At 32.5% G+C, this 66,344-nt stretch overlaps 2 protein-coding genes and 1 pseudogene across 2 annotated transcripts; 2 read left to right on the top strand and 1 right to left on the bottom strand.

Annotated features, from left to right (window-relative positions):
* Nucleotides 1-9,673: 9,673 nt before the first annotated feature.
* Nucleotides 9,674-14,095, bottom strand: LOC133194383 (IgGFc-binding protein-like). Its single transcript, XM_061330347.1, has 2 exons — nt 13,990-14,095; nt 9,674-10,950 (listed from the first exon to the last, which is right to left on the bottom strand). Exons 1-2 carry the CDS (start codon nt 14,078-14,080, stop codon nt 9,674-9,676), a joined length of 1,368 nt encoding a protein of 455 aa, XP_061186331.1. The 5' UTR covers nt 14,081-14,095.
* A 17,823-nt stretch (nt 14,096-31,918) lies between these two features.
* On the top strand, nt 31,919-45,467 carry LOC133194382 (multiple epidermal growth factor-like domains protein 10). The gene is made up of 7 exons (XM_061330345.1): nt 31,919-32,039; nt 32,264-32,401; nt 41,169-41,303; nt 42,424-42,561; nt 42,689-42,802; nt 42,973-43,202; nt 45,364-45,467. Exons 1-6 carry the CDS (start codon nt 31,919-31,921, stop codon nt 43,155-43,157), a joined length of 831 nt encoding a protein of 276 aa, XP_061186329.1. The 3' UTR covers nt 43,158-43,202; nt 45,364-45,467.
* A 5,151-nt stretch (nt 45,468-50,618) lies between these two features.
* The window catches only part of LOC133194380 (complement C1q-like protein 3), a 22,434-nt pseudogene continuing 6,708 nt past the window's right edge, over nt 50,619-66,344 (top strand).

Raw genomic sequence — 66,344 nt, 5'->3', positions numbered from 1 at the left:
CAAAATATACAAGTATAAAATGAAATGTAGATTACAAAATGAAAATGTAAATGCACATGCAATGTTATCTTTTTTAAAATCATCATTATATCAGTATTATTTAGTAGCAAAGGATGCAAAAAGTGTTCAATTAAATTACCACCTTTTAAAAAAGTTAGCTGACCAAATATGATTTTCTTTGTGTATGTATTTTGAGAAGTATATAAATTAAGATATTTCATCTATGATACTTATTTTATTTATAAAAAATATTGTACAATGATATATAAGCATATGTATAGAAATGAAATGTCAGCAATGATATGTATACGTACATGTAATTTTTTTTCTCATTTAATGTATATTATTTTGTAAATTAAATATTATAATAAAAATACCGATCCAGGGAGCTCCTGGCACCCCAGGTGAGGTATATACAGAGGGCTTCTGCGGAAGTTTTGCCTCAATATTTTGTTGTATGTTATTGAAAATAAATATATCATTTAATTAAAAAAAAAAAAAAAAAAAAAAAAAAAAAAAAGTATTTTTAGGATGTTCGTTGATAAATGTGATCCTTTTGTGTACTTGTGTGTGATAACCTGTATATATTTAGAAAATGTTTATTTTGTGTGTATGTAAATATTATTATGTGTATGTGTGAATTTATTTCAGTTAAATAAATCACAAGTAAAATAAATACTTATTGAAAGAAATACGAATCAGTCTGCTTTATATTTAGATCTTTCGACACGGGTGACTTGTTTTGATTTCTTATTGGTTATCTTGTTCTGTAAGTTCATTCCCGTGCTGGTTGTTTCCCGGGCGAGGCAGATTTTAAAGTTCATTCAGATTTTCTTTATTTAGTCAACTTAGAGTTTGGGTCTTTGGATTTAAGGTTTGTTTTATTAGTATTCTTGTTTTTACTTAGTATATATTAATTTGCCTATATTTCATTTAATAACCAATCGAATACGTATGAATGGCGAGAACGTGTATTGCGTGAGAGCGCAGTCAATCAAAACTTTTAAATATAGTCTAATGTTATGTTGCTTAAATTACAACTTTAATATTTGCATTTTTATCGTAATTCAGATTATTATTTTCATAGTCTTAAATGAGAGAACGACAGAGTGAGCAGGATTAAATAATCTCGTTAAAGTTTCACAACACCTTTATTTTAGTAATGGAGTAAAATTATTTACACAGAATATAAAATTATAAATCCTAATATATTTATTATACAGGGAAACATGCAATTATTCATCGCCTTGAAGTATTTTTACGTTTTGACCTTTACACCTCATGTGAGATAAGGGTATATGTGTGTTTATTATTTGCATGAAATTGAGTTTCATGTTATTTTCTCTGTTTATACATTTATTTCAGTTCTGGTTACTGAAAGTTAAATTTATTAATTTTTTTGGTTTATAATTCATAATTTCTAAATCGGAAGTATGTAATGATTTCTTTTCATTTTTTGTAAGGGTAATATTTTCCTATAGTATTATCAGTAATTTTATATTATTCCTGGATAAAGTAATTAATTATAAAAATTATGTGAAACGAAAGTTCAGTGTAATATATTACGACCAGAGATATAATTTTAAATTGACTTGTTAATATTTGTTTATGCCATGCATTGATTTTAATATTTTTTGTTACAGGGTTTATTTATGTTGAATATGTAAAAAATAAATCCTCCAAAAGAACCCAAGAAATCCTTGTTTATTGGGGAAAACCATGTGTATTACGTCATCGCTTTTTTGTTAATCAATAAAATGTTGAACTGAAACATCATGGTGTTAGAAGTGAAGCTCTCCAAAAGGAAACACCACGACACATGACTACTAGACAGTATCGGGATGTATTCCTTACGACGTGTGAGAAAGCATAGCCAAGATATCGGGTATAGTAGCATAGCCCCGATAATCTTTGTATTTTCCTACTTTCGCTCGTTGAAGTTAACGTCCCAGCATCACACGTGTTTGGCACGCCGCCATTTTTTCTACCCCCAGAACAGGTCCAGTCCAAAGACTATTTCTACCTACGTAGCTATTAATAGCTACGTAGGTATTTAAAGCTACCCAAAGTAGCTATTTTTACCTACTTTTTGCATTATTTGCATTGTTTGGCCAAATGGCCGAACGGCGCAACATGGTGAGTACCAAATTTCTTGATACGGTGACACGCTGATGATGAATACAACAAAATTTTGGCCAAAAAATGATTACTTCGTAAAATTACAATTTTGCATAGTAATGAAACGAAATGATAGTCTACATAGGTCTACCCCTCTTTACTATAAAATCAACGTTGATTTCGTCATCTACAAACTTGCATGGGGAGCGCCTATGGTCAAACAGGCCATCTTAGAAAAGAAAAACTACACATAAAACATAGAGAGTCACAGAGACAGAATCGCTTGGGTAGTGGTCGGTCTTCAAAATACATGCAGTTACATGTACCTAATGATGGTCAGCGCGTGTGTATCAGAATGCACTAAACATGGCATCGATTAGAACGGCCAAGGTCTGTATTTACAGAAAAACAAAGTGGCGGGTCTTGAAATAACATGCAGTTATCTAGGCTGTTGCTCAGCGCGTGTGTATAAAAATACATTTTACATGGCATAGATTAGATCAGCCAAGGCGTGGATCCAAGAATTTACAGAAAAATGAAATCAAAGTAAATACTCGCATTAAAAGTTTAAATACATCTGTTGTGAATTGATGTCGAAAATTTTACCTTTATGTGTACCTTAGTCATTCAATAACTTGATGCCATTTTTAAAATATTTTTTTTAAACAAACAGCGAATGTTATATCCAAGGAAAAAAAACAGAACTTGAAATAAAAACACAAGTTAAGCAGAGACAAAAATATTTCTGATTTAAGAAACTACAGGCAAATGGAAGAAAGGTTATAATCATTGTGAGTTTTCACGCATTTCTGCACTATTCTTTTTTTTCTTTTTTTGTTCTATAAAAAATAAACGTCAGAAATACAATATTGTTACCTCTGTATAAAAGACGCAATATCTTTACCCGGCGGGTATTTTGAGAATTTATAATTAAAGCACCTGCAATCATTCTCTTTTTGTAATTTTCAATTGCATTATTGGTTAATGACAAATAAGCTATCAAATCACTTCTCTTATTCTTGAAATAAATCCAACATTATTATATAAAATGAATGTTTCCGTGAACAACCTAAATATCAGGGTTGGTAAATCAGATAATTTGTAAATGCCTAATTTTAGCTTATAACGTTTAAATTTTATTACTGACCTTTATTTAAATGCATGTGAGGGTTATTTCGGGAAGACTGGCTATATAGTGAGATAGTGAGACCCCCCCCCCCCCCCGGAAGATCGACTGGCAATAGCAGGCCCGTAGGAAACAATTTCACTTTGAGGGGGGCACAACCATATATTTTCAGTTGGGGGAGGGGCACTATGAACTACCAAAATGCCTTGACAAGCAAAATAAACAAACAAAAAAAGGTCATCAGACATTATCATTAAGGGGGCACAAGCATATAGCAGCTATGTTTTCTATAGTATTATATATATCGGCAAAATTATTGGGGGGGGGGGGGAGGGACACGGCCTCCCGTGCCCCCGGTTCCTACGGCCATGTATAGAGTGAGACTTCTCCCGGGGAAGTCTCACTATATAGCCAGTCTCTCCCCCCTTTTGTAGACTTCCCCTCAAATGTAGTTTCCGGAATATTTTTTCATTGTAAAACAATATTTTTCTATACAAACGTTTTCAGTATATGAATAAAAGTTCTCCGTTAATTAATAATTAAACATCTTAATAGCCTTTTAACAGTTTGTTAGCCAAAAATAATTTGGGGATGACATACATGTATGTACATGTATTGATGTGAGGTAACTGAATGAAAAATGTACGTATGTACGTTATTGTTACAAGTATACATCTTTCTTTAATATACTGTATTTATTGCATTCTCCATGCAGGTTAACATAGGCAAATTCCAAGAGTCCACGAGTAATGATCCCTTAAATGTTAAATGTATTTCTTTTGATAAGAATCATTTTGGAACAATTTAATAATTAATGTGCAGGATAAATTTTTAATGTGCACTTTTATATTTATTAATTTGAAAATATGTATACATGTATCTATTTTATAAGATCATTATCAAAATGTAAGTATATATACATCGTCGATGTAAATAAAATAGTACTGAACATGGAAGGGGGAAGTCTCACTATGGTCGTTTAGGTGGGAAGGCTCACTATATAGTAATTCCCCCCGTGGGGGGGAGTCTTACTATATATAGCCAGACTTCCGGGGGGAAGTCTCACTATATGACATTGGACTAATTCAAGTTAGCGCTTTAAACTTTTTGCCTGTTGTCCGAGTAAGCTGCTGTGAAAAAAAGTCAATAGGAACGCTCAGTTTTTACCCATCTTCTTGTATAACAATTGTTTACAAATTTTACGAATACTGCTTACTGCTTAGTGGTTACATTTTTTAAACACATATACAAAAAATATTTGAGATTACTGTTGCAAATTTTCACTGAAAGGCATCTTTCCTCCCCCTTCCCCGCGTTTTTGTTGCAGTATATTTGTAACCCCCCCCCCCCCCGCAATGTTTTTTTCGAAAAAGTCAAAAAGTTTAAATCATCTCTTCCCATCCACGAAATAAGAATTTCAAGTTTGAACACCCCCTTTTTTCCTTATCAAAGATTATTCAGGTAAGTTATATATTTTTTCTGACTACCCCCTCCTTTTTTTTTTGAAAAAAAATTCTTCTGCCTTTAATAGGTGAGAAAAAAAAAAGTTACATTCTACTGTTTATTCTGTGCCCCCCCTTTTTTTGAAAAAAAGTTCCTCTGCCTGTAATAGCTGATGAAAAAATGTTATGTTCCACTGTTTATCCTGTGACATTAATGAAGCCAAAAAGATGACATTTCGATCAGGCTTTCTGGAAAGCCAAACTTGTCTTTCATAAGAATATCCTATTCGTTTAAACCTCCGATGCTGAAGAGTTTCAGCAATAGTCTGCTTCAAATACTTCGTTCTACTACTATTTCATATAGAAATGAACCATAGTACGAAGTATTTGAAGCAGACTGTTGCTGGAACTCTTCAGCATCGGAGGTTTAAACGAATAGGATATTCCTATGAAAGATAAATAACTTTATATTTTGTTGGATTTAAACCTTTTAAAGGTAAGAAACGAAAGTTTTATAGTGATAGAGACTTAAAAGGATGTCCAAAGGAAAAAGTTGAAGCGGGCAGCTAATTCATTTCAACCCGTATTGATTGAAACAAGCGGTCGAAGTCGGGGCAAGAAAACCCGAGTCACTTCGTGTGACACTGTACTGAGATTCGTAGGGACACCAGACCAAAATTTTTAGTCCCTACGAATCTCGCTGAGATTACAATACTGACAGTGATGGGTAAAAATTGTTTTCAAATTTATGAAAATTTGCCACTCAGTGTTCAAGTCAGAGAGGATATTGATAAAATTCTAGAAGTATTAGATGGTAACTTCATGCCAAACAAATATGATCTACGAATGGTATATCTTTAACACGACAGACCAGATGCCTAATGAATCGTTTGATGATTACTTGTGCCGACTACGAGAACTTGCTAAGACATGTTAGTTTGGCGACATTATGGACCAAATGATTCGTGATGGATAGTATTGGGAACTAAGGACCAAAGTGTTCGTGGAATTGCTCGGAGAATCCAAGCTCACCCTTAACAGTGCCATAGACATGTGTAGGACTATTGGGAGAACTATCTGTCAGCTTAAGAAACTACAAGGATAGAGTGACACTAATAATAATACAGCTCAAGTCAACTATGCAGCAAGAGGAAATAAGAAGCACATGAAAGAAATAAAGCAGCAGAAAAAAAATCTTCATCAAAGTCACCAAAATACCCATACAAAGGAGATATTAAATGTATTACAAATACTGTGGTGTAAAGCATGCAAGAGGAAGATACAAGTGTCCTGCTTATGGAAAGATTTGCAACAAGTGCAAAAAGAAAAATCATTTCTCTTCAGTGTGTCAAAGTGCTAACAAGACTGTTCTACAACTTGATGAAACTGATGACAGTAGTGATTGTGATTGTTACACAGTGAAGACAACACGTGGTAAACAGTGGTGTGCAAAAGTCAACATGGTGATCGACGATGCAACTCATCAAGATGTAATCTATCAACTGGACTCTGGATCAACATGTAACATTCTTGGATTTCGGCAATACTGCATTCTTACCCAAAATGGTTGTCTGCCATTGAACCAACCAGCAAGGCTCTACGACTCTATGGTGGAACGTCAAAGCTTGAGCCCTTAGGTACTGTTTTTGACATTACCTGCTCAGTACAAAACAATACAGAATGTCTGAACTTTATGTGGTAGATACAGATCAAACCGCACTGCTCTCGGCTGAAGCATGTGAAAGGTTAGGACTGTTAACTGTGAATATTGTGAACAGTGTTGATACATCAGCTAAGAATAGTTTTGAACCACTAACGCGCAGTCAGCTGTTGAACATATACCATGATGTATTCGAGGGCCTAGGATCTTTCCCAGGCAAGTACAAGATTGAAATTGATCCGTCTGTCAATCCAGTTCAGCATCAACCCAGAGAAGTTCATCAGGCCATGAAGCAGGAAATTCACACAAAGTTGAAGGATCTTGAGAAAGAGGTGGGATCAAGAAAGTTACGACCCCAAGAGGTAGTATGCTAACTGTGAAAAAAACCTGGTAAGCTACGCATATGCATTGATCCCAGAGACTTAAACAAAGTTATCAAGTGATCGCACTACATCATGCCTACCCTTGAGGACATATTACCAAATCTTGCCAATGCAAAAGTATTCTTTGTTTCTCGATGCAAAAGAAGGACTCTGGCACATCAAATTTGTTTGTTTGTTTATTGTTTAACGTCCCTCTCGAGAATTTTTCACTCATATGGAGACGCCACCACTTGTCGATGAAGAGCTGCAAATTTTGACCTATATTCGGCACTCAGGGCCATTGAGCAGTGAGGGATCTTTTTCGTGCCAGCACCTACTGCGACACGGGACCTCGGGTGGGATATGAACCCGCGATGTAAGGATCAACTCCGCGACTCTGGAGCAAACGCTCTAACCGCTGCGCCAAGCGGGCAACCATCAAATTAGATGAATCTAGCAGTCAAATATATTGGCAGTTTACTTACCACAGATGGCATCCGCCCTGATCCAGACAAAGTTAGCGCCATTACAAATATGAAAAGAATCGAAAATGTAAAAGCAGTGCAACGTTTTATTGGTCTAGCAACATACTTGCCACACCTATTAGAAACATGCGAACCTTTGCGACGTTTCACAGACAAAGGAGCCATTTGGTCTTGGCAGTCGCAGCAGGAAGAAGAATTTCGGAGTGTCAAACGTATCATAAGTCTTCAACCCTTAATCAAATACTATAATGTCCATCAGGCGGTCACAATTCAGTATGATGGAAGTGAAGTTTGCCTAGGAGCCACATTGCTGCAAAGTTGACAACCAATTGCCTATACCTCTCGTGCACTAACTAAAACTAAACAGTGTTATGCACAGATAGAAAAAGAGTGTCTTGCAATTGTTTTTGCATGTGAGAGATCTGACCATTACATATATGTTAAGGATTGCATTGCAGTACAGTCAGACCACAAGCCTCTTGAAACGATCTTCTGGAAACCTCTCTTGTCAGCTCCAAAACGACTCCAGCGAATGTTACTGCGCCTTCAGAAATACAACCTAGATGTTGTTTATACCAGAGGGAAAGAGTTGTTCATCGTAGAAATCTTATCTCGTGCGACTCCAGAGTATCATGGACAGCACACTTCTAGACTCGCTGAGGAAATAGCATACATTCAACAAGCAGAGTTGGTTAGAAGTCACAGACTCAAGACTGAATCAGTTTCAAGACTTGACAAACAAGGATGAGAATCTCCAGTCATTAAAGACGGTGCTTCTTTCAGGATGGTCTGATACTAAAGAAGATGCTCCTATTCCAATACGACTATATTGGAATGTCAGAGACTCTCTCACAATACAAGATGGTATTATTTACCACAGCAGCCACGTTGTCATTCCAAAAGTTCTTCAACCGGAAATGTTACGCCGCACTCATTCCAGCCATTTAGGAATTGAGGCTTGTCTTTACAAAGCTAGGGACTCACTGTATTGGCCTCTCGTGAATGAGGAGATAAAGGATTTTGTCAGCAAGTGAAGCAAATGCATCACATTTCAACGTAATCAACAGAAAGAACCATTAATGACACATGACGTCCCAGACCAGCCATGGTCAAAACTTTGAATTGACATCTTTACTCTAAAAACTGAAGATTACCTTGTCACAGTTGACTATTACTCAGATTTCTTTGAGCTCATCCTCCTTCCAGACACCACAGAAGCCACAGTAATTAACTGTTCGAAACAACATTTTGCACGTCATGGAACGCCAGATGTTGTAGTTACAGACAATGGTCCACAGTCCATTTTTATGTGATTGGGAGTTTCAGCATCTTACTTCTTCTGCCTATTATAGTTAGTCCAATGGGAAAACAGAGGCAACTGTGAAAATAGCTAATAACATTGTGCGCAAGTCTTAGAAAAATGGAGATGATTTGTTGGAGAGCATCCGTGATTGGAGGAACACCCCAACTGTTGACATGGCCAGCAGTCCATCACAGCGTCTTATGTCACGAAGAACTCGGCATTCATTACCATTGTCACAGGAAAGATGTAATAGATTAATTGAAGTTCAAGAGATAAAAGGCTAAGTTTTACTATGACAAAAGTGCTAAAGAACTTCCAGAACTTGAAATTGGCCAACCGATTACGATGAAACCTAATACAGACCCAGAAAAGAAATGGAGATCAACAACAAACAATATCGCCAAAACCTTCGAGCAACAAATGAATCTTATTTTGTCAATTTGCAGTCGTTTCCAGAATACGATGATGCCTTTGATCTATGCACCGTCAGTCACAATTGAAAAATCCGAAGTGAAAGACCTTAAAGTTGCTAAAATTCCAACTCTGCGAAAGCCTTGTGAACCAAACACTGTTACCACAAATCCAATAAGCCGTCGAACAAGTTCACGCGTACCCAAAATTCCAAAGAAACAAAGGCCATGTTCTGTGAATAGTTTACTCAAAGTATAATTTCTGTTTTGCAGTTATTTTATTGATCTCTTGTAAATGCAAGAAATTTCATGTCAGAATGTATGTTGTACTTCAGTTTTTTATTTTTTTGATTCAGAAATAATCATGCTTTATGTTTAAAGAGTTGTTTACATAGCAGAAACATTTTCATTAATATTGTCTTAATTCAATTTTGTAAATTAATTTTAAATGTAATTGTCATTCATTATCAAAGGAAGAATGTAATTGTCATTCATTATCAAAGGAAGGGAAATATTAGGATATACATTGATTATTCTGACCCTTCTGTGTACTTGTGTATTACGTCATCGCTTTTGTGTTAATAAAATGTTGAAATGAAACAATTATGATTGAAAACTGTTACATGCATAATAAATTTCGAGAGAAAAGAATCAGTTCATGATCTTGTCTTTCAGACTAAAATTCATTTTATTATATGTGAATATTGAAAACACCACAATCGATTCTCAATTGCTTGAACTAATTTATTTTTAAACTAATTTTTTTCTTAAACAATATTTCCTGCAAATCCATAAGAATCTAGATATCGATACCCAAATACAGTCAGACCAAACGGAGAGCCTGTTATGGTAGTTATGTTCAGTACACCAGGAGGGACTTCCATGGTAAAGAAGGATCCCAGCATTCCTTCATTCATAACATTTCTGCCTTCAAAGAGAATCTTTTCTTGTTGTAATACTTGCCCATTCAATCGAAGATCAGCTTTGAATCTTAAGGCGATCAGAATCGTTATGTAATTGGTCGAGTATCCTTCAGGAATCGGGATTATATACTGGCTCTTATACTGACTTGTATCTGGAATCGTAACCATGTATGGAGAACCATTGTTCTTATTTCCTTTTACCAAACTTGTGACAAAGACGCGGGGACTTGCGAGAAAGACGTATGCTGTTTCATTCGCTCTTAAGGTAAATTCAAACGGTACTCTGGGAATTAGTTTCATTGAATGTACAGAGTAACCTACAATAATAGCCCCTCTTGTGGGCACTGACTCTTCGGTCATTATGCTCAAGCGCGTTACGTCACTTGTGAAATCAGCTGATACACAGTATGAGTTACCAAAGTGTGATATAGGAGTCATTTGTTCCATTAAATGACTACATCTTATTGATTCTGGAAACATGTTGCATCTGTTTCCAGAAAACACTGCGACAGGTTTCGAAGCCTCTACTAAGGTTCCCGTGAGATCGGCGCTATGCTCCAGTTGCAGAGTCTCCAAATCGTTCAAGGATATTTCGAAGGTGTCTGAATCGCTGTAGTTTTTTCCGTTTATGGTAAGAGGCCTTGCATTATTGTCCAGTTTAAAGTTTATCTTAACTAATGTTTCGTCCTCTAATGCAACTATACCAAATACACTGGCGTAGATTGGGTGCATTTCATCACGAGGTTCAGTAGACATAACTAAATACCGAGTGTCGAGTTTTTCTACCGGGAAAATAAGAGAACCGTCATTGGATTGTAAATAGTTATTGTCGAAGAGAACCACAGTAATAGGCTGTGTTGAGCGAATCTTTACGGCTTTTGCTTCCTTTTGGAAGGACATACTTTGCATTTCAGGAGGCAGAGTAACTTTCAGTTGAGTGGTAAAGAAAAAGGTTCGGTCAATGGCGGACTTCAGTGACGGCTCCATATTGTTTGAAGTTGAGATTTCTACGGTTGCTGAGGTATTCGTTGTCATGTAAATCAGTGAAGATTCATTGGATGCATAATAGTGATTCAACATGATCATCAATGCGTACTCGTGATTAAAATCACCTTCAAAACCTATAAAAAGAGGAACATTTTCCCATCAAAGTAATGAATACTCAAAATAATATAAATTATAATGAAAGTTGAAGAAAAACATGAATACAAGAGGAGAAAGGTCTAGATACTTTGTAGAGTAGAAGAAGGAGATGTCGAAGGTAAGTATATTTGGTGTAAGCCAATTACAAAATTTGTAAGTTTTTTGAAAAATTTATTAAACTATCGTGATTGTATAGATTTTAAATGCTAGTTTCTGAAATCTCATCAGAATTGACCAATACACTGGTTGTAGCAAAAGTTTTAAAGATCCGTCTCAAATATTTAAAAAGAGCATAGAACTAAAACTTCAAAAGTAATAATTAAGGTGAGGTCCAAAAAAATTAGAGTCCAAAATGATAATCCAAAGAGTATTCCAAAGAGAGTCAATAGATGCCTAATGAATGGTCGAAAGAAAGAAGAATAGAAATAATAATTACATGTATGTTATGAATATAGTCCAAGTTTAAAATGTTCAGAGAAAATGTCCATTCTAAACCCTATAGGTTTACATTTGATATAAAAATATACATATATCAAATCGTACTGATGTTTTTACAGAAAATAATTTTTCTCTCCTGTTTTTTTTTCCATTTTTACCTCACCTGAGCCGTAAGCTCCAATTTGGAGCCGTACTCTAAATTCATTTTTGTCCATATCATAACCCCCTGGGGTAGGATGGGGCCACCACAGGGGGTCGAAGTTTTACATAGAAATATAAAGGAAATGTCTTTAAAAATATTCTTCTCGAGAACAGCAAAGTTATGATTAGTCATATTATCCATGTAATAGAAGTATCCTCAGTTAGTGTAGATTAAAGTTTGTTCAAATCATGTCCCCTTGGGGTATTGCAGTTCCACAATACGGGGTCAAAGTTTACCATAGGAATATATAGGAAATACTTTAAAAAATCTTCTTTTCAAGAACAGCTAAGCCGTTATTAGTCATATTAAAACAGAAGTGTATCCTCTGGTAGTGTAGATTCAAGTTTGTTCCAATCATGACTCCCGGGGGTAGGGCAGGGCCACAACAGGAGGCCAGAGTTTACCATTAGAATATATAGGAAATATTTTTAAAAATCTTCTTCTCAAGAACAGTTAAGCCATTAGTAGTCATATTAATACAGAAGTGTCCTCAGGTAGTGTAGATTCAAGCTTGTTCAAAACATGACCCCTGGGGGTAGGGGGGGGGGGCAACAGCAGTAGATCAAAGTTTTACATAGGAATATATAGGTGTAATGGTTAAGGGCTATGTGAGTAAAACGCATTGAAGACTTCAAATAGTGGAATGACCTGACAACCCTTGAAATGGACTAGCCAAACCAAAGGGTATATAAGGCAAAGCTTTGGGAAAGTCAGGCATTCAGGAGCTACCTGAAGAAGTTGGATGTTGAATCAGCAATAAAGAAGATAAGGTATTCCATCCATAATAGCAAAGATTTAGTGAGCTTGAATACATAACAGATGTGTAGGTGTTGAATTCTCAGTAGATTTAGACATATTTCCCATTTAATATTATTTGCATTTAAGGATGTGATGTGTCATAAGATATGACCTTTAATTTTGGTAAGAGTTATCTAGATATGACCTTGAATTTTGGTAAGAGTTATCTCCCTCTGTTTTTAATTGATAAAAAAAAATCAATTTTTAAAAACTTATCTGGTAAAAAAAAAATCATTTTCAGTTGTTATTCTATTTCTAATGTGTTTTAATGTATCTTTCCTCCACAGTATTTATTGATATTCTTATTATTTGAATTTTTATTTTTAAAAAAAATCGCTCGTCCCCATAACTTCAATGCAATCTTTGTTAATTAATTACTGCTTAGTTATTTACATTTTTGAAACTTTCTCTTGGTAAATCCTTTTTCTGCTGTACAATGCTTTAAATTAATATCAGAGTATTATGTATGTTATGGACATTTAAGGATAGAGGATGGAAAACCTTAAGGTAAGAGCAAAATAAAGTATAAAAATTATAAACACCACTGGGAAGTATCCTAGGGATTTGTTGTTAAGTTCTGGGTGTAGTAAATCTGAAGAAGATTGAGACACCTGGTTCTTATCTAACAATGGGAACTTAGGGGAGAAACATGGTGCAAGTAATACCTTACCCACACCCAATCTCTAGACAAGAGAAAATTTTAAGTACTGTGTGAAATACCCTCAGACAGAGCTGCCTTAATAATCATTCCAATAATTAATTCAGACAGAGTAAAAAGAAAATTTATATATCCCTAGTAAGAATCTGATCATACACGTTACATAGGAAATATCTTTAAAATCTTCTTCTCAAGAACAACTAAGCCATTATTAGTCATATTTATACAGAAGCAACCTTAGGTATAGTAGAATCAAGTTTGTTCAAATTATGACCCCCAGAGGTTGGGGGGGGGGGGTACAACATAATATTTACATAAGGATATATAGGAATCATCTTGAAAAAATCTTCTGCTTTAGAACAGAAAAGCCATGATTAATCATATTATTATAGAAGCATCATCTGGTAGTATAGATTCAAATTTTGTTCAGGGTGGGTAGGGTGGGGCAACATTGAATGATTAGAGTTTAACATAGGAATACATGGGGGAAAATCTTTAAAATTCTGAAACAGCAAAGCCATGTTTAGTAATATTGATATGGAAGCATGCTGAGGTAGTGTAAATTTAAGTTTGCGCCCCCCTTTCTCATTGTTCAATACCGAACTGATTTCTGCTTCTTCTTTCTGCTTCTTTCTAGCCAATGTTCTAAGGTGAGCGATGTGGTCCATGGGCATCTTGTTTAATTAAAGATATATTTTCTTTCTTTTTTGTGTAAAGTGCATGTTTTATTTCATCTCGACTAAAAGAGGAATAAAGATGAATACTTGATTATATCCACAAAACCATAATCTCATGAGTGAAATAATGAGGATGGAATGACGTAAATTCCGTTGCATTAGGGTAATATCTTGTTTTATAATTATCAAAAAATCTAAATAGGATCAAAATAAAACTCTACATAAAGATGCCAACAATACCTACGAGTACAATTCTCTCCTGTCCACCCTGTGTTACACGTGCACGTGTATGAGGTATCTGTATCTTGGCAAGTTCCTCCATTTTGACACGGCATAAACTGACATGCAGGAATTTTTACTGAAAAAGAATAGAAAAAACGATTCCTTTATCTTTATGATTGTTCCACAGAATCCTCTTTCCTTATAGGTATTTTCCTTGTTCTTCAATTCCCAATATTATTAAAAGAAGGTTTATATATATATAAAAAATGAATTTTAAAAGGAATAACTGTCTAATTTTTTGGCTTATGATGTGATCAAGCAAATGGCTTACGTGGTAATTTGTATAAACGCCGGATTATCATGCAAGCCAATTGTTTGATCATCATCATAAAGTAAAAAAAAATCTGACAGTTATTCCTCATATTAACATGCTCTTGATTCAGTAAATGCACGTGCTCCAAGCCCCGCCTATTTTTCTGTGTGTGTGTGTGTCTCTCTCTCTCCCGCCCCGCACGTGATTTTTACGCCACGCCTATCGATGAATCCTTAGCTTTATGTAGAAATCAAGTATTTTTATCATTTGTAGTTTTATATCAGACAAACAAATTTGAAAATGTAAATATATGATCATAATATTACAAAAAGTGAAGTCCCATAGTGGAGAATACGACGCACAAAATTTATACAACCTGGTATATTTGAATCCCATGATTGAAAAATGCGTCATATTAAACTCTAGAACTAAAATAATCAAAGTTATATTCTTTTCCGACCCTCTGTACAATACTCTTGTAAGGCAAAGCAAAGACACATCAGTTGTACAGTTATCATTTAGGTACTCATGTGCAACTTATTGAACACCTAAAAATCATGACCATTTCCCTGCCTTATTCATTTCTCATATATTCTTTGGGGAGAAAAAAAAAAAAAAAAAAAAAAAAAAACAAACAAACAAAAAAAAACAAACAAACAAAAAAAAAAAAAAACAAAAAAAAAAAAAAAAAACAACAAACAAACAAAAAAAAAAAAACAAACAAACAAACAAACAAAAAAAAAAAAAAAAAACGATATTGAATTTTGTTTGATATATGGTGACATGCTTCATAATTCTGACACATAATCAGAGAATTTTTGTGATTTTACATGCCCTGTAATTCGTTGTAACATTCATGTTGGCGGAAAACTGTACAATTTAATATAGGGTCCAGTCAGCTTTGTTTCTATTTTGGAAGGGTTTTATATGAATGACAGAGTAATACAGTTTAAATTCTAAGGTATTTTATGAGATTTGTTTTAAATTTGTGGGGAAGAACACGCCCCTCCCAAATTCCCTATCCTTAGTCAGGAAAGATGTTTCAAAAATTAACATGACATTGCAGATTTGATGGAGAACAAAACTAGGATACTGAAACGCAAGAGAAACGCAACAAGCAACATTCTACATACATTTGAATTTTTTATCTAATGATTTAAAAAAAAAATGAATACAGTAATGTAAAACTCAACTTAAAAACATCAGAGGTGTCATAAAAATATCAAATGATTATCTGTTAACTTTGGAAAGTAACACTTGACTGTTTAAACAACCCCATCCCGGCCATTCAATTACAGCGTACAAGACTGTCATGCACAACAATTGCAGCTTAATTTCTACGATGCAGTAGGTTCATCAATCTCCAGATCTGAGCGAAAGAAATATTCTTTGCCATTTTTAAATGCCTGTTTTTCAGATGATGAGGTCGGATTTTCTCTAGCCTAGCGCAGTGTAGCAACCCTTGGACTTCCGGTCCAAGGGCTGTCATTCATACTAATGATATGTAAGAGCCTGTTGAGGCGTCATATAGTGCATACTTGCATCTGCAACTCTCCAACATCTTTATTTTGAGATTTTCCAGCTAGAGCAATGGAAATGAGTACTTAAGTCATTTTCAGGAAATCTTGGCATCGTTTACGGAAAAGAGAGAAAAATTTATTTGTCGGAATATTGCTGCATTACTTATGATAAACAGACATAAACCCTTAAAACCCCATAATATTGCCCAATGTTTTGTTAAACATGCAATTTTTGATTTCTGTAAAGCGGACTCAAACTTAACTTCCGGTAATGGTATGAAAATCATTCAACTGTTAAATTACTGACATTTACAAAGTTGAAGCCATACGGAAATACCAACAATACTTACTAGTACAATTCTGTCCTGTCCACCCTGTGTTACACGTGCACGTGTATGAAATGTCCGTATCGGTGCACGTTCCTCCGTTCTGACAGGGCATAGACTGACACTCAGACTTTTTATCTATCATTAATAGGATAATTTGTATAAATATCTTTTAAAGTTTTAGCATGGGATAAGTGTAAACCTTAGATGAAAACATAAACATTTCTTTGAACATCCTTAAATAATAATTCGATAATTTTATTATAAAAATGCAGAGAGAATAAAAATAAATTACCAAATGATGCATGTATTTTGAGCACTTTACTAACAAAAAAAATATATGCAAAGAGATATGAGTTTTGGAAATACATGTACTAGTAATTTTTAATCTAAAATTACAAAAACTTGAATGATAAAAACTCTATGCTATTTATAGCCTCAGTTTACTTGGTTGCCCTTATTATGCTGGTATTTTAAGCATACTAATTTGGTTTTATAGCATCCCAATTCTGTCAACCAAAACCTTTAGGAAACGTCATCTTTAATCAACCTGTACTGATGATGAAATTCCAAGGTCTAATACTAACAGTAGAAAATTTGATTCAACAGAACATTAATAGGCACATGTGAGAACGGAACGTGTGACTCTATCAATAATTTTAAGCTTTCATGAAGTACAAAATGATTTTTTGAAAGTATGCATAGTAAAATATATAGTCAGTATTATACTTTTATTAAAATATCTCTCAGATGCATATATGTTGCTCACTTGTCTGTTAAAAAAATATTAGTTGGACGACCATACAGATAATTTCCGACCAGTGATGTACAGAGCTCTCCATTTTTAACTATGCGCTGATCTAGAGTGTTTTTTTTTGGTGGGGGGGGGGAGGGTCCGGACCACTCCTGGAATTTGATGAACCCCCTAATTTGGTAGGAAGCGAAGGAAAACTGCTTTACCTCCACACACAAAATAGGTTTGTTACGTTTGAGGACGGAATTTATATTTTTTTTGTTTCATTATTTATTTTATTTATTTATTTATTTATTTTTTTGCTTGTCAACAAATTTCTTGGTTGGAATTTTTTTAATGGTATGCCCCCTTTCTGAATCCGCGCCTGTGGAGGATATCTTTTGAGTAAGATCCCAATTACTATTCCTTAAGTAGATTTACATTTAACATTTAGAGACTTAAACAATGAAACTTCAGATGAATGTATTTGGATATGTCGCATAATCTCCAAAACACCTTAAGCTGTTGATTTTTATTTGTATAGGACTAGAAAAAAAAAAATAGTTCGCTACTAGACCTAATGACTTAGACTTCTTACGAATTAGAATATTTATTTTGTACGTATAAAATGTGGGACCATTACAGGTGTTCTCTAATTCTCTACCCCCAAATGAAACCGATTCCTTTTAAGCTTTGTTAAATGACTCAAAAAAATTCTTACAAATTTTTGCGTATCAGATGTGGAAAATTACACATTCGTAATCATAGGAATATTAGCAAATCATCATTTATTCCATGTGCCTGAGCATACTTTCATCCTTTATGAATGATTTTTTTGTAGCACACACGCAGTTTTGTTTTGAAATATTTTCAATGATTACCGAAAAGTATTCTAAAACTCAAAACACTTATATCAAAACACCATGATAGAGTATGGACACACATTATATACATGCAATTTCATTAGTAAAATGGTCATGATTGAAAACTTACATGCCCAACAATTATCGAGAGAAAAGATTCGGTTCATGTTCTAGAATTCATTACGTTTGAAAATAAATAATGAAAAGACATTAATGAATTTTCAGTTGCTTGAACTACTTTATTCTTAAACAAAATTTCCCGCAAATCCATAGGAATCTAGATACCGGTAACCAAAGACAAGCAAACCAAACGGAGAGCCGATGTTGTAGCTAGGTTCAATACACCAGGCGAAACTTCAACCGTAAGAATCGATCTGAAACGCCCATCATTCAGAATATTTGCCTTCTCAAAGAGAATCTTTGTCTGTTCTATAGCTTATCCATTCAGTCGAAGATCAGATTTGAAACTTTAGTTTGGTAGTATTTTAATCAGTTATAAATGTAAATTAAAAAGGTCTCATTTTTAAATAAACTATTGGGATAAAAACATGGGTTGTTTTTTGATCCAATATACAATAAAGGCCTACGTGATTAATTGGGTTTTGAACACGTAACCAAGCCCTATTTAATCCTAATATTTGCTTAAAAATGTCTGGCTCTAGCGTATAAAATGTGTTGCTACGTCACAATGACTTGCCCCAAAAATGTTTTAATCCGCCTCATTTTGTACAATTGTACAATCCTCTGTAGCAGATTCTTTGATCTTGAATGATAATAAAAAAAAAATGTAGAATGCACAATCCATACCTAACTTTTGACGACAATCTGTTCCTGTCCAACGAGGTGGACATCTACAGTAGCGTGAAGAGTCCGGTTTGATACACAGCTTTCCTTTGTAACAGATTCTCCGATTCCGAATGCAAAAATCACCTCCTTTACCTGTTGTATATTACAATTGTGTTAATTATGACGTCACGGTGCTTATAGATGTCGTACAGATTTAAAAATAATGGGTAAATAATAGGTTTAATCATTACATATACAATCTCTTCCATGTAAACTGACTTTTGACCTTCTAGTTTACCTCTGCATATTTGCTCTTGCAAATGTTTTTCCTTAAATAACATCGTTTGGTGCAATGCGTATTTAACCTTGTATAAAGATAAGTTCGTCACATGACCACAAATTCATTGTTTTGTCATAAACGATCAACATAATTTCAAAATAACGTAATAAGTAGACGACATGTTTAACATATTCAATTTATACCGGTGAGGTTTGAAAAAATAAACCATTTCATGGGTTTAAAATTATAGTACGCTAATATTTGAAATAAATCAGTCATAAATGTAATTAAAAAAAAATTAGGTAAACTATTGAGATATAAACATGGGTTGGTATGCGATCAAATTTACCATAAATGCTTAAGGGATTAATTGGGTTTTGAACACTTAACCAACCCTTATTTATATCCCAATAAATGTTTAAAAATTAAATGTTATACGTCTGGATCTAGCGTGTAAAATATATTGCTACGTCATAATGGCTTGCGTTAAAACGTTTTAATCCGCCCAATTCTGTATAATTTGAATTTATTGTTCACGGGCAACTATCAAATTATTTATCATTTTACAGAAAAAAATATTAAACTATAAATCTATAGTTCCCTTATTTATACTGCGAAGCTTAGGTTGGAAGAATTTAAACCTATGCTGGATTGGAAAAAAAAATCAGTAGGACGTTTTGTGGATTAAAACAGTGTTTAAGGACTCTGTAATCAATTCAAGTATTTGTTTCATTATATTTTACTTCTATAATAATTATATTATATATGATCATGAATTCTTTCCATTTATTTTCCCCATTTGAAAAGCAACAACAATTTCATCGACAATACGTTGCCTTCAAACAGAATGGCAGGTGTCCTATGTCGACCAGTGCAGTATTTTCAACTTCATTCCATTACAAGTATTTTTAAGTCCAAAAAATAATTTTTCGTTGATGTAAAAAGGGACCTTTAGTGAGTCATATTTTTTCAGTATTCGATTTCTAGCGTTACCCTTCTTTCTCCATGGATTCTTCGCTAATATGACAGAGATCACCAGAAAAACCTGGAAAAAGAATGAACAGTGAAGATGCTCAATTAAAACCATAGTTTAGGCAACGTTTTCCATGTACATTTTTTTTTCTCATATATTCAATAATAAAATAGTAGTATTTTTCATAACTAAGCTAATATGTCTCAAGGAAACTTGAATGATTAAAACACTGTGTAATATCTATCATTATGATTTTTTAAAAAAAAATATCTCTCTGATACCTTGATGTGAATTAACAATTTTGGAACATTGTTTCTTTTAAATTCCATATATTATAACAAATTGAAAAAGAAATGTATTAAAAAACAACTCACCACAAATAGGCGCAGAAACATCTTTTTAGAAGTGTATGTTGCTCAAGAATAGCGTTAATGTTTTACTTTTATAATCACCAGCAAAATTCTAATTGGTAAATACGTTGCACAGCTGTATTAAACCAAAATAAGCCACGAACCCTTTCATTATCATATTTATTATTTTGCTGAATACGAAAAAAGAAAATTTCAATAATAAATAGAGAAAGACAATTAATGAATAATGTGCATAAAATTGTTTTACTTATTGTTTATACCACACAGCGCAGGGTTTAAACCATTTTCAAAATGCTTTTCCTCAAAATTTTCAACTCGATAAAAATGAGATTTAAAACGCCACCCCTTCTACGGTTTTATCTTGATTTCAATATAAGTTAGTACAAATTTGGGAAACAGCAAAAACATGCAATTAATGTGAAAAAGATTAAAACAAAGTTTAAGATCTAATTTTTCTTCTAGTTTTATACAAAAAATAAATATGAACATAACGAACAGTAATCAATCTCAAACGTCCATTGAAACAATACAGATTTGGAGCAGGGAAAACAGGGACCTCTAAAAAATATCAGAAGTTGGATCAGGTACCATGGAGGAGTTAACATCCCCTGCCGATCGGTCACACCCACCGTGTGCTCCTTGTCATGATCGAAAAAAAAAAACAGAAAAATCCGTAGACAATACAGCGTGTAAATAATGGTCTAACAATTAGTATGAAAAACGTCAGTCAGCATTTGATTTAATGATAGGATGTCAATAAAAATAAATAATTGTCAGTGGGAGAGGGTTTAAGGGGGGCCACCACCCCTCCCCAAATTTGTCAAATCTATAAGATAAATCATTCTTTCATCTATCAAAATATGTAAGATTTTGAAAAAAAGTAAATATAAGTTTTATTTCTGCATTCTGCCAAGGCAGAGCTTCTTTGGCTTGATTCTTATGTTTTTTTCCAACAGACCTTAAACAATTAGTTGTTTTATAAGTTCTTATCATGAATAATGGTATTATTATAAGACTTCAGGTTTGCAGTACTACATCTCTAGAATGGTGGTATAAAACGCGGTGTATAAAACGATGCAATGATTTTACTTATGCTGACAAACCGGACGATAATTTAGCAAGCAGTTACGAGCGTACCTATCGAGTACCCGATTAATCGGACAGTTTTTTCATTACACTTCTAACGTCCTTGCTAGCGATAGATACTCAATATTCAATTCACTTTACTGATATAAAATCGGCATTTCTTTTAAAATATTTCCGGACTTTTGTTATCTGGGACAGCATCTTGTTAAATCAGGTTATGAATAAAGTAATAATTTATTTAGATCTTCAAATCTTGTATACCTTTTGATAATCTAAACCATTGATCAGATAAACCGCGAAAACAAATCGATCGTATTTGTGTAACTTTAGATCGGGACTAACGGTAAATAAAACTGATTACATGTAACTATACATTTAAAATCAAAACAACGTTTCTCTTCTACCTTATTTAATTAATAAAATGTCTATAACCGGGTAGCGGTTTAACTAATCGATACTCGCATCGTTCGACGGTAAACCTGTTTTCCGGGTCCTCGTTGATATCACTATTTTTGGTGCATTATGCGCTCCATATAAATACTGAAGATCCGTAGTCGCTATTTTGTAAATGTTCATCCAACCGAAAATGTCCATTTGTAGTATACAAAAAAAATCGACAATATTTTACACAGCTTGTATTTATGAATTCATCCTATTAAGCTTTAATCAAAATATCATCTGCTGAATATAAATTACAGATTAGAATCAAAAACAACTTCTTTCTCGTTAATAACGTACACATTTTATGCTATAGTCCTTTTCTAAATGTGACTGAAATGTTTGACAATATATAAATATAACTAGCAAGTAGCCATTTTACCAAGTGTTTACGAAATTGTTTACGGTTTTCTCGAGCCAAAGAGCCGATAAAGAATTGTAAAGAATACAGCGCCGAAAAAGAATTGTAAAGACTATAGGGCACAAACACACCAAACATGATGACGTCACAATGGTCAATATAAACTAGATGTTTCTAAAACAGATACTTCATCTGCTATCTGTATTTGTGACGCCATAATGAGGACGAGGCAACAATGCCTTGTATTAAAAGCTATTGGGTATTAGAAATTAGAATTTTTTTTATAGAGGATATTCAATGATTTGTGGTTGGATATTGAATTTATTTCACGAATGGTACAAAATTTTTTTTACGTTTCACGAGTGCGAAGCATAAATGAAAATATTTAAAAAAAAAGTCCTGTTTATTACATTTTCTTTGATTTTTTTCCCTTTGCATCTGTCTATTCGAGTACAGAGTGTCATAGCTGTAACGTGATAGTTGAGCGGTTGAAACGTCATAGCTTAGCATTTGTGAGATTTAAAACATCGTTCACAACAGTTTTAGTCCTTGTCCGTATGGGTTACTTAATATTTATACCTTATAACAAACCAGTATTTTATTTTACAATACTGTCCGTGAAGGAAAGGACAATCGAGAGTTTTGCCACACCTCTGATATTCTCTCACACTCTGACAGAATATTACTTTCGTATTCTTTCTCGGTATGATAGAAAAATATATTTATTCAATTGATAAAATACACTATGTCACAGTTGAAAATATATTTCAATTTTTTTTTCATTTTCTGATAAAAAACGTAACATATCCTTTTGATTCGGAAGAAATTCTAGTTATATAGATTTCAGAGGAAAATAACGACCAAGTACTTTTTTCTCTGTTAAATTGCCTTCTCTAAGGTATATATATCTAGTGAGTGACCTCATCAAAAAGCCATTTTTTTTTTATAGATTTGCTCTTCTCACTTACACGCAATTGAAAAGATATTTCTTAACGGTTTAAAACCTGTATGTAATAGGAAAATCAACTTGAAACCATTGTGAATTGAGTTACATCTAATTTTTCTGCATTTGAGCTTTGTCTATGTCTTTTCAATACTACTCTGATTGTTCATTTCTCCAATCGGTTTTTCAAAATGTCCCTGGGTAATGCTTATTATTATACAGTCTAATTATAATCCTTATACAATCTATACAAGCACAAACGGTTACTAAAAGTCACTGGATTTGAGGCCCTATTCACTGGAGGATAGGGATTTGAAAATGCAATTGTGACGTTGATATCTTTGTTTCTTCAAGTTGTTTGTCAAAAGCTTGCCTCGTTTTAGAAATAGTTCGTACGTGAAGCATGCTCCTGCGTATGGAATTAACTGAGAGATATAAACCCCATATGCAGCGTCTCTATATGAGTGATGAATTCTCGAGAGGGACGTTAAGCAATGAACAAACAAACAAGCAAACCCCATATGCAGGTGATAAGGGTATATATTTATGCATAAGTAAGGGAAGTTGAAGATGGAAAAGTTGAAGTTGAAGAATGTTTCCAATCTTATAAACAATAATTTTATAAGATCATGTGGTCAAGTTTGAACCGTTTGAATACCTGGGAAAGAAAAAAAACCCATAAAATTTATTATCAGGTTTTTCTGAAACAAATTTACTCTTTGCTATCCAAAGCAAATTATTTTCATTTGAAACTACAAAGGGGGGTTATACAATTGTTATTTTTTACAACATACATGTATAAACTTTTTGAATGCTATCTTTCTTTACAAGTACATCGTCACGGTAGCTCAGTCGATAGAGCGCTCGCTCCGTGATCGGAAGGTCGTGTGTTCGAATCACGACTATGACAGACCTAAGTCGATAAAAATAGGTAGCAACTGTTCCTTCGCCAAGCGCTTGGCACTTTGAAGTGAAAGTTGCGGGTCTTTCGAAATGAGACCTTAACGGCAGGCGTTGGCACGATAAAGATCCCTCACTGTTCAATGGCCCTGAGTGCCGGTCTAAATAAGATCTAAATTTGAAGCCCTTTACTGGTATATGGTGAAGTCTCTATATGAGTGAAAAATTCTCGTACGGGACTTAAAACAACCTTCAATCAATCAATCAATCGCTACAAGTATAATGTGGAAGAATGCAAAGGAGAGCCAAACCCTGACATCTGATGTGTTTTTAAACAAAGAATTCTTTTTTTCTTTTGAATACTTTAAATAACTCATAAAATAATGTAAAAGGTAAAGATAACGAAAAGTGATCGATCTCAAAAAATCCACAAACAATACAAATATATGAAGAGGACGTAAAACACGAACCCCTGGAAATTCTAGAGGTGGGATCAGGTGCCTAGGAGAAGTTAGCATCCCCTGTTGACCGGTCACACCTGCCTTGAGCCCAATGTACTTATCAGGTAGACGGATCTATCCGTAGTCATTCCAGTACAAAAAGAAAAGCCTAACAATTGGTTAAAACCGGATCCCTAAAAGTATGGGTCTACCTTAATGTGTGATAATTTTTAGTAATAACACGGTGGAAAGCGCAAATACCAATACACGAAAGGTATACACAGGAAGTCATTACCTGTTTGTTTTTTTATACCTATAATTTTTTTGGCAGATTATTCACGTAATTAAAGAGAGAAAATATCGCAGTATTAGAATTGATAATTGGCCAATCTTAAATTTATATTTTGAATTTCTTCAAACAGGCAGAATATAAACATTAATAAATATAATACATCGATCTTTTTTTCAGTGAGTTGGGAACATGCAATCTGGTTATATGATATGTCACTATAAATTTACACGTTGAAGTATTTAATAGTTGTTTTCAAAAGTATTTAATACTATTACCGTGATCAATGTTCGCAATTTTATTTTTGAAAAAAAAAAATGTGAATGCAATTCCTTGAACACCGATCACGGTCAAAGTTTTAGAAGAATACACTTTTTCTGAAAAGTGGCATTGCACTATTACTAGCAGTTGATACACTTGTCGAGGCAATCCGCAAAAAAAAAAGAAAAAAAATGCAATGTACAAAAAAAGTCTGCTTTTAACCTACAAATTTTCTTCTTGGGAACTAAATACCAAATATCATAGAAAATTACCTTTGTAACTGCTAACTTATGTGTCGCCTGTAGAGCAGAGTAGAGCTACGCAGTACAGTTAAGGTGCCAAATGGAAATATCGTCGAATTTTTTAGATAGAAAATACATTCTTTACAAGGATGGACGTTTCTTTTTAGGACTTGACTATTATCGGACAAATGCAATATGGTTGAAAACTACATGTTGAGGACGATTAGATTTCTTATTTAGACTTGTCACGTGATGTGATTTTAGCAAATGTACCTGAAGTATTGAGGTCATCTATAAATTCTAATATTGCAAGGGCATAACCAAGTTAAAAATCTAAGTTTAACATATGATTATTTTCAACACTCTTTGTAGTTTGTGAAAAGTGCTGCGAACCTATATAGATTCTACTATCTAATTGCTAAACTTACATTTGTTAGACCGTATGTTAAATATTTTGCTGGTCAAGTACATTATATATAGATATAATTAATTCATTTGCAAGATTTCAACAGGTTCGCAGCACTTTTCAAATATCTTCATACTTCTTGAGTTTATGTGTAAAAGCTTGTCATAATTCATTGAGGGTATGCCCTTGCAATATATCGATTTATTACGACCCTTCTATTACCCTTCAATGTATCTGCGAACAAATATACGATAGTATCGCTTGTCTAAGGAATGTAAGGGAAGTATATGAATAAAATCATAAAATAAACATCGCATCCAAGTTAATGGCCTCTTATATATCTACAATCTATATTTTATTTAATTACAAAATACATTTTTCATTGTATAAATATAACTTGATCCACCTCTCAATGCGTACAAACTGCGTCAAATTTTACGATATGACGTCACATTGACAAGTGCATTGCGATCAGTAAATTGTTTATATATTGTTGTGTGGGATTTAGCCAACGACAATAATGCATGCACTAGTTAGTATTGATGTAGTTTAAAGCTATTCAACAGTTTAAAATAGCAAAACATTTCATTTTGTGGTAATTTGAAGAACTTATATTTTGTGTGATGTCATAGTAAGCATTTCCCGTATAAATTAGGCCCCGCCTACTTACTGCAGCCTTAACTGTGCTGCGTACACTTAGGGATAACTTATCCAGGCGTCTGTTTGTCTGTCTGTTTGTCGTCAACCGCATTCTTTATCTTGAGAATGGTTACGGATGAATATTTGATATTGTGATAATGCATTGCTTGGAACAATGTCCTTTGTAAATGACCATGGTTATTGACCTCGTAATTTTTTACCTTGATTTTTAACCTACTTACAAAATACATTACAGTGCCGATATACACATATTCTTTGACCTTTCAGAGGTATGTATGTGCTTTTAAGCATGTGCTTCACTTGTAGTAAAACATTTTGAAAAAAAAAAAAAAACCATGGTTACAATCCACTTGACCTTCAACGTACTTTTAAAGAATACACCAAAACATCAATTTAGTAACTTTTTAATTTTGTAACTTTTCATTTTGAATATAAAAAGGTTGTGCTATGATAACTAGCATACATTTATCAAACAAATGAATTTCGTTGGCTCTGTTTAGAAAAATCTGAATCGATAATTGTTGGAAAGTCTTGTCACAAGAATTACACCTTTGAAATGTGAAAGCCCTAGTACTAATCATTCATAGGTTATTGCCAAGGTTGAGTTTTTATAAAAGCGGGCCAAATTCCATGATCAACGTCAAAAGGTCCAAAATATTTACACCCAAGGAAAAGTCTTCTCACGGGAATACAGAGTTGAGGTATGAAAATCTAACACCAATTGATCAAAATTTTGGTCAAATTTTTCAAAAGTTGGTCAAACTCCAGAGTCAAGAGGTCAAATATGTTGGTACCCGAAGAAAAGTCTTGTCACAAGTTCAAACTCAAAAGTTATGGGCAAGGCTAAAGTTTTTGCAGTCAATCAGACTAATAGACAGACAGAGAGCTAGTCAAACGAACGGACAGGGCAAAATCTATATGCTCCCATTTAAGCTTAATTTTAGATTTAGTTGTGTCTTTGATGCAGGCAAAAGATGCGTTTTTAGGAATAATGATTTTAATCTATCAACCTTGTGATAACATTTCAAAGATGAATAAATTTTTCATTGAAGGTCGGTACTTTCTGTTTAAGGTACCTGAAAATGATAACAGATTCTTAAGGTTTTTCATCTCTAATAGGACCTAATTTTCTATCCTTAAATATCCATCACGTATATAATACTCTGATTTTAATTCAATGCATTTTACAGTAGAAAAGGATTTACCAAGAGAAAGTTTCAAAAATGTAATTAACTAAACTTTATTCAATTTTATTTGAAAATGAGGCTATTAGGGATGGAATACCTTAATCATTAATTTACTTGAAAAGATAATATAGAAAGTGTAAACTTTACAGATTTAAGTGTAAGTTTTACAGATTAAAGTGTACATTTAACAGATGAAAGTGTAAAATTTACAGATTAAAGTGTAATTTTTACAGATTTAAGTGTACAATTTACAGATTAAAGTGTAAAATATACAGATTAAAGTGTAAATTCTACAGGTTAAAGTGTAAAATTTGGAGATTTAAGTATTGAAATTAAAAAACAAAGAGTGTAAAAAAAAAAAGCACTAATACTCTTCTGTACTTCAAAACGAATAAAATATGTACTTATTTAGAAACATTACACATATTTGTACTGTTTTGTTATCAGCAATATTGTTGCCCACATTGCTTCACAATTTACAGTTCTCAATATTTTGAATTAAAGCTCTCTATAATGCTTAACATGACATTTTAATTATATGGTCAGTGTTTATCTTTTGAATAAAGCATGTTCAAGGAGAGAGGCAGCAGGTTGAATTTTTGCATAAATACTTTTAAAGAAACGGACCAGAAGGAGTAGAACGTGCAAATATCAGAGCAGCAGAAAGAGTGATGAAGCCTGGAGTAAATTTGCGCATACTCATAAGCACTTAACAGTGCTGTGCAAGAGGATTTGTTAAAAATAATGCAAAGACCAACCTGGCATCCCTAATGTCTTTAATTCTCAACAATGCTTAAGCCATTACTAAACTGAATTCCTCAAACCGGAAGTCATTGGTCGGTTTATCTGTAACTGGTAAGTACAAATTGTGGCGCAATATTCACTTAGATAAAGTAAATGATTAACTTCAAATCTTGCCTCACAAAAAGAAAAATTCATTCTCTGTGTGTTCAGCTGCCATAAATGAAAAAGGTGAAGATAACGAATAGTGATCGATCTCAAAAATCTATAAACAATACATACATGTATATCTGAAGAGGGCATAGACACGGACCCCTGGAAATTTCATAGGTGGGACCAGGTGCCTAGGAGGAGTAAGCATCCCTTCTTGACTGATCACACCCGCTATTATCCGTATGTATAGATCAGGTAGACGGAACATTCCGTAGTCGAATTCAGTATAAAAACAAAGGCCAAACAATTGGTCTGAAACACGTCAGACAAAATACCACCCTTTGATATTTGCTAATATATTAACTTTTTTCTAGGTATTTTAAGGAATCAGAAACATTGATATTTGATATGCTGTCCTTCGTCCCTTGATCTATTTACCATTGATTTATGGACACTGCCCTCAATGTATGAATTTTTTTTGTTTTCTTGTAATTGTTTTAAATAATATCAAAATTCTTTCGGCAACATCCAAGAAGCACTTGAATGGACTGAGCTTTTCCGTGGTGGCAAAGGCAAAATCCTTGAAACTCGGAGCAAGCCAGACAGTAAAAATCGATGGAATCTTAACTAATGATAGTAACGGATATGACGACAGAACAGGTGTCTTCATGTGCCCGGTGGCAGGAAGTTATTTTTTTTATCATTGACATCCTCTGTCCCTAAACAGTATGGCTTCACATTTACCTCAATAAGAATAGTTTGGCATCTCACCATATTCTCGTTCTCATCGAGATGGCACCTATATGCAAATAAGTAGAACTGTTGTGTTGAAGCTAAGACGGAAAGATGATGTCAAAGTCGTAAATTAAGTTAGTCATGTAGGGGAAGTTTATCATGGCTCATGTTCTGGATTTTCTGGTATTTTGCTTTATTGAGGTAAATTTCATCTTTATGAATTACGTAGAGATTATCTGCTCCTGACAACTCCGACTGAATCTGTTGATCTTAGTTTTATATTTAGTTTCCTGCAATAGCTGGAAGTAGTTAATAGAAAAGGTGAACAGCAAAGCACTTTTCGCAATCCTTATTTATGTCAAAATAAACTTTTTGATCTTCATTAAAGATTTTGGCAAAGATTGTTTTTTTTACATGTATCATGTTTCATAGAAATAAATTATTTAAGCTAATATAAAGATTTTTTTTTAGAGAAAATGTTAATCCCAAAGAGTTAGTATTTTGAGGCAAAGTCAAATTCGGGAATTTCTGTTAAATATTAGCGTTTTTAACTTTTAAACCGTTTTTTTTAATCAGTTTGGTCACTATTGACATAAAAATCCCAGTACGTCATGATATTTGAGTATCTTTCCACGTTAGTACGATAGATATCAAATAAGACATTGCTATATATAGGATGGCAAATTTTCGTCATCGTATAAAAATTATGTTTTATATATGAATTTAAAACCTGAAAAACCTGAATTATTGACAAACAAGTTGATGAAACAAGAATATCAGCAGTCTCGTTTAAAGTCATCATTTCGTAAGTTCTATGGTCGATACAATGACCTTGTCAGCAAATACAATTTATCATTGAGTCAAATGCTGACTAACGTTTTTCATACTTACTGTTAGGCCATTATTTACACACTGAATTGTCGACGGATTTTCCGTTATTTCCCGATCATTACAAGAAGCACACGGTGGGTGTGATCGGTCGGCAGGGGATGCTCACTCCTCCATGGCACCTGATCCCACCTCTAATGTTTTGGAGGTCCGTGTTTGCTCTACTCCTATTTTGTAATGTTTAATAGTCTTCTGAGCTTGAAAACTGTTCGTTATCACCATATATTTCATACATAAGCATTTAAAAAGCTATCGCAAAAGAAAGCTAAATGAAAACTTTCTTTTGCCTCAAGATTCTCAACTGCACCATAGGTAGAACCTACTTACACATCTACCGAATTATAACGTGATGACAATTTCATATGGATTTTGATTTGAAAAACCTTACTTTTTTAAAAGAATGGTTTTAATTCAATTAATAAACACGACAATTACTAACAAGAAAACAACATTAACAACACCAATGATAAAAATAAATGTAATTTGGTCTTCCATGTACATATACCCTCTGACAATCTTAACTTTACATTAAAAACGTACATATTTTTTCAATGTTGAATTATGAAGATTAATTGAATTGTTTTTAAAAATTAACTATGCCTTTTCATTGTTGCCCCCAGAATGAAATTTTGTTAATAAAAATGATGAAGGTAAGATTAGTGGTTAGTAAAAATAAGATTCAGAAACCTTGTAATAATAATACTAGTAATAAGTTTATCTTAAGTAATTGAATTTCTTTAATCATAAGGCATGGAAACTATAGCAATGAAAAGTTAAAAGAACTATTCTCATACCACACTCAGTAAGTTAAGATGTTTAATATGTTCATTGCATCGAATAAAAGACATCAGTTAGATTAATTATATTATAATATGATTTATGATACAAGCTCTGATTTAATGAGTCATAACATTACAAACATAGTGAGAGAAAAATCGTTTGCATACAAAATTTATTCATCATATTTCTGTTCCCTTTGCTTCCTTAGTACCACCACTATATCACACACTATATCACACACTGCAATTGAATTTTAAAAAAACCAACACAAACCTTATTTTTGTCATCTATATAGCTGACTGATGGATATATTTTGTTTGTTTGTTTGTTATTGTTTAACGTCAGTCTCTAGAATTTTTCACTCATATGGAGACGCCACCACTTGCCGGTGGAGAGCTGCAAATTTTGACCTATACCCTGCACTCAGGGCCATTGAGCAGTGAGGGATCTTTTTCGTGCCAGCACCTACTGCGACACGGGACCTCGGTTTATAGGGTCTCATCCGAAGGACCGGTCTCCACGTCCCTCAGTGGGATTCGAATCCGCGACCGTAAGGATCAACTCCTTACTCCGCGACTCTAGAGCGAACGCCCTAACCACTGCGCCACGCGGGCGACTGGATATTTTTTTGTAATGGCCTGAAAAGAAAGGAGAATCATCGAAATAAAACCAACTTTGTCAGTTCAGTAACCTTTTCCCAAGAAATCTTGATACTAATATCAGATTTAAATTTGACATATCTTGTAATTAAATTTTTTTTTCTAAAGGATTATTCAGATTATATTCTAATGTAATAAGATTACAATGTTTTCTGTGACCTTTTACAACTTAAATACTTTCTGAAAAATTAGAAATTTTTTTGTCTTAGTCGTAAAATACTTTGTGAAAAGGACCACTGATGATTAAGGTGATATAAAAAAGCCCGAAATGTTACATTCCTTGTAGTAAAGAGTATTCTTATAACAATTATTTTGTCAAATTAACCAAACTGTTTCAAGATGAATATCCAAATCCACACAAAACGATTTTTAAAAAAAATATATGTAAAAAAAACTAATTTTTACCTGCAGGTCTTAATTCTACAAACAGTTCCACAAACACCTATTTGTGAGCTTGCTTTTCTCAGTCTCTTTATATAAAAGAAAGTCATGGAAAGACTTTTTGACAAAAATAATTCTTTCATTATTTTTCTTCAGTGGTATTATTACATGTGTTTCTCACGTAATTAAACAAAATGAACAATTTCATATCATTACCAGAGTGTCCACGGGTAAGTATGGATCGAAGTGTGATTTACCATGCCCAGTGCATTGCGAAGGAAATGTGTGTGATTCAGTATCAGGGTCCTGTCTTCAGTGTATGGTTGGATGGAAAGGCCCACACTGTGATCAAAGTAGGTGTTAAATTTTATCATAATACGCTGATTAAATTATGATGGTAACATTTTCAAGGTACATGATTTACAAATTTAAACAGACAAAGAGGGAAAAAAAGACATTTGACATATGAGTACAAAAAGCAAGGCCATATTGATTTAATGTTAACTAACATTTTTTCTCTCCAGAATATAACAAAAAATAATAAAAGTGAATTCTATACTCGATATATTATTCTGTTTTAGGATATGAAAGGGCAGGGATTTATGGAGTACATTGTGATTTGCCATGCCCATTACATTGTTTAGGAGACGTTTGTGATCCTGTATATGGAACATGCTATAATTGCACGAATGGTTGGGTAGGCAGTTCTTGTGACGAGCGTATGTATTTATTTAATATGGCTATATTTCTGATTTATTTCGTATTAGAATACATGTATGAAAAGTATTTTAATTAATTACAATCAAGGCTAATCAAAAGAATATTGAATTTTAATGGAATTTGTTTCATAAATGGTAGTGTAATGAAGCAGTAAATATACCATTTGGGCATTGATTACATTTTGATATAATATGTTTGAAAGAAAAAGGAAAAAAAAAGCTATTATATAAAATTCCTTTAAAACGTATCAAGGGTTGATCCTAAAGTATTGTCATAACTGTTTTAAAATCTTTGATCATCGAAAGTTATCAATAAAATATTTATATGCTTATATCTTTATCTATTTTGATTTTTGCCTCAAAATTTCATTCGTATGTAATACTTCTTAAAATATTACAATGAACACATTGTAAGGTTTTGTCTATCACTATACGGCAAGAATGTACTCACGATGTTATGACGTTTCTTTTTGGCAGTCATATTCAGTTCATCCATTAATCTATTAAATATCTCAGATATGCCTATCATTTCATGTGCACACCCAACTACTTCTGGAACATCTAGTTTTGAGCTATTTTATATTTTAAACGTTCCATATTCCATGTACATTATTTGCTGTTCGTACGTGTTGATCTAGATTTAAGAGGGGGATAATTAAGGAGATAACGAACAGTATTCAAGTTCAAAGTCCATTAAAACAATACGAATCGGGAGCAGAGCAAAGACGGACCTCAACTGCCGTGTGCTCCTTGTCATGATCGGGAAATAACGGAAACATCCGTCGACAATTCAGTGTGTAAATAATGGCCTAACAATTAATATGAAAAACGTCAGTCAGTATATGACTTAATGATAGAGTGTATTTGCTGACAAGGTCAATGTATCGACTATAGAAGTTACGAAATAATGACTTTAAACGAGACTGTTGACATTCTTGTTTTATCAACTTGTTTGTCGGTAACTTTCCTCGTTTTAGAAATTGTTCATACATAGAGCATGCTCTTGCGTATCGAATCAACTGAGAGATATACACCCCATATGCAGGTGATAAGGATATATTGCTGCACAATTAAGGGACGTTGACGACTGAAAAGTTAAAGTCATCACGTTTTTCATAAAGCTTTGTTGTCAGATTACCATTAACGTCTTTTTCTAGTAAAATATCAAAATATGAAACAGATGTGTCAGTCTCTGTGGTATCTTTTACTTCAAGCTCACTGGGATATATCGTGTCGACATATGAATTGAAATAACTTGTTAATTGATAATACGTAATTAATATATTTAAATGTCGAGTTGAAGGCCACAGCAAGAGATTTCTTTTTCTCATGTATAAGATGTTTAATTAATTCTGCTGCATATGAATACAAAAATAGGTCTTCTAACAACGGGGCGCAATTGGTACCCATGGGAATTCCAATAGACTGTTGGAAGACCTGGTCTCCAAAGACCACATTTATATTGTCAATCAGAAATTCAAGCATCTTTTAAATATCAACTTCAGAGTACTTGTGTGTACAATCAGATTTTTTTTTTTTACAAAATAATTTTGCAAATGACCATTTACTAGGTAAGTAAATTAACGATTTTCATTTTTATTGAAAAAACAGCTGTCATTGATGTCAAGAAGCCTGGACTTTAATATATCGTGGGGAATGGTTGTATATAGAGTTTAAAAGTCGTAAGTTTTTATGTTATTTATTTAGGTTACATTTTGTGATTTCAAATTTTCCAAACGTGCCTTGGAACTTTTAAGTATCCACATCTGATTTACACCACTTCTCGAATATATTGTTGCACAGTACTTCTGAAGTTTCTCCTTCACTGCTGTTAATATTTTAATGAGGAGCAAAGAATAAGGCTGATTGGAACATTTACTGGAATCCTCTATGTTTCTTTGTTTGTAAGGATCTTTATGAGTTTCGGAATCAAATATAAATGTGGTAATTGAAATTCATTTTGGTTGTTGGGAATATTAAAAATATTCAAAACTGACATCTGATTTTGAAGAATTTCCTCCTTAGAAAGGGAGCTATTGGTGTACGTTGGATTGCCACTTGTAGAATTAAACCCCAGTTCTTCTAAAAAAACAATTAAAATAATGAGCCGTACAAATAAAGACAATGTTGTTACGTGCTTTGTCAGCTGGGACCAGTACATACTGATCGTGTAGTCTATCTAATTCTTTATTTTCTCTTCTGAACTATTGAACACAGAAGGATAGATATTTTTTATATTGCCCCTCAATCGCTTAATGCGAGATTGTATTATACATCTGATACATTTAGTCCATTCTGAGAAAGTGTCAAGGTCTTTTTTCATGTCTGGCCCATCGCCTGGGGTAATCTTCCACAGAATTCATAATATTTATGAAATTATGATTGCAGTTGAAAGATCGGAGTTCCGAAAATTTTTGCAACTTTTTATTTTATGCAACTTTTCTATCTTAATTTCTTTTTGATGTTAATTGTTTCTTTATCAGTATTAATTTCTAACTGGACTTAAGACAGGTATTCAAACTTTTCAACAATTCAAAAAGAGTGGACGATCAAACAATGCAACTTTTAACGTCACTTACCCTTGAATCTGACGACACGTAAGAGCTATGCAAAAAGAATGAACTTAGAAACAACATTTGGACAAAGTTCAAACAATATCAATACTACAACTCAAAACAAGACCTGTCATCCGCGTGAACCTTTGTTCGAGAGTCTTACGAGATCCCCTGATGTACTTCCACTCCCCCATATATTCCTATGTAAAACTTTGATTCCTTGTTGTGAATCCATCTTACCCCCGGGTGTCATGATTTGAACATACTTGAATCTACAGTACCTTAGCATACCGGGTATGGCTACCATGGGTTTGCCGGTCTTGTGAAGAGGATTTTTGAAGATGTAGCTCAGTAGCCTACTCTACCCTTTGGGGCATGATTTGAACATATTTGAATCTACATTACCTGAAGATACTTCCATATTAATTTATCATGTTTTTCATGGTCTTCAGTTCATCTTTAAAGATTTTTTCTGCTATATATCAACACGTAAAACACTGATCGCCCATCCTACCCCCCCCCCCCCTCCCCGGGGATCATAATTTGAACTAAATTGAATTTGAATCTTTAGTACACGAGGATGCTTACTTATCAATATGACTTATAATGGCTCTGATGTTCTCAGAATGATTTTTAAACATTTTCCCTATTTATTCCTAAGTAAAACTTTGATCCATTATTACGGTCCCTCCCAATCCCCTGGGGTTATGATTCGAACAAACTTGAATCTACACTACCTGATGACCTTAGGGTGCTTCCATATCGATATCACTAATCATGGTTTTGCTGTTCTTGAGAAGATTTTTAAGTTTTTTTCTATATATTCCTGTGTAAAATGTTGACCCTCAGTACAGCCCCAGCCTACTCCTTGATTTGAATGAAGTTGAATTTACACAACCTGGGGATGCTTCCATATCAATGTGATTAATCATGGCTTTGCTGTTCTTGAGATTTTGATTGAAAATTTTTAAAGAATTTTTACCATATATTTTTATGTTAAGATTTTATCCCCAATTGTCACCTTACCTTACCCATGATTTGAAAAAAATAAACTTGAATCTATACTACCTGAGGATGTTTTTATATTAATTTGACTAATAATGCATTGCTTTATTGAGAAAAAGATTTTTAAAAGGTTTTTCCTATATATATTCCTATGTAAAACTTTAATCCCCCATTGTGTCCCCACCCTAACCTCGGGGATCCTATTAGAACATATATGATTCAACACTATGTAATAAAGCTTCCAGAAAACTTTCAACTTTTCTAGCCAAGTGGTTACAGAGAAGAAAATTTTTAAAAAGATGCTACACAATTGTCACTAATTCTTAGTTATCTCCCCCTGAAAAAGGGCATGACTCTTCATTTGAACAAATTTGAATTCCCATCAACCGATATTGCTTTGTGGCAAGTTAGGTAGAAATTTACCGAGTGGTTCTGGTTAAGAAATCGAAAATGTGAAAAATCTACAGACGGACGACGGACAAAATGTGATCAGAAAAGCTCACTTGAGCTTTCAGCTTAGTAGTCTTTTTCACAAAAAATCTGAAGTTTTTGCGTAGAAATCTCTTACGACTAATCTTAAGTGCTTTTCACAAATGCAATTGTAGCAGATTAAACTTAAGATTTTACTTACGACAGACTTCTTCCCTAGCAACGATCTCGGTATGCATTATAATCCTCAAAAAAGTGCATGAGAATAACGATGAAACGAATATTTCATCACTTGAAAGCGAAACAAATATCATTGACAACAAATATCGAATGCAATCGATTATTAAGCAAGGAAGTTTAAAATCTGACGTCACAATCACGAATCTGACGTAAAGGTCATACGAAATATTTAGTGAAACTGCCATCGTAAATATTTTGTAGTATATTTCATTTAATTTTTCGACAACAGTTGTAAAAAAATATAAATTGCTATTTTTTGATGCTTAAAAAAGTTCAATTAAACGTGTGGTTTTGTTTTATCAGATTACATTTTTACAATAAAATCGGTTCTATATACTATGAGAGGGTTAGAGCTCTCTTAAAGTTATGACAAATTTTACACTCAAGAAACTTGCACGATGTTTTGTAAAAAAGAATAAAATCGCAAGATTTCTCTTATGATGGGAATTTATCATAAGATTTTTTTGTAATGGGTCTACTGGTGTACAAAAAAGTATTTTATATAAATGAATAAAATCTTAAGGCAAAAATTAAAATACATAGGAGTACTGGTATGTAAAGTACTGTTGATAACATTCCGTCATAAAAATTAAAATACATAGGAGTATTGGTATGTAAAGTACTGTTGATAACATTCCGTAATAAAAATTAAAATACATAGGAGTACTGGTATGTAAAGTACTGTTGATAACATTCCGTCATAAAAATTAAAATACATAGGAGTATTGGTATGTAAAGTACTGTTGATAACATTCCGTCATAAAAATTAAAATACATAGGAGTACTGGTATGTAAAGTACTGTTGATAACATTCCGTCATAAAAATTAAAATACATAGGAGTATTGGTATGTAAAGTACTGTTGATAACATTCCGTCATAAAAATTAAAATACATAGGAGTATTGGTATGTAAAGTACTGTTGATAACATTCCGTAATAAAAATTAAAATACATGGGAGTACTGGTATGTAAAGTACTGTTGATAACATTCCGTCATAAAAATTAAAATACATAGGAGTATTGGTATGTAAAGTACTGTTGATAACATTCCGTCATAAAACTTAAAATACATAGGAGTACTGGTATGTAAAGTACTGTTGATAACATTCCGTCATAAAACTTAAAATACATAGGAGTACTGGTATGTAAAGTACTGTTGATAACATTCCGTCATAAAAATTAAAATACATAGGAGTACTGGTATGTAAAGTACTGTTGATAACATTCCGTCATAAAAATTAAAATACATAGGAGTATTGGTATGTAAAGTACTGTTGATAACATTCCGTCATAAAAATTAAAATACATAGGAGTACTGGTATGTAAAGTACTGTTGATAACATTCCGTCATAAAAATTAAAATACATAGGAGTACTGGTATGTAAAGTACTGTTGATAACATTCCGTCATAAAAATTAAAATACATAGGAGTACTGGTATGTAAAGTACTGTTGATAACATTCCGTCATAAAACTTAAAATACATAGGAGTATTGGTATGTAAAGTACTGTTGATAACATTCCGTCATAAAAATTAAAATACATAGGAGTACTGGTATGTAAAGTACTGTTGATAACATTCCGTCATAAAAATTAAAATACATAGGAGTACTGGTATGTAAAGTACTGTTGATAACATTCCGTCATAAAAATTAAAATACATAGGAGTACTGGTATGTAAAGTACTGTTGATAACATTCCGTCATAAAAATTAAAATACATAGGAGTATTGGTATGTAAAGTACTGTTGATAACATTCCGTCATAAAAATTAAAATACATAGGAGTACTGGTATGTAAAGTACTGTTGATAACATTCCGTCATAAAAATTAAAATACATAGGAGTACTGGTATGTAAAGTACTGTTGATAACATTCCGTCATAAAAATTAAAATACATAGGAGTACTGGTATGTAAAGTACTGTTGATAACATTCCGTCATAAAAATTAAAATACATAGGAGTACTGGTATGTAAAGTACTGTTGATAACATTCCGTCATAAAAATTAAAATACATAGGAGTATTGGTATGTAAAGTACTGTTGATAACATTCCGTCATAAAAATTAAAATACATAGGAGTACTGGTATGTAAAGTACTGTTGATAACATTCCGTCATAAAAATTAAAATACATAGGAGTATTGGTATGTAAAGTACTGTTGATAACATTCCGTCATAAAAATTAAAATACATAGGAGTATTGGTATGTAAAGTACTGTTGATAACATTCCGTCATAAAAATTAAAATACATAGGAGTATTGGTATGTAAAGTACTGTTGATAACATTCCGTCATAAAAATTAAAATACATAGGAGTATTGGTATGTAAAGTACTGTTGATAACATTCCGTTATAAAAATTAAAATGCATAGGAGTACTGGTATGTAAAGTACTGTTGATAACATTCCGTCATAAAAATTAAAATACATAGGAGTATTGGTATGTAAAGTACTGTTGATAACATTCCGTCATAAAAAGTAAAATACATAGGAGTATTGGTATGTAAAGTACTGTTGATAACATTCCGTCATAAAAATTAAAATACATAGGAGTATTGGTATGTAAAGTACTGTTGATAACATTCCGTCATAAAAATTAAAATACATAGGAGTATTGGTATGTAAAGTACTGTTGATAACATTCCGTCATAAAAATTAAAATACATAGGAGTATTGGTATGTAAAGTACTGTTGATAACATTCCGTCATAAAAATTAAAATACATAGGAGTATTGGTATGTAAAGTACTGTTGATAACATTCCGTCATAAAAATTAAAATACATAGGAGTACTGGTATGTAAAGTACTGTTGATAACATTCCGTCATAAAAATTAAAATACATAGGAGTATTGGTATGTAAAGTACTGTTGATAACATTCCGTCATAAAAATTAAAATACATAGGAGTACTGGTATGTAAAGTACTGTTGATAACATTCCGTCATAAAAATTAAAATACATAGGAGTATTGGTATGTAAAGTACTGTTGATAACATTCCGTCATAAAAATTAAAATACATAGGAGTATTGGTATGTAAAGTACTGTTGATAACATTCCGTAATGAAAGATTTTTTAGCAGTTGTGACATTACTTTTTGATCAAGCCTCGCATTTATACATTTATACATTATACATTTATACATTATACATTTATACATTTATATATTTATACATTTATACATTTATACATTTATACATCACCACAAACGAAGTCGATGCGAGCTTCAAGTGTTGAATTGTTCCTCTTCCGATTTTGTCCGCCAATGTTCTGGTAGATGGCCTCAACAGTTTTAATGAAATCTCATATATGATAATCTTGCTTTCCACATTTTAAATGTTTAAAATCTCCACAATTGCCATAGGAATAGAGGAAGTGTAAACAATTTCAAATCTTTTCTTGTAACTGTGCAGCAATAAATTATTATTCCTTGCAACAGGATAAATGTAAAAGGTGTCGATAGTGATCAATGTTATAAATCAAATAGAGAATACGAATCATGAAACAAAAACATAGACTCTGGAAACACCAGAGGTTGGGTCAGGTACCTAGGAGGTGACAGCATCCCCAGTCGATCGATCACACTGTCCATGAGCCGCCTGTATTGAAAACACCGTACGCAGGTGATTGGGGAATAATTCAACAAAGAAAGAAAAAGTTAACGATGCAAAAAGCAGATGCCATCTCGTTTGTCATATAATAATATCTGCAAAACAGAAATGGAATCTTTTAAACTTTTGAAATCAATGATTGATTCATTGAATGTATATTGTTTTCATCCCTTTCGAGAATTTTCCATTCATACAGAGACGTCACCATATACAGGTGAAGGGCTTAAATTTTGACCTTTACTCGGCACTCATTGCCATTAAGCAGTGAGGGATTTTTATCGTGTCAACGCCTGCCGTGACACGGGACCTTGGTTTTTAAGGTCTCATCCGAAGGACCCGCAACTTTCACTTCAAAGTGCCGAGCGCATGGCGAAGGAACAGTTGCTACCCATTTTTTATCGACTTAGGTCAGTCGCAGCTGAGATTCGAACTCACGACCTCCCGATCACGGAGCGAGAGCTCTACAGAGTGAGTTACCGTGAACGGTTTTAAATCAATGAAAAATGAAAACAAAACGATAAAATTTTCTTTCAATTTAATTGTTTCCTCTTAAAGTATCTCAATATGCATAAAATTGATTTGTTAGGGTATTCTCAAGATTTTGGAATTGAAAAAAATTCAAAATAGTTGTCATTGTCATGGAAAGAAATATTTAATTTTTTGCAAATATTTAAATTAGTATTTAACTACTGTACTTTTATTGTAATATTGCACCTTGGGGTCAGTTTTTTATGCATATATGCTATTGATTGAAATAGCAAATATACTAGTTAAGTTTCTCGTATAGTATACATAACATAAAAAGGCTACAGCCTTGACTTTTCTCAAGAACACATTAAGATGTAACAACTAAAATTTCTCTTCAAATTTTAAATGTTTTGCAATTACAGTGGAATCTAAAACAACACAAACAAAATTTTTACACTTCAGCTTGTTCACCTGGAACATATGGTTTTCAATGTAAAGACATTTGTAAGGGCCATTGCGTTGGGGGATGCAATTCTGTTACTGGTGACTGTGACAATGGATGTGATCCAGGTTGGATGGGTGAACATTGTAGCAATGGTAAGTGACCGGTTTTTCATTGCAAGTGACTATTTTCAGGCCTAGTACATGTTAAATCAACACACTTCATTGCAATCATGTTAATTTTTTATGTCTGATTTGGATGCTTTTTGGATATAAATTTCATTAACAAATTGGAATTCATTAAGAAAAACCCCACAGAAAAAGAAGAGGAGCAGCATTTTTGAAAAGAGAACGATTGAAAAAAAAGACTTGATAAAATACAATACCCAATTTAAACATACACAAATGTAAAAGTTCTGAAAATGATAAAATCCTTTCATATATTGAAAAATACTTAAATATATATTTGAAAAATACACTATTCATAAATGTTGCTTTTGTTTGTTTGTTTGTTGTCCCTCTCGAGAATTTTTCACTCATATGGAGATGCCACAAGTTGCCGGTAGAGAGCTGCAATTTTTTTACCTATACTCGGTACTCAGGGCCATTGAGCAGTGAGGGCATTGAGCAGTGAGGGATATTTTTCGTGCCAGCATCTACTGCGACACGGGACCTCGGTTTATACGGTCTCTTTCGAAGGACCCGTCTCCACGTCCCACAGTGGGATTCGAACCCGCGACGTAAGGATCAACTCCTTACTCCGCGACTCTGGAGCAGACGCTCTACCACTGCGCCATGCGGGCGACTCATCAATTTTGGTAAAACATATTCAGATAATTCGACTGAATTGGTAACATATCTGAGTGCCTTTTTCGATTAATATTATTCCTTTCCCAACTGAAATTATTATCGTACTGTAAATTATTTACTTTATTAAGATGACTTTTTTGTGAAAAAAGAAATTAACAACACATTTTCTGAAAAAAAAAAAAGATCTCTTTTGCTAAAAAATACGATAAAACATTATCGACCAACTTCTGTCTTTTATTACTCTTTAATAAGATTTCATGAAGAAAACAATACTATGTTTATTTATTCGTACAACTTACAGTATACCTTAGTCCATACTGTCAAATGCGAGTTGAATATTTAGAAAAGAGATAAAATATGCTCTCCCTTTATCTGACAATGTCAAGAAACATTCTTACTATTGCTCCACAGAAAAACGTGTTTCAAACCTGAGATCAGGGTAAGCAAGTTATGTTTCTGTTATTAGAGTGCTCCGAAGGATTCTATGGGCAAGGTTGTGCGTATACATGTGGACATTGTCGAAACGGCGTTGGATGTCGTAAGGCAGACGGGTTTTGTGTAAACGGATGCGATGCTGGATATAAAGGATCTATCTGTAAGGAAGGTAAGAATGGTTCATAATTCAGCAATTTAATAAGATCTTTTTAAAGTATGAAACGCTATTGATCATGCGTTTAAATTTAGTATTCATAGAAAACCTAAGCAGAAATATTTTCCCATATCCATTATAGTCTGCACAGGGGGATACTTTGGGGAAGGGTGTTTACAATTTTGCAATTCTACAACTCCTTGTAATCCTGTGAACGGTGTGTGCTGCGGTTCTACAAGACAGTATACGACTATAGGTAAGTACAAGAGGGATAATTTGCAAAGAATTAACATAAAGTTTGAAGATGTCGAAATTCCGTAATATTTTTGCTTTAATAGTTTTTACCTATTTTTTTCTACAACTTTTATAGGTAAAGGTACATGTAAGAAATCGTACTTATATACCTGTATTTTTTTCTATTTTAAGCACCTACTACATGTAAATGTCCAACATGTCCGAAACAACAGACATGTCCGAAACAACAGACATGCCCATCATGTCCACCGCAAATAACCACACATTCTCCCCGTCCAAAGGCAACCTCATCTGCGGAAAAAGTTTGGAGCATGAATGTTATATGTGCCTTTTCAATTTTACTTAGCTTGCTGTAGATGAAAATACCGTATATAGTTCTTGGATGTACACGTACTTTAAAAGTAAGAGTGGAAGTTTATCTTGTGTACTATATGGTTCATATGAACCAAAAATTCACTACAGCTTCTCTGATTATTTGTTGTCAGGCTTTTTTCTGTCTGTCACATCTTTTTGTAATGGGAGATAATCAATAAAAAAGCAAGAAACATCTCACTGCAAAAATTAGATTGTGTAGTTTGCATAGAAATCTAGGAATCTAAACTTCACAATAGTGTACACGTTAAAGTAGAAACTTCATTATTTTCTTCTAGAAAACCTTCCATCAAAATCCTAACTGAATGGGTTTTTTGTTGTGAAATTTGATTTTTATTTTGAATATTAACTTAGTATCATAGATTCGAAATGTATTGTGAGAAAAAAAATATGATGTCAAATTTTTAGCCTAAAGGCTCTGAGAAAAGTTCTCCTTAAATAAGGGATCAAAGTTGATCTTATGTACGTCATAGATGTGGTCAATTACAGTAAAAAATAACTGATTTAATTACAGTTACTCTGTCCTTTTCTTCAATTAAAAATGAAGAAGGTGAAGGTAGCGAATAACAATCAATTTATAGAGTTTTTAAGAAATTGACAATTTTGCAAAATTAATCAGATAATAAATTACTTTTTATGAAATTGTTATGATTTGTTTTTGCGAATTCGACTTAGACTTAAGGTTATCAATAAAGAAAGTTTGGGTATATTGTTGTACCCTGGTGAGTCCGTCCGTCCGTCACAGTTTCTTCTTCCTAACTCCTCTTTTATTTTAAGCAGTAACCAATTAATCTTTTGGACTATGCTAGATGATGTCCTGTAGATGTGCAATAAAGTTTTGGAATTTTAAATATAACCGCAAGGGCAAAACGGAGACTAAAAATGACTTTTTTTTTTAAACAAAAACCTGATTCCCAGAACTCCTCTGGTTCACGTACCTTGCAGTCATAATCATCTTTTGAAAGATAATTAATGGTGTCCTGAAGATGTGCAAAAAGGTTTCAGAATTTTCATTTTCACCCTGGGAGTCAAATTGGGGTCGAAAATGATGATTTTTTACTTTGTCCTGGTTCCAAGATTTTCCCTTACATTTTACACAGTAGCTTAATCATCTTTTGAAAGATGACTGTAGGTGTCCTGTAAAGCTAGATGTGCAATAAGGTGTCAGATTTTTAATTTTCACTCTGATCAATTTGAGGTCGAAAAATGACTTTTTTAAAAATACAAAAAAACACCCTGGTTCCAAGAACTCCTTTTACATTTAATGCAGTAGCCTAATCATCTTTTTAAAGATTAATGGTGGTGTTCTAGAGATGTGCAAGTTTCAGAATTTCCATTTTCACCCTGGGGGTCAAGTGGGGATCGCAAAATGACTTTTTTTTTAAATACAAAAACACCCTGGTTCTCAGAACTCTTATTACAATTTACGCAGTAGTCTAATCATCTTTTGGAAGATAATTGGTGGTGTCCTGTAGATGTGCAATAAATTTTGACAATTTTATTTTCACCTTGGGGATCATATGGGGCTGCGCCTCGGTTGACAATGGCTTTCTTAGGGTGAAAATTTTCAATGATACACTCAACTTCATGTAATATTTATATAATAGCTTGTTAAGGGCTAGGTTGTTGCTATTGAATGAAAATGATATCTCATTCAAAGGAATCCAAAAGCGATCTATTTTGCCTAAAGTAGCATGTATTAAAAGAAAAAAAATTGCACCATCACGGAGATCTTTTGAAATTGTAGCCCTCTCCTGAAAACATCAGATAAAAAAACGGAGAGGGTTACGTTATTGCTAACCATTTGTTAGATCACTGCTTTTAGACAAACTTACTACGGAAAACTCCGTCGGGTTTGACCGGTCGACAGAGGATGCTTAGTCCTTCTAGACATCTGGTCCTATACCTCTGGTGTTTCCAGGGGTCCGTGTTTTTGCCCAAATTAAAGACCAAATTATGAGATCTAAAATTTTCAATAGCATACGCAGATAAAAACAATGAAAAAAAAAACAACTAAAAAATCTCCTTAATAACAGTATGGCCATGAGAGTTGTGCTCTTGGTCCAGTCATTCCGAATATGAACAATATAGCATTATGAAAGATAGACTAGATTTAAAAACTGATCATAAATAGATAATTTAGAACATAAGTGTTTTGCAATTTTTAATATTTATAAATTTATCTTTCAGATGAAGATGAAGCAATGATCAAGGAGAGAAGCAAGGGCGTTTAGAAAAAACGGACAGATGTTTTATAATTTCAAATTATCAATTTCAAGATCCCAGAAGCAATTTGCGTGAAAGATTTCTTTTTATTTATGTAACTGTTAAAAATAATATTGTCCAAAATTCTAAAAGTATGATGTAGGCGAGATAAGAATGTAATATTCGTAATAAAAATCATCTGTCATCTGTGGCCTTGATTTGTTCCATAGTTCCCTTTTAAGGAGGAAATTCTGCAAAATAACAAGTGCGTTAAAATCACTTTTTTTATTTTTCCAATATCCAAATTAAATTTGAATCACTTTGCCTTTACTAGATTCCTAAAATTCATAGAAATTTTTCCCAACAAATATACCAAGCTTTTTCTTTACAACTTAACAAAAATATTAACAGCATTGAAGAAGAAACGTCGGATCGGAGAACTGTACAACATATCTGAGAAGTATTGTTAATCAAATGTAGATACTTAATTTACGATATTTTATGAAAGCATGTTTGAATAATTTTTTATCTGAAAATTATCAAAACTACAAATTCAGGCGTGTTTCACTTCGATTGTTGTTATCGTCACACATTTCAAGTCTAAACTTTATCCTTAATATTCAGGAAAAATGGGAAAGCTGCGGCTTACTGAAAAAAAAAGACATTTAAATGCTGATTAAGAAGATTAAGAAAGGTCAGAATAGGAATGTAAGCCGGTACACCCGTGTCATCTGTTCATGTTCAGTGATGTGTGTTGTGTTGGCAAATCAAACAAATCTGGTAAAAACTTCCACATCTAGACAAGAACAGGTGCCAGTGTCCCCTTGTTTCATATGTACATTGTATGGCACATTGTAGAATAATAATATTAAAAAAATGAAAAAAAATTCTTTTGTCATCTACATAGCTATAAAAATTCTAGCTTTAATAAACACACATCAGTTTTATGTTTCGAATGTAGTATGTTGATTTAAAGGACGTATACTGATGTCAGAACTGGATCTTGCATTAATATGACCAACGCTTAAATCTAAGTTTTCGATTCATAGTGCTACTCTTTGTTTTGCGGGAATGGTGGATTCTTTCATATAGGGTATCTGTTTTATTTTAATCTGCGAGAGAGATTTTAGTATAATAGTACTAGTTTAATTAATAATTGTTGTTCATTTGATTAATCGTCCTGTCTAAGACACATGTTGAGGTGTCGAGATTATTCCTTATTATCATTTATAACATCAAATGTAAATATAAAACACAGTTCAAATACAATTTATTAAATTCGCCCCTTAGGGTTTATTCCAACTGCTCACAACAGATGAGCATAATTTAATGGTAAATGCAATTTGAAATCAATCAATCAACCTAACAAATGAATACATTTTTGTCATTATACAATTCTGAAAATGATAAGCTTTCCTTCATACTAGTATTTTTTAGTAAAGAGCTAGATACTCTTAAGATGGCATCTGGCTCCATGGCACCTGATCCGATCTCTGATGTTTTTCAGAGGTCCATGTTTGCTCTGCTCCCGATTTGTGTTGTTTAAATGGACTATGAGCTTGCATACTGTTCCTTATTTCCATATTTCATCGTCAAGAAAAAAAATACTTTATTACACATACATACTTGTTTTAATACAAGATGGACACATTGTAATAAGTCTGGCGAAGTATCAGGTACTTTCCATTTTCTAGTAAGTGTTTAACTATGTATGACAGCTGTTTTCCATTGTAACACGTGGAATTATCATGCTTCTAATAATTTCCTTATTGTAAAATAAACATGTCGCTGTCAATGTTTTTCAGAAATCTGTATATATATGATAGTAATGGCTATAACTTACAAGGGATTCGATCTGTTGAAAATGTGTTGAAAAAAAAATAAATAAATAAAAACAAACAAACAAACAAGCATCCTTTGAAACAGTATGAAAGAAAAGTCATTGGATCGCAACCTTAGCCTTTAATTAACAATTTGAAATAAGAATAATTGTTGATTGCAAAATAAACATGGCGTTGAACTATAATTATAAAAATTTGATCATAGTTACATGATATTTGATGGATGATGTTTAGATTTTTTGTTAACCACCTGCAACACAATTTCTAAATTTGGTTAGAGATGATATTGCGTAATTAAGATTAACATTTTCACAACAAAACCAGACAGACATTTATAAATTATAACTCTAACTTGGAAATTAATAAAACTGTTTTTGCACATATTAACCAATAAAATGAAATGTAGAAATGATATAAAATTAAACAATCCTTCCTTATTCTTAACTTCTCTTATCTCATCAGGAAAGGGTTTCAGCGATATGGTGAGAATTTTATTTCTTTTTAATATAAATGTAAACTTATCTAATTTGACTTCGACATACAAAACAATATTCAATTTTCACATTCCAAAATCAAACACACAAAAATATTTTGTATTCAGTGCGTTTACGATTTATTTAATTGTATTTAATTGCATAAACCTTTTAAATAATGCTGATGTCTAGTTTAGAATTAAAGAAGGGAGAAAGAGAATCTCTCTCTCTCTCTAAGACTGACAGGTCGCTTCTCTTTTCCAATAATCAATTTTATTTCTTAAAAGAAACGAATTGATTCCATACCGAAGAGGAATGGTACTTCATTGTATATCTGTTACACACCTTAATTATATATCTATAAAATAATTTTAGAATAAGACGAAATTAAACAATATTATTATATTTTAAATCATTTAATTTTTTCAAAGAGTCTTATGAATGTTTATTCGAATTTTTATATAAAAATCCCATCCTTAGATGCAGTATTTTACATTGCGGATGCTGATTGGTGTCCTGTCCCTAGTGGTGTCTGCATATTTTGTCGAAAGCCATATCTGCCTACGAACATGTGACTTGGAAGACTGCAAAACCAACTGTCAAGCAAACAATTATTTGTCTGCCATGTGTTTGTTATCAGATATTTGTCCAGGAAGTATGCGGTACATCTGTAGGTGCATGGTCAAAACGACAATAAGTAATCGCTGATGCGTTGCAAAAAAGAAGATTGAAATGCATTCATGTATTTCTTTAGAAAATAATTGACAGTAAAATACAGTTAAAAGAACTCAATAAATCTTTTGTATGAATAACGTAGTAGATAAGAAGAACATCAATATATGGTATAGTTTTAGGAAAAATGCCTTTTAAATTGTATTTACTTTTACAGCTTTATTGAATATTGAGTTTATTATATAGCCTATTATAGTCCTTATATAAACTATAATAGTCCTTATATAATTTATGGTTCCTAACACTACATATTCTCTGGAATTGAGGCGATTGGGACGTCACAAACAACACCTCAAATAATGTTGTAAACAACGGTTACAAGGGCCGGAGCCAGATGTATATCTAAGGCGGAAAACGTCTGGCAGACCTATCGCAATACTTTTATCCAATCACTTTATCCAACTGCTACTCATGGTTCCCTTTTTAAGAAGGAAATTCTTCAAAATCATATGCGAGTTTTAAATATTTTTAATATTCCCAACAATCACATTGAATTTGAATTACCATACCTATACTGGATTCTAAACTACCTAAAAATTCTTACAAAGATACATAGCAGGTTCCAATAATGTTCTTTCAAGCCCCCTTCTTTACTCCTCACCAAACTATTAACAGCAGTGAAGCAGAAACTTTAGGACAACTGTACAGCTACATGTTGGAGAGGTGGTATTATTCAGATGTGGAAAAATCCAAGGAATTTTTAGAAGATTTGAAATCACAAAATTTTACCAAAATCAGTAGCACCAAAACGTACAATTTTTCAACTCTTTATACTTCAAGCATTCCCCATGATAAATTAATTAAAGTCCAGGCTTTTTAACGCCATAGACAGCTGTCTTTTCAATTAAAAATTGAAATTAAAAAATTTTGATATCCTGTCATTGGTCATCTGCAAAATTATTTTGTTAAAACTCTTTGTATTTTGTTCACTCTCTTTGTATATACAAGTACATCGAGGCTGATGTTAAAAATTGCTTGAGTTTCTGATTGACAATATCTATGTAGCTATTGGAGATCAGGTTTTCCTATAATGTTTTCAATTCTCATGGATACTAATTCCTCCCCATTATTAGCAGACCTATTTTTGTATTCATATGAAGCAGAATATATTTCAAACATTCTACATAAATTCTCTTGTGGCTTTCAGTTCAACATTTAGATATATCGACGGAGTTTTATCAAATAAAAACTTTCATTTTCTTTCCTACGTTGATCTGGTATATTCCTTTGAACTCAAAATAAAGGATTCCACAGAGTCTGACACATCTGTTTCATATTTACATATTTAAAAAAAAAATAATGGAAAATTAACAATAAAACTTAATGATGAATGTGATAATTTCAGCTTTTCTATTGTCAACATTCCTTATTTATATAGCAAAATACCATCATCACCTGGATATTAAGTTTATGTCTACCAGTTAGTTTGATACGCAAGAGCATGCTCAACCTGTCTTAAACGAGACAAGCTATTGACAAATAAGTTGATGATACAAGGATATCAACAGTCTCGTTTAAAATCAACATTTTCCAAGTTCAATGGCCTGATACAATGACATTGTTAGCAAAAACACTTTATCGTTAAGTCGAATGTTGACTGAAGTTTTTCAATCAAATTGTTAGACTATTATTTTCACACTGAATTGTCATCGGATTTTCCCGTTTGCTTGATCATAAAAAGGGGCACACTGCGGGTGTGGCGGAGATGCTAACTCCTCCATGGCACCGGATCCCATCTCTGACATTTTGTAGAGGTCTGTGTTTGCTCTGTTCCCGATCTGTATTGTTCCGATGGACTTTTGAGTTTGAATACAGGACTGGGTTGTTCAAAACCTTGGTTAGCGCTAACCGCTGGTTAAATCTCTTATCCAGCGGTTAACTTTTAACCATGGGTTAAATTCTGTTGCTCAGAATTTATCCGCTCGTTAACTTTGCCATCCACTGGTTAAATATTGGCCAAAGTTAGCAATTCCACAGAGGTGGGTTAAGTCTCTTATCCAGTGGATAAGCATTGCTACCTAGTTATTGTTTGTTGTAGATTTTGGAGGATTAACATATGAAACAAAGTCTTGTATACCTTGTAATCATGAATTTAATGTTCATGAGTACTAAAAAAAAAACACAATCATTCATAAGTCAAGTAGGAAGAGCTTTGCAGCAATATGGAAGAGAGAATAACAACACTATCAGAGATATGATAGGATTTCATGTCTTCAGCATCAGCAAGACTGTTTCCAATGGGTTCTTTCAAGGTAATTGGGAATCGACACCCCCACCCACTTCTCTTCAAATGTCTTGCTTTTTTATTTAATCATTTTTTACAATATTAATTATCATTCGCTTGACAATGATTTTTATTGGCCCCATTTTGTTAAGTGATGCTTCTTGCCTGATGCATTAAATAAAGAGTGTATCCCCTATTTCCTTTGGTCTTGCATTCATTTTGACTAGGTCCCTCTGTGATTATAAATAAATAAAAATAATTGTAGAAAATGATTTGCACATTTGATATTTATAGATATCTATATATAGTCCTTATTTTCTCTAAATATTGATACTTATTAAAAGGTGTGGTATTTATGTAATAAACTTTGGATAATGCATTAATGCATTTAGTTACACAGCCTATGGGTACAGAGCGAAATGCCTTAGTGACGAACTCGCTTTATCTATGTATTCGACCATGACATTTTCCGTTACTTACAGAAGTGCAAATAGCAGTGACTACCAACTATCGGTGTTATTAAGACAGATATAAATGTGATGAAAGTTTATTTTTTTCTTTGTAAGTGTTTGAAATGAGTTCCCTCTGGCAAGATAACTAATTAAATCGAGAACGCAGCCAGTGCGATTTTCCTCGGATGCATAGCAGACGACCTTTACATGGTGATAACGGGTAAAGGTGTTCAATCAGTTATTATGTAAGTTTGAGATGATGCAAATTGATGTACTTACCTTGTAAGTATAGCTAAGTATTGAATAAGAATAATTCCGAAGAGATATGGCGAGTCACTATGCATTGTCTTGAACACTATAGATTTAATATCAGTCTTATTTTACACAGCCTACTATCCATCTTCGCCGTGGTGCTAATTCTCCTATACCACTCTATGTTCTTATTTATTTTCCACTTGAATTTACAGCATAGTTAAATTCTTAGCCAAACCTGTGCTTTCTTGACTTTTTGTTACTTAATCCGTTTGTTTAGTGTTGATAACTGGTACATCTATGGGTGTTTCTCCACTTCTTCAATACAATTGTAACATTTTAACTTCTCACGTTTCTCTCATATGATATTTACCATGGTAGCCATTTTGTTTAGTTGACAAGTGGACAAATGTTATACATTGTGGGATACTAACCACTGGTTAAATCATTTAACCTGTGGTTAGCTAACCAGAGGCTAATTTTATTTTGAGTAACAGATATTTGACCAGTGGTTAGTTGGCCAGTGAATATAGAATTTAACCACCGGCTAACTTAACCAGTGGTCAAAATTAACCAGTGTTTTCAGCAACCCAGTCCTGTTCGTTATCTTCATATTTCATAAATAAAAGGGAAAATGATCATAATTCATGTAGAAACAGCATCGCTTGTATACTAGAATTTACTCTCATACATGTACCCCGCCCTTTTACAAATAAAAACTTAGACAGTACCGTTATAAACAACAATGGGAATGAATATAATAAGAACAAAATCAAAAGAAGTGGTCAGACTTAAATCCAATCTAACACCAATGGTAACTGCATAAAATAATAAAATAAGTTTCTCACATGTTTGTTTGAATAATTATGATTGTATAAGAAGCAGGTTTTGATATATTATTTGAAATGTATGATAATAACACAATATATACTTATGATAATCACACAATGATAAGCAAAATCTGTATTATAGACCACATCATCATGTACTTTGCAGAGTATACACCAATTTGTCTTTTTCTAATTAATGTTATATTTTGTTGATATGATGTAAAACAATTTACTTTATCAGGTCTTTCTCACATACTTTTAAAATACAGAGCTGGTTGATATCCAATACAAATACAATATAAATATATAAGGAAGCTTATCCTTAAATACTGTGAAACTAAATATGATAATAAAGAATGGAGGAAAACAGCATGCTTTATCTTAAGTTATGTTACGGGTACTAGTTTCTTTATTTCCACAAGAACACTAATAACGTATTAAAATTTGGATTAAAAAAAATCCAAGCAAATACATTTCGAATATTTTATTTAAACACTGATTTATATATATATATATATATATATATATATATATATATATATATATATATATATATATATATATATATATATATATATATATATATATATATATATATATATATATATATATATATATATATATATATATATATAAAGCACATTTTACAACAACTCTTAAACTAACATAACTGCCCTAAGTGAAGAAATATTAACACAGAAAGCACAAAGAAATTCACTTTTTATAAGGATACCCACTTCCGCCCCAGCCTGGGGTTGAACTCTCGACCTACGGAATCTGTCTCCTGGCAGTACAGCGCGACCGTGTAGTGTAGAGCAGCGCCGCGAGAATTCCATCGGCATCGAAAGCAATTTTTTTGACTTGCCTAGATAGCCGAGCGGTCTAGCGCTGTTCCTGTACTGCTAGGAGACAGATTCCGTAGGTCGAGAGCTCAACCCCGGGCTGGGGCGGAAGTGGGTATATATATATATATATATATATATATATATATATATATATATATATATATATATATATATATATATATATATATATATATATATATATATATATATATATTATAAAAAAAATAAAGTATTCTGACATTTCATGATTTAGTTAAGGGTGACATCTGTAAGGGGAGAATAAAATTATTCATGTCTTTTAGCTTAGATAAGTTTTAAACAACATTTTCTCTCATTTGTATTTTTCTGGATATTTAAAAGATTTGTTTTGATTTTGTTATTGATGTTCTCCGAGAAACAACAAAAAAGTAGTTTTTTTTTAATACTTATGTTACTAACATTCATAGGATATTTATCTTTCTTTGTCAGTACTAGTATTGATAAGCAAGGGATATAATAAACAGATTGCATTTACAAAGAAATATTTTCAGCAAAATTAAAATACAATATAAATGTAGCTCAGCATCACTTCAAACTAAAAAAATTGTCCACTACAGCATGTACATTTCTTTTATTTTGTCAATCTTGCTGTTTCTACATCTGCCTCATATATTTAGTTTCAGAATATTTTGGAGTACAACATTTGAGAATGCAAAACATAACATATTTATGGTATATTCAGTATTAATCTTTTAAGTGAAGAATGGATGAAACAGACTGCATTTTTGCATAAATACTAGCTTAGATAATTATGGAAGAATAGAACTGTGTAAAAATGAAGAAAAAGAAGAAAAATAAAGCGTCTGCGCCTAACTAATGATCATTATTATCAGCTGTTAAGCTGCTGCTGTGCAATGGAATTAGTTAAAATAACGAAAGACCAAAATGGCATTACTAAAGTATCTAATTTTAAACAATGCTCAGGCCACAATTAAAATAAATTCCTCAGCACTGAAGTCATTGGTCGGTTTATCCAAGATTAATAAGTACAATTCGTTCCTTGACTTAATACATAAACTTCAAATATTGACTCCCAACAAATAAGAAAAACAACTTTTTTGAATGTCGGCGATGATAAAGTTTAAGGATTCTTTATTTTATTTTTTCTTAAAAGCACCTAAGAGTGAATTCTACTCGCAACAAAAAGAACAATAATAATAGTAATAATGATAATAATAATAATAATAATATTGATAACTAGTAGACTTATTGTTCACAGAAGAGTCAGAGGTCTTTCCATCTTCTTTAAATTTAATTTTTTTTTTATATATTTAATTCTCTACAGCTTTTTTGAAGAAAAAAAAAACAACTAAAAATGAGATAAAAATGAAAAAAAGAAAGAAAGAAAGAAAATTTTTAAAGAAAATTAAGTGACTTTGACCTTGGCAGAGTGTTCAAGGTCAAAGATATTTCTATAAAAGTTTTAGGGTTTAACGTTAAACAAAGGGCAAAAAACATAATTTAGGTGTCATTAGATCTTTCGCACTGAACAAATGAACTTGACCTCTGACCTTGACCTAAATTTCAAGGTCTAAGGTCAAAGAATTTACCTCTGGTAATTCCGGTTGTCCGTGGCTTTGCCTTGTTCACGACTAACATTGTCTACAGAATTTATGAGATCTATCACTGTTCTTTTTACTTCGCCGTTTTCGTTTGAAGTTTTAATGCTAAGGCTAGGGTCACATCTCCGGTATCAGTGATGATCACAGATAACAACTATACCGGCATCGAATTATACATTCAAACCTAAGAACATGTTACATTTCAAATTAAAAAGTCTAATTTTAAAATATTGACAATTGAGAATGAAACTAGCATATATTGAAACCAATGAAGGAGGCCAAAACGTCAAAATTCCATTAAACTAAAGCAAAAATAAGTATCATTTAGGATAATGTTGTTACACTTTAATTGAAAACCCTATTGTTAATAAGTAGGGATGGATGTGACATAAAATCTTTCGAGATAGCAAACATCTTAGTAACAATACAACGAGCCCTCAGTTATTATTTACACAAAACGCATTCAGGGAGTCAAATGAAAATATATTTGAAACATATATCCTTCAAAATTTTCCGGAGAATGTCTTGACTTACATGACTTACATGTTGTAATCTTCAGACCAATATTTCATAAAAGCATCTTCAGATACTTTTATTTAAAAATCATAAAAACTACGAATTTAGGCGTTTGACTGTCATACATCGTCTCACATTTAAAAACTAAAATTCATCCTTACTAGTATATATTCAAAAAAGTGGGAAACCTGCGGAGTATTATGAAAGTCATTAAATTTATTTAAGAAAAGTCAGAATAGGAATGTAAGAAGGCAAAATCAACATACCAGTGTATTCTGTTCATCGTATCGGTAAAACCTAGAAATAAACAATAACAGAGCTCGTGCCTATTTTTGCAAATACAGGTGTTGGTTGTACGGCTTTGAGGAATGCAATTGTCAGGGAACGTTGAAAATTTTCATGTAAGTTCAGTTCATTAAACTGAAGTTATTCATGAAATAAATGAAAATTGTAAACAAACCAGCAATGCAACTGTGTTCATACCCGATAAATATTTATATGACAAATAGGTCGCAAAAGTGAAATATTTTAGCCTTTATGACATGACTACATTTGAATTATTTTTTATGAAGCTCGAATAATATGAATCATAATTTTAAAAACATCCCTAAAAAATTGCTTGAAAGAAAAATCTTATCCCTGTTCCCCTTTGTTTCGTATATTTAAATTGTATGACACATTGCAAATTAATAAAAAGCTGGTGTCTAAGATAAATGTCTTATTCTAATTTGCATGAGATATTTTATTTTCTTTAAAACGTACTTTTTTCATTGGGTCATAGTTCATGGAATCAAAATTTCTGATCAGCCATATAAAGAATGAAGGCGTATAAGTCAAGGACAAGCCACTGATTTAAGAAAAGAAATATCGTAATTCTAAAAGTTCATGAAAGTTTTTTTTTTTTTTTTTTTTTTTTTTTTTCAAAATTTGCTTGGTCAGTATCATCTTTTACACATTTTCTTCCTTTATTTTATTCAATAATTTATTGATAACTAATTTTATTATTTTTTTACTTATGTTTTTAAGATACTGAAAAGAAAAAAAAGAGCTTCACACATGAATCGAACTTTCCCCAAAGCTCAAATTTAGGTGCAAGACTGAACGCATTAACCACTTTGCTACGAAGTCTTCTTGTCACTGAATTGTGTCATAGTGGCTTTAAATAAACGAATTAGTTGAAGCAAATAATTTTTTTCAGAACAATTCGATTTTCATATAGAATGGGTTCAGACACCATTTTTTAAAACATAAAATAGATTTTACATTTACTTTTCCTTCATTTAAACTTTAATGTAGAATGGAGGATTAACCAATTCATATTCAAAAATCATTTTTTATGTCTCGATCGAATATATCTATTTTCCCGTAAATATGCTTAACTATCAAAAAAAAAAAAAAAAAAAAAAAAAAAAAAAATCAATTAATAAGTCATTCAATAAAATAAATAAAATAAACGAAGCAAATCTCTAAAAGATGACATAGCTGACAACATAATTTCAGAAAAATATAACTTTTTGCTTGAACTTTGAAAACTGAGAAATATATAGTCTCAAAGCGGGAAATAGTCCTAGCTGGCCTTGTACGCCCTTTTTCAAGTTAAATTAATTTATATAGACGTCGCGCACGATGTTGGTGTCAAAAAGTCAAAAATTTCCATTGCGGCAGCATTTGCGCTATTTCTATAATTTTGAAACAATTAACTGTATGAAAACTATATATCATTCTGTCGGTAATTGTATACTTGATACATTTTAAAATATATATTGGTCAAAGAATTCCATTTAACAAATATATGAATTCGACTATTCCGTCAATTACGTCCAAATCGCGTGTAGATAGGTAACGGGAGCGTCGCACATTCAATTGCAAAATGTTGATAACTTCCATTAAACAAACAATACAAACATAAAGTTTATCAGAAAAAATCAAAATATAATGTAAGTGATGTAAATTCCCAGAAATGTGATATCATTTAATCCGTATGCTCTGAACGCGTCGCTCAAAATGTAAGCCAGAGATGTAGATAAGCGTTAACCGAAGACATATGGAATGAACATGAAATGCCTTTGGGTTCTTTGAAAAGTAATAAATAAGTTAAATCAATTTTGAAATTACGTCTCGATAAGCCTTTTAATGTGTAAAGAACTATTTTTTGAAAAAAGAATGATATTGTGTGTTCATATGTATGTTGGATACCTGATATTTAGAAGATTCATTGGGTGGATATTGAATAAGATGGTGTGTCACAAAGTTTGGAGGTTCAGTGTCACAAAGTTTTTAAGATCCGTAGAATGGCTAATTTTGTAATACTGAGTGAAAAATCAATGTTAAATATTTTTTTAAATTCTACAAAAACGATGTCATGTTATTCAGAAAAACATATCTATAAAGAATTTTAACTTGGGATGTCGTAAATGTTAAGAATAATTGCCTTGTCGCATATATGTACAATATGTAGCTATGTGTCACAATGAAAGTTGACGGCAAAAACGTTACATTTAAATGCGACACTCGATAAATTCCTTTCATTTTAGAATTAATTTTTCTAATTTGGCACCATACAACATTAAATACAAAATGTGCAAAACCAAAACTTCAATGAGATATAAAATTGAATTGATTCTTGATAGAAGTGTTTGTTGCAGAGGCTATCTGTGATGTCAACATTAAATGTCACACATTATCCAAAACTAATAAATCTAATTATCATGGTACAACTGTGGTTGGATAAATCATATATGTAGTCATTAAATATAGACATATTGTAGCATCCACAACTCATTTTACGTTATTTATTTCGCTATGTGACAATATACAAAACTACCAATTTTAAAAAACGTATTTAACACATTGTAAAATCCACCTGTGACGTCACTCCTTTGTTTGAGCGCTCCATTATTTTTCAGGAATGGAGAGTTGCAAATTACATTGAAAACGGAATTTGTTATGTTCTTTTTCTCCTTTCCGTGCCTCTTCCGAGGAAAGAACTTAGAAAATTTTATCAAGTTTATTTTCACATAAAGAAAATAAATGTACTACTGTTGAGAATCGAACCCGGTACCCCCACCTTCCTAGCCTGCTACTCATTTCACTGTGCTATCGAAGCAGTTGACCGTCATCGGATTAGGATAACTTCAGTACACTTTTTTCGCCTTACTTTCTCTCTATATATAAATTAAATACTACTAATATGTAATGTATATTTACAGTGTATCATATAAATATTCTTTATTATATATTAACAAAAACGAATACAAGCATGTTAAAAAGGTGGATTTTACGCGGGTTAATATACCCGTAGCGCTCCATTCCTTAAAAGCAATTGGCCTCGGCCCCTTCGGGGCCTCGGCTCCATTACTTTTAAGGAATGGAGCGCTACTCGTACATTAACCCTTACTTCATATCTCCAACTTCAAAAAATCAAATTGAACTGTAAAGGTAAATTGTTTAACGATCTAAAAATTATAATGTTATATTTTTTATTGTCGCATTCTATTTCAATTTCTTTCAAATGATCAAGCATGTTCTGAAACAAAACGTCACGAATTTAACGCGTCGTAAAAACCGCATTCTTTTGTTCCACCGTTTATAGAACAACAGAGGATATATTCAGGTTTTTTTGTTCAGTAGAAGGTACTGATGATCATGCTGAATATAATGATACCAAACATGATTAGCCAGATTCGTATATTGCCATGATAATAGATAGCCAAATGTAAGTATTTTTTCGGAGAGTGTTTTCACTCGTTTGACGAGCCGGTTGCATATGTGTTACAATAATAGATCGAAAGATAATCTTCTCCTCCATAAGAAACTGTGTAGATTTATTTTCCTTACATCAGCGCTAAAAAGCGATCTTTCAAATAACAACACTATATATAGTCAGCGTGATTACTAATTTGACGTTATTTTCACGCCTTCCACACTACAAGGATTAACTGTTTTGCAATGGAGTTTGTGTACTGTAACTATAGTGATAACTCTCAGTATCCTTTTTATGGGGTTCCCAAAGGGGTACTTTTAAAAATAATAGATTTTCATCTAAGAAACATACTAAACTATAAATGTCAAAAATATCATAAAACATGAGACAATGATTAGGACTGGAAAAATATCAATAAAGTAAAATGATGTTATTATTTTGAGGCAATAAAAAATTATAATTATGATTAAGATACAAAATAAAAATTTAAGGAAAACAAGTATTTAGTGTAAAATAAAAATGAATTAGCCTATGAATTTTTTAATTAAAAGAAATATAAATAAATTCAATTTAGTTTATAAATAAATTAGCTAATTTTATGATATGTTAAATTCTAGAAGAATGTGTTTTAATTAGAAATTCATGAAACAGAAAATTTTGTAATGTGGGATATCTTAAAAACACCATCATAACCTTTATTAAGTTTGTCTTAAATTAGTATTTCCATTACTATAAAGTTTATATCCACACACTGGCATTGTATTGTAATTAAATATATTTTTATTTTTATATATAACATACATGCATTAGTCAAAATATTAGTATGTGCGAAGAGCGCATCATTTTTTTTTTCAAGAGACATGCCTGGTCCAAGGATTTTTCGTTTGACAGAGAGGGGAGTAAGGCCTACAAGTATTTTAAAATCATTTTCCATGGATGTAGATCTGCATATGCATTTAATTGTGTTGTGTAGATATTTTAACTTAGATTATATTTGACTAGTTAGTACTATTTCTGACGTTTCTAAGTATTCTTGATTAAAATATTAATATTTTATATGCGTGTTAGAGTATGAACATATGGATGGGTAGATATATAGATAAAAAAAAATCAAATAGGCAAAATAGTATTACTGATGCATCAAAGAGGTCTTGAATAAAAATTAAAACGAGCAAATTAAAAGAATTGTGGTCCTCCGCTTTCGGTGTCTTTGTGGGTGAGATGTCATTATTTATGGCATTTTGTGTCAAATATGAACGCCCTATCATGTGTCATTCAAAAGTTATCACCAAAGTTGATGTTTTTGAAAATTAGGTCAAACATGAAGGTAAAGGTCAAGGGGTTAGAAATCTTAGCATGCTTCGAAATATTTTTTCACAGGTAATGCACACGTCAAATATGAAAGCCCTATCCTTTCTCAGTCAAAAGTTATAAGGAAAAAATAACATTTTTGAAAAGTAGGTCAAACGTCAAGGTTCAAGGTCACAGGGTTAAAAATCATAGTGTGTTTAGAAAGGTCTTGTCACAGATAATTAACATGTGAAATGGGAAAGCCCAATCTTTTCTCATTCAAAAGTTATGACCAGGGTTAAAGTTTTTGAAAAGTGGGTCAAATTTCAAGGTCAAGATCACGAGGTCAACAATCATAGTGTATTTAGAAAAGTTTTGTCACAGGTAATACACCTGCGTAATATGAAAGTCCTATCTCTTCTCATTCAAAAGATATGACCAAGGTTAAAGTATTTGTGACAGACGAACAGACTGACGGGCGGACAAACGAATGAGATGTAATGTTGCTTTCGCGAAAGCAAAATCAAATGTTTTACACAATTGAGAGAGAGAAAGAGAAAGGGAGAGGGATAGAGAAAAGGAGGGAGAGAAGAAGAGAGAGAGAAAAGGAGATAGAGATTTAATAATTCACATACTATTTAGACAACCTTTAAAACACATTAAAAGATCTATACATGTATTATTTTTTTCACTACTAGTAAATGTCATTCAAATTAATTTTAAATTAACATTTTGCCTTCTTTTTTTTCCTTCCAGAGTTTATTATATGCTGCTGCATAAGTCATATTTATGACTAGTATTCCGAAAGTTTTTGATTAAATGTTCAAACATAACTTTTTATGCCCCCGTAATCGAAGATTCGGGGGTATATAGTTTTTGCCCTGTCCGTCTGTCTGTCTGTTTGTCCGCAAAAACTTTAACCTTTCCCATAACTTTTGATTGGTTGAGGCTATGGCTTTCATATTTCACATGTGTATTTCTTGTTACAAGACCTTTCTTTGGGTACCATCAAATTTGACCTTTTGACCTTGTCGTTGGAGTTTGATCCAGTTTTGCAAAATTTTACCCAACTTTAACCTTGGCCATAACTTTTGAACAGTTGATGCTAGGGTTTTCATACTTTACATATGTAATCCTTGTGCCTAGACCTTCCATTGAATACCAACAACGTTGACCCTTTGACCTTGACCCAGGAGTTTGACCTACTTTTAAAAACTTTAACCTTGGTCATAACTATTGAAGAATTAGAGCTAGGGCTTTCATACTTCACATATGCAATTGTTGTGACAAGACCTTCCACTGGACACAAAGAACTTTGACCCTTTGACCTTGATGTTGGAGTTTGACCTTCTTTTAAAAAACTTTAACCTTGGCCATAACTTTTGAACGGTTAGGGCTAGGGCTTCCATACCTCACATATGTAATCTTTGTGACAAGACCTTCTTTTGTATATCAACAACTTTGACTTTTTGACCTTGACCTTAAAGTTTGACCTACTTTTTAAAAACTTTAAACTTGGCCATCAGTGTTTCACAAACACGTCTTGTTTCAATTATTTATTTATTATTTAATTTATTCAGAATATAATTCTCCCAGACCCAATCTAAATAGTTCAAGTTTTACATCACGCGCCCAGTTAATACTCGTTCCTGACCCATTCTCTGCATCATATCGCAGGTATTCGTATGAAGATTTTAAAATTCGGTTTTCTGTTTTTAATAATTTACACCAGAATTTTATGATTTCTACTTTCCTTTGTATAATTAGTGGATATAGCTCCAATTCTCTATAAATCCTTTAATTGCATGTATTGTGCCTAACACTAAGGGTGATTTTACAAAAGGATAAATGCAGTCTTTTAATTTCCGGAGATTTATGAAAACCCCAGCTTCCATACAAAAGAACACTTCCAACATATGTATCAAAGAGTTGACACCGGGTTTCGGCTTTGAATTCAAGTTCTGAATATTACAGTTTAAACCGAATAGAGCTTTTTGAACTTGTTCAGATAATTTCTTTTGCGTAACATTGAATTTACCGTTAAAGTTTAAACATGATCCTAGGTAATAATTAAAAGAGTTGACGATTCCCAAAATTTCATTATTATAAGTCCAAGAAAAATAAATGCATCCTCCTTTCCTGAATACTAAAATTTTGGTTTTTGCGGTGTAAACAGTCAAATTCCACGAGGTTACATATCCATGTAACGCGTCAAGCATATTCTGTAATTCTTCTGGTGAGTGAGCGAATATTACGGTGTCATCTGCGAACATCAAAACAAAAAGATTTAGTTCCCTTAATTCTACGGATGGGCATTTATCATTTATGAACTGATTTTCCAAGTCGTTAACATACATATTGAATAGTATTGGTGATAGCACTTCCCCCTGTAGCAACCCGGTGTTAACAGGGGTTTTGGTGTATTGCCATTTTGGTGCATTAATCAAAAAAGATTTTTTTTTGCTGTTACAGTACTCAGGTATTTTCAAATTGCATACAATTATGTATGCAAGTGGTTGAATAAATTTAATAAAGAGTGAATGTTTTGAAAATGAATTTACTATAGTATTGATTTTTCATCTATCATTATGCAGTCATATAACTTGTTTCCCACCCCCCTCCCCCACCCGTTTCTTTACTAAGAAAAGAGATGGTGGTAAAAGATATACACTCTCCTACAAATTTATTAAAGTTCTGAAGTCAGTAAAATTTTTCTGTTAATTTTCTTGGAGAAACTAAGGAAGTCAAAGCAAATTTTAAATTAGACAACTAAATTGTAAAAAAAAAATATTTATGACGAAATCATTTAAGTAGTTATGAACATTTATATACTACTAAGCAAAGTTGATATTTGGTCTAGGTCATATTAAATTACATGTATTTGTTTCTGATATAGAAAAAAAATATAATTGTTTTATATGTTTGTTTAATATTTAAACGTTTTAAAACAATACAAAATAAAACAATAAAAATGTACATAATAAACCTTGCAATTGTAATTTTTTTTATTTCCAATTTGTTTGATATTAACCATCGTTTTGCAGCTCGTTTCAACAAAGAAATAAATTATAAAGTCATCCTAAAAATTATAAAATATGACACTAAGATATAATCTAGTAAATGATGCTTTTTTGTAGGTTTTCAATTGCTATGATATGGTATAATCCTCAACAATTGATATAATTTAGTATTTTTACTGGTTTTAAATTAATTTGCGATCATTTTTATTGATATGATTTGCTGACGTCTTTTTATAAGCATAACGTTGACGTAACGTTGCATTTCTATCGTGTGACTCAATTAATTATACAGGAAGTAGACTCTCAATATTTAATGATTCAGGCCAATCTAGGTGTTTGATGCAATTAAACTCTTATAATTATGACTCTGGGTAAAAGGAAAAAGAAGAGAGAGATTATATTTTTAATATCTTAACTTACGTTTTGACCTCAATGATACACAATATTTACTTCAGAAAAGTGGTCACACACAAGAACAATACCGTTACATTTCGCAATCTATTTTTAGTAACAATGCTTGACCAGAAAATCTCAAAATGATATTTTTCTTAAATGATTTTTAATAAGCTTTAATTTGATATATAATACAAGTGGTAAATATTATATATAAAATTTGACTTGTGGATGCTACATATTAAAATTAAACGATTTTTATCGAATGTGCATCTCTTCAAAAAGTTATTAGTATATTCCAAATTAATATCAATAGAATGGTGACAAAATCCTAACAAAAAATAAATGTCAACTTGCTATGTCACAGACGTAAAAATAAGGCGTTTTTGACGTTATTACGTGCACTTGCATAAAAATTCATCTAAAACATTTGAAGATTTTATTTAAAAACTTTCTCTTTTTGTTCATATGGATGAAATAAAAATGTACCAATAATGATTAATTTTATGAACAATTCAAAGTTCAGTCAGGTGTATTTATATATATTTACATTTCCAATAAATTTCCCCTATGATTCTTTACAAAATAGAATACAGTTCATTTTCTCATGGATGAGCATGAATATCTCCATTGTTACGTCATAATACCTTACTTGACGTCAAAACTATAGTGCAAACTGTTTTGCTTTAAAAATGACATTTGAATGGCGTTATTTGTGGCAAATCATCAGAAAAAAAAATAATGTAAATATAAGAAATGAATTAAATTTTTGAAAATTCATGAGGTACATGAACTACAACGCTTCACGCCGGCATATTTATCATGAAGCGCTAACGCGCTTCATGAAATATTCCGGCGTGAAGCGTCGTAGTTCATGTCCTCATGAATCTTCAAAAATGAAATTCATTTCTTAAATAGAAGCAAAACATGCACAGTGTATACACTGGATCAGTATATATCCTTGTCAGAATCTGTCCAAAAGTACTCATCACTCGCAGTTCAAAATTTAGAAAAGAGAAAAAAAAAGCACGTACACCAAAATTTATATCAGGATAACGATTTCATATTTGAATTTCCTGACAATAAATTGTGTCAAGTCTATTTGCTGCTGGCAAACCGTACTACATTGGGCATTGGAAGGCATTTTACATTGCGTAGTCGAATATTGATTAAGGGTTGGGGTGGGGGTTAGTTGGAGGTTGTGATATGACTTAAATGTCAGATTTTCACTAGCATATTGATAATTATTTCTTTTTGTCATCAACACGGTAGCAATTGAAATAAAACAAAGTTGTATTTAATTATGCTACCGTGAACAAAAATAGGTGTGCAAACAACATTCAAAATGGCTGAGGTTGTCATGGAAACAGAATAAGGCGAGATCAGGTATATTACGCTATTTCTTTTCATTACAAATCTTTGTTCAATTGAACTCAAAAATGATAATATTTGGATATAAGTAACAGACCCTTCCTTTTTTTCATTATTTATCTATTAAAGTATAGTGTTTCATTTTTTTTCTTTCAAATTTATAAAAGTAATGCTTCCAAATGCATCTAAACCGACCAAAATGGTAACCATTTATTTAAACAAGTCTAGTTTAGGGAAAGGATACGCCCTCTATACAATCCCCTGTACAGCCTTTCCAGAAACCCAGGAACGGACCCAAAGACTTCATCACACTCGGCACACTTTGGCCGATTTGTAAATGTACCTCATCTAATTTGATAATTTATTAGTTTGATGAAAGGCGGAATCATCCGAGGTTTGCCGAATGGACCTCATTATAATTTATCCACGGATTGGGTGTAAAGGGTGTAAACAAGATCTGAGTATTAATAAGCAATATTTTGACATGTTTATCATGATGTGTATTGATACATATAACTTTCCAATTTTGTTTTATAAAAAAGTTTTTAAAACATAACTTTTCAAAAATTTCATTTTAATATTGACAGGTCTAAAAGTATTCTGCAATCTACTCGTACAAATACAGATTAAGAACACAGAAAAAGAAACTAATTACATTTTGTAAAGTAGGAAATGACGTAGATTCTTTTAATCGATTTTCATTCGAATAAAATAAGAAGGTATTTCAGATAATCGACTTCAAGCGAAAAGCGTTACCATACCTCAGGATATCATTACACCTCCTGTTAACAGGCCAGTAGCAACGGTTTAAAAGTGGGGGGGGGGGGGGGCAACTTCCCAAAAAATTCTGACAAGCACGAAAAAAACCTATACTGACCAAAAAAGTAAGGGGGCCAACTGGTATAAAACACGCTTAAGGAATTTGAAATGAGCTGGTCGATTAATATTTTTAATTCTTTCATTCGTGAAATTGAAATGCAGAAATTTGACAATATTAATAAAATATTTTTGAAAATCTTAAAGTAACCAATTCTTAATTTGCAATATTATGATTTTATGATGTTTTTTAATAAGCTTCTAATATGTAATGAGTTGAAAAATATGTTCAAAGTCTTATCTTTCATGACTTATAGGTTTGGTTTAAGATTCAAATCTGATCTTGTCGAAAGTATGTACGAATTAAACGGTCTCCGAAACACTCTTTGCTTAAATTTATGAGCAAAACAAAAAAGTGTCCAAACGCTTAAAACAAGAAACTGCATAAGTATCCTAAGGTGTACGAAACCTACGATCATTATCCAGATCTGTGAGGCACGTTGCAAGCATATAAATAGGGGGGGGGGTATGGAAAATACTAAAATATTTTTTACTAAATACAAAACCTCGATACTGCCGCACATCGAAAATTCTTTTCATTGAGAAA

The sequence above is a fragment of the Saccostrea echinata genome, unplaced genomic scaffold (genome assembly GCF_033153115.1).
Source record: "Saccostrea echinata isolate AGI-Se365-2 ecotype Australia unplaced genomic scaffold, CSIRO_AGI_Sech_v1 ptg000029l, whole genome shotgun sequence".
Taxonomy (NCBI): Eukaryota; Metazoa; Mollusca; class Bivalvia; order Ostreida; family Ostreidae; genus Saccostrea; species Saccostrea echinata.
This window is presented reverse-complemented; position numbering and strand designations above follow the sequence as displayed.

Coding starts and splice junctions, on each gene's coding strand:
- LOC133194383 (XM_061330347.1), bottom strand. CDS start 14,080: ATGCCGTGTCAAAATGGAGGAACTTGCCAAGATACAGATACCTCATAC. Junction 10,951..13,989: donor GACAGGAGAGAATTGTACTC/GTAGGTATTGTT, acceptor CTCTTTTTATAG/GTTTTGAAGGTGATTTTAAT.
- LOC133194382 (XM_061330345.1), top strand. CDS start 31,919: ATGGATCGAAGTGTGATTTACCATGCCCAGTGCATTGCGAAGGAAATG. Junction 41,304..42,423: donor GGGTGAACATTGTAGCAATG/GTAAGTGACCGG, acceptor TTCTGTTATTAG/AGTGCTCCGAAGGATTCTAT. Junction 42,803..42,972: donor AAGACAGTATACGACTATAG/GTAAGTACAAGA, acceptor TTCTATTTTAAG/CACCTACTACATGTAAATGT.